Source organism: Eucyclogobius newberryi, unplaced genomic scaffold, assembly GCF_026437365.1.
Source record: "Eucyclogobius newberryi isolate DKJ021-1_F unplaced genomic scaffold, fEucNew1.0.hap1 SCAF_17, whole genome shotgun sequence".
NCBI classification, from domain to species: domain Eukaryota; kingdom Metazoa; phylum Chordata; class Actinopteri; order Gobiiformes; family Gobiidae; genus Eucyclogobius; species Eucyclogobius newberryi.
Window position 1 is genome coordinate 12,812,713 of NW_027315801.1, and position 62,797 is coordinate 12,875,509.

The 62,797-nt window shown below is 40.2% G+C and overlaps 6 protein-coding genes across 6 annotated transcripts in view; 4 read left to right on the forward strand and 2 right to left on the reverse strand.

Annotated features, from left to right (window-relative positions):
- Nucleotides 1–12,025, forward strand: part of slc13a3 (solute carrier family 13 member 3) — a 13,204-nt gene extending 1,179 nt beyond the window's left edge. Inside the window, exons 2-13 of the mRNA XM_072449201.1 lie at nt 1,874–2,139; nt 2,573–2,751; nt 4,556–4,625; nt 4,711–4,890; nt 5,672–5,797; nt 6,373–6,465; nt 6,554–6,658; nt 7,697–7,794; nt 8,869–8,981; nt 10,898–11,059; nt 11,287–11,424; nt 11,722–12,025. Coding sequence (XP_072305302.1) covers nt 1,874–2,139; nt 2,573–2,751; nt 4,556–4,625; nt 4,711–4,890; nt 5,672–5,797; nt 6,373–6,465; nt 6,554–6,658; nt 7,697–7,794; nt 8,869–8,981; nt 10,898–11,059; nt 11,287–11,424; nt 11,722–11,898 — 1,707 coding nt within the window. The 3' untranslated portion in view covers nt 11,899–12,025. The remainder of the gene's footprint in view (nt 1–1,873; nt 2,140–2,572; nt 2,752–4,555; nt 4,626–4,710; nt 4,891–5,671; nt 5,798–6,372; nt 6,466–6,553; nt 6,659–7,696; nt 7,795–8,868; nt 8,982–10,897; nt 11,060–11,286; nt 11,425–11,721) is intronic.
- Nucleotides 12,026–13,568: 1,543 nt separating this feature from the next.
- On the forward strand, nt 13,569–19,718 carry ocstamp (osteoclast stimulatory transmembrane protein). The gene is made up of 3 exons (XM_072448612.1): nt 13,569–13,696; nt 15,938–16,922; nt 19,381–19,718. Exons 1-3 carry the CDS (start codon nt 13,569–13,571, stop codon nt 19,714–19,716), a joined length of 1,449 nt encoding a protein of 482 aa, XP_072304713.1. The 3' UTR covers nt 19,717–19,718.
- Nucleotides 19,719–27,813: 8,095 nt separating this feature from the next.
- LOC140362907 (thyrotropin-releasing hormone receptor-like) lies at nt 27,814–35,093 on the forward strand. The gene is made up of 3 exons (XM_072449194.1): nt 27,814–27,898; nt 28,521–29,318; nt 34,524–35,093. The coding sequence occupies exons 2-3, from the start codon at nt 28,542–28,544 to the stop codon at nt 34,926–34,928; spliced, it is 1,182 nt and encodes a 393-aa protein (XP_072305295.1). The 5' UTR covers nt 27,814–27,898; nt 28,521–28,541; the 3' UTR covers nt 34,929–35,093.
- A 6,807-nt stretch (nt 35,094–41,900) lies between these two features.
- On the forward strand, nt 41,901–48,927 carry LOC140362906 (transmembrane protein 198-like). Its single transcript, XM_072449193.1, has 5 exons — nt 41,901–41,982; nt 43,378–43,645; nt 46,719–47,294; nt 48,079–48,203; nt 48,700–48,927. Exons 2-5 carry the CDS (start codon nt 43,489–43,491, stop codon nt 48,847–48,849), a joined length of 1,008 nt encoding a protein of 335 aa, XP_072305294.1. The 5' UTR covers nt 41,901–41,982; nt 43,378–43,488; the 3' UTR covers nt 48,850–48,927.
- A 1,713-nt stretch (nt 48,928–50,640) lies between these two features.
- Nucleotides 50,641–54,502, reverse strand: LOC140362407 (matrix metalloproteinase-19-like). Its single transcript, XM_072448513.1, has 9 exons — nt 54,313–54,502; nt 54,106–54,194; nt 53,900–54,030; nt 53,438–53,650; nt 52,773–53,018; nt 52,070–52,162; nt 51,846–52,007; nt 51,514–51,641; nt 50,641–50,892 (listed from the first exon to the last, which is right to left on the reverse strand). The coding sequence occupies exons 1-9, from the start codon at nt 54,403–54,405 to the stop codon at nt 50,656–50,658; spliced, it is 1,392 nt and encodes a 463-aa protein (XP_072304614.1). The 5' UTR covers nt 54,406–54,502; the 3' UTR covers nt 50,641–50,655.
- A 2,143-nt stretch (nt 54,503–56,645) lies between these two features.
- pym1 (PYM homolog 1, exon junction complex associated factor) lies at nt 56,646–60,576 on the reverse strand. Its single transcript, XM_072449190.1, has 3 exons — nt 60,338–60,576; nt 59,046–59,139; nt 56,646–58,161 (listed from the first exon to the last, which is right to left on the reverse strand). The coding sequence occupies exons 1-3, from the start codon at nt 60,411–60,413 to the stop codon at nt 57,684–57,686; spliced, it is 648 nt and encodes a 215-aa protein (XP_072305291.1). The 5' UTR covers nt 60,414–60,576; the 3' UTR covers nt 56,646–57,683.
- Between the last annotated feature and the right edge of the window lie 2,221 nt (nt 60,577–62,797).

Below are 62,797 nucleotides of genomic sequence, written 5' to 3' on the forward strand. Positions count from 1 at the left end.
AAGAGTTCATGTGGCGGTTGTGTAAGATGTGGAACACGGAGCTTGCATCATCAGAGAAACAAAGAGTTAAAATGTTCTAGTTAATGAGTAAGAAGCGCGTATAATCTTCTATGCAAACTGTCCATCTTGTGAGAGAAACATAAATGCTTGTGATCGTTGTATTTGTGAAGACGGTTCATAGTTCTATACAGAGGGTTTGTGGTTCCATCCTCGCTCTGTCAGTGCATTGCGTGTTGTTGTGTCCTTATGTAATTGAGGGAATTCACAGCTGTGGCAATATAAAGAAGTTCAAATACACAGCCAAGTCTGAGGAGCCAATGAAAATGTGAAAAAAAGTCATAAAGCGCTGCATAAAGTGAATGCGTTATTGTATTTGATTTGTCTGAGGAATGACAGGGGGACTTACACAGACACACTGGGCATCAACCTGTACGTCTCTGAGTCGTTTAAAGGCACCATACATTTTACAGCATAACTCTATCCTTACTTAAACGTTTTTGCAGTCTAAGTCTAAGTGATAAATGGGTCGACAAAACTGAATGTCTTGTTTTTGTGGTATCCCGATAATGGTAACGTCTTATTTATTCACAAAAGAGCTGAAATATCTCCAAACCACAGGCTGGTCCTGCAGTTGTTCAGAGGAGACACACAAATGATGGCACAGGTGCATTGTTTATGGAAATGATCAACTCTGAAAATGTTTCATGTTCTAATGCCAATGATTTTTTACTTGAATGTTCTGGACACCACTGCCCCTATGAAGGATAAAATTGTTAAAATAAGCAGAAGGCGCCATGAAGAAATGATTCGGTCAGGGCACAGAAAAGGGAGTGCCACCGGGCCGAACAGAAATGGTGCGAAGCTCCAAATTCAGAAATAGATTTACAGAGAGAAGTTGTACATGTACAACCTCATTTTATGTAGAACTGAATAGGGAAATATATTTTTCTGAAATTATTGGAAGCTGCAGTAACAACTCGCGTGTCCTGTTTGCCACAGTAAACAGATTAACAAACCCTCCAGCTCAGCTGCCGTTAGAACTCATTTCCACATCCAAGTGTAATGAGTTTGCATTATTCTTTAATGACAAATTAGAGGGCATTCAAATGCTATAAATTACACAATGCAAGTAAAAACCCTAAAACCACCAAGACACTTAGAGCTAACTCACTTTGCACCTGTAACTGACAAAACTGTCCAGGAGATCATCACCAACCTGAGTTCATCTACATGCTGCCTCGATGTGTTACCCACCAGATTTCTAAAGTCTGTGCTGACCAGAGTTAACATGTCGCTTCAATCTGGAACATTCCCAATCTCTTTGAAAACTACGGTCATAAAGCCTCTCCAAAAGAAGAGCAGTCTGATCCGCAGTACTGCGTTTCAGTTTTATGCAGCCAAAATCTGGAACAGTCTTTCTGAAGATGTGAGACAGGTTCTACTCTTGCAATGTTCATATCAGTTTTGTTTAGCTGTGCATATGACTGAAAGGATTTTATTTGCACTCTTTAGGTCTTAAACTGTTTTTTCCTGTTGTGTGGAGCACTTTGAATTGCCTTGTGTATGAATTGTGCTCTACAGATCAACTTGTCTGACTTGAAAGTTTACAACATAGCTTTGTTTCATAAACATTGTTATTAAGCTCCTTTTGTAGCATTATTTATTATAAATGATATACACAATATTAAAATGTTGCACATTTTCCAAACAACATTCATAATATGATCTAAATTACCCACTTCTGTTTCTTGTTCAGATATGATTTTGTTTTTAGTGTGTCTATCCTCTGGCAAAAAAATAAAAATAAATAACAGTAGTCTTACTTATACCCACCTCTATGTATTATTATTTCATTATTCTTTCTGCTTTTCAGGAGGGAAAATGCCTATATGTGGTGGTTCTGATGGCTACGTTCTGGTGCACGGAGGCCCTTCCTTTAGCGGTCACGGCGATGCTCCCTGTGTGTCTGTTTCCCACTCTGGGCATCCTTACGTCTAAAAAAGTGTGCCCTCAGTACTTCCTAGAGACTAACTTCCTGTTCTTGAGCGGCCTGGTGATGGCGTCGTCCATCGAGGAGTGGGGCCTGCACCGGAGAATTGCACTGAAAGTCCTGAGCATCGTCGGAGTTCAGCCCGCCTGGTGATTCTCTCCTAGTCAAACATTTAAGAAAAATAAATCTCCTAATGTAACAAACAGATAAAAACATACAGGAAATATGATTGGATTTTTTAAAAATATTTTTTTTGGTCTACTTTAAATTTAATTAAAATCCGCAATTACATTTGTGGGGGGAATTTATTAACTATTTATGATTTTTACTGTTAAGTTGGTGTAATTCCTCATTCGTCCAGTGGCCTCTTCACAGATTGAGCGCAACCATTGAAATTATGATTGCAATTAATCTTGCGACTGTAACTTGGAGTGAGCGATATTTAAGAAGTTCAGAGTAACTGTAAGCACTGTAAGTTTTCATTGTGGCACACATTGTCTTGTGTGCATGTTGGATTGTCTTTCATTCAACACTTTCTTCTGAATTGGTTTACACGTCTTACCCTGCCTTTCTTCTGCACAGGCTGATTCTGGGGATGATGATGACCTCCTCCTTCTTGTCCATGTGGCTCAGTAACACAGCCACAACAGCCATGATGCTGCCGATCGCCAACGCCATTCTGGAGAGTCTGTTTGGGGACATGGAGACGCTCAAACGCAAATGCAAAGGCAAAGAAGAGCCTGAGAACGACATCATTAATGGTATTCACTTACGCCTGACACTGTAATTGTTATATTGACTGATAGTTTACATTTTGGGCCCAAAATCCATCATATGTTCCTTTTTATTCACACAACTGTTTGTAGTCATTTCAGGCGCTATGAAAGTTGATTTTATGTGGATTTTGACTTGAATTTATTTTCCTTAACAAGCCAAAATATGCTCAAATCAATTTATTTTTTATTGACCTTTATTTAACCAGGAAGGTCCCTCTGAGATAATACTGTTTCTATTAAGATACATTATTATAGGGATTTTAAAGTGGCTGTACCATGTCCATGTAGTTATTTCCCAGAACAGATATATTGTAAACATAACAGACATTACACTTTCAAAATGTATAACGTTTGTCTTTTGCAAGAACAAGTTTGACTTCATGGCGCTTTTGTGTGTTGTTTGCATTAGTTGTACTTCCATTCATTCTCTCTTTTGTATCTGTCTCGTTGAATATGAGGCTGATTAACGTCAAATAAAATACATTTTGTAGCTTGACACCAGCAGAACTAGATGATGTGGCTGTTTTCCCAGTGGCCCTGATCCGCTCGCTCATCTGTTTGCCTGCTCCCCATAGTAAAGAGGGAAAGAGGAGTGTAAAGTCTGTGCAGGTCGTCACGGAGAGAAAGGACTGAAGTGTCGCGAGGGTAATAACAGTGAAGCATCAGTGATCAATACCAAAATCATAGACTACATCACTTCTATTACATGGCTGACCCACAGTTGAGAAATCAACAAAAACACCAGCACAGTCTTCATGATTGTCCAATGCAATAGCAATATCATTTATACCTTTGGGAGCAGCTGTGATAGTACTAGGCCCTGGTCTAAATCCAGACTGGTAACTATTTAAAATGAAATATTTGGTTAAGAATGAACGCCCCTGGTCACTTATTAGCTTTTCCAAGACTTTTGCTAGACAGGATAGTTTGGAGATTGGACAGAAATGATTAAATCATTTTTCTGGCCTCCTTTGTGCAAAGAGAGAACAATAGCAGTTTAGTAATGGGATACTTTCAGTTTGAATCTAAAAACATGAGTCGAACAATTCAAAATGAGTGAAGCTGATAACAATCGCAACCTAGGTTTGAAAGTTTGAGAGGGGACATTTTTGGATTTATAGAAAGCAACATATTTAATACTTCATACTGTGTAGAGGGCTTAAGCAATAGACAGCAAAGTGTTGATTAAACGCATCAAAAATATTTTTTGTTGTTGTCAGACTTATTGAATCTTTAATAATTTAATTTGGTAAAGAGAGAGCAGAATTTTGCAATAAGTTTTTAACAGTTTGCCAACATTTTGCAGATTTGCCCTGTGATTCAGTGAAAGTTTGGAGGTCGTAAGATGTTTTGGCTTTAGGAACAGTAGAGACATGTTTATTGCGCTTATGACAAAACTGCTGCCAATCGGCTGCTGATTTGGTTGCCGTGGCTTTTTCCCAGTTCATGTTGTGCTCTCGAGTTAATGCTGCGATGACTGGACAGAACCAGGGATTATTCTTATTTTTGACCCCTTATTTTAATAGGAGCATGTTTATTAGTAATAGCAGGTCCAGTGCTGTGTTGGGTTCTGGAATACTAGTGGTAAAACCAATGTCACTATGGTTCAGATCAGACAGAAACGCTTGTTCGTTCAAATGCTTTTAACATGTTCTTTCACTTGTGTCTTTAATATATAATCCGACAAAGTTAGACAATGTTCTTTTGCTTATTGATTATTGACACAGTAGTTGCTTAAGTCGAGCATTAAATGTACCAAAGGTCTTTAACCCTGTCATGGTTTTTTCAGGTCCTTCCACTGTCAAGCTGACTTCGCTTCCCTCCCTGCCGACGGAGAAACAAATACTGTCAATAGATATGTAAGGCAATCTTAAGGAACATTTTGGACATTTTTTATTTTATATTTATGTTTAGGACATTTGGAATGTATGTGCTTCTTTCCAGTGAGGATGCGTCGGAGCCCCCCGAAACACGGACCGCAGAAGAGATCCAGTCGGAGGCGCGGTACCAGCTGAAAGTGTGGAAAGGGTTCCTCATCTGTATCCCGTACGCGGCCAGCATCGGAGGAACGGCCACTCTGACCGGCACCGCCCCAAACCTCATCCTCATCGGACAACTCAAGAGGTGACAACCAGTTTTAGGTTTAAGTTACTGTTATGGTGAGAAGAAACCATGCAAAAGTGTCTCATTTTCATGCAGTAATAACCAGATGAATAGAATTATCAGATAATAATATAAATTGTTTGGTGTGTCAACAAATAGACAAATAGAAGTACAATGAACAACACTTTCTGTTGTCTTTGTCACATTAGTTAAATATAGTATAATTTTCCCCTTCACAACCTGAACATCTGACAACTTTAACTGTTGATGTGATATTTCCATAACCTGACAACTCCATAAATCAGATGATGATCAGATTTTGGTGTGTATGTAAATGTTTTTTTCTGATTTGAAAGATTTAAATCAGATATTGTTATATTATACACACTATATGTATATATATATATATATATATATATATATATATATATATATATATATATATACACCTATATATGTGTGTGTGTGTGTATAATTAATTCAATAATTAATTAATTATATAATGTAATGTAGTAGTAGTAGGTAAAGGTAAAGGTTTCCATTGTAAAAATAAAATAAATGTTTTTGTGAGACGTCCAAAGAAATAGATAATGTCCTTTTATTTACCAGACGTTCCACCTCTGATATTATGATCATTCCATTTATGCATTCTGAGTTATAGAAGTTTGTAAGTAATAGGAGTAGTTGTAGTAGGAGTTGTAGTAGAAGTAGTAGTTAGTTAGAAGTAGTAAGTAGTTGTAGTAATTGTAGTAGTAAAAGATGAAATAACAAAAGGATTTTTTTATATTTGCCTGTTTTGCAGTTATTTCCCCAATTGTGACCTCATAAACTTTGGTTCGTGGTTTGCCTTTGCCTTCCCGCTCATGCTGCTCTTCCTGATTGTGAGCTGGCTCTGGATTTCATTTCTCTACGGAGGATTGAACATGCGGTAAAGTTTAAAACTAATATGGAGCGCAGTTCTGAATGATGAATTTGTTTTAAATTTGTCAAAATAAAGTTCTTTTGCAATTTCTCTGTTTCCACAAAAAAGTGTGATCAAGTTTTGCATCTTCTCTGTGATAACAAGTAGTAATATTTCTGTATTTAATCAAAGTCTTTATTACACTTTAGTACAATAACTACACCTCAATTAGCCTTGATAAAGCATGAACTAAGATTTAATTCATGATTAATAAATAGTGAATTAAGAACGATTCAGGCTTAGTAACTTCTTAATAAGGAGTTAGGGTTGAGAGTTAAAGTTATTGTAGTAATAAAGTAGTTGCTAAACTGGAATCATTCAATTATCAATATTATTATAATTTAGTTTTTGTTCATGCTTTATTGATAAAAGTGTAGTTATTATACTTTTTTTTAGATGACTAAGTCTAAGGTGACTTTGTAAATTAGAAACATTTAGTTGCTTCCCCCATAGAAAAAAGCTGAATTTTTAAAGCTTTTTAAAATATTCAAAGAGCCCAGTATATTAAAACCTAATAAACATGTTTTGCTATTGTCCGTCAGGTTGTGTTTCAAAAGGGAGGACCACAGGGCCAAAGCGGAGGCCAGGGCCAAAGCCATGATCGTGGAAGATTACAAAAAGCTCGGGCCCATAAAGTGAGGACTCCTGTATGTCTTCAGATCTCGCTGTAGCCTCTGTGAATACTTCTCTTCATTTGCATTCACTTTTCCTTATCTTTTTCAGTTTTGCAGAAGCCGCAATCTCTTTCTTTTTTGTGCTTTTTGCGATTCTTCTGTTCACAAGAGATCCCAAGTTTGTCAGTGGCTGGTCAGTGTTTTTTAAAAATGGGTAAGTTTTCATTTGTGCTTGTTTTGTAACTTGAATAAAAAAAAGTAAAATAGTTCAAAATGATTCACCACCTGCTTGTCTCCGTGCGTAGACAGATGCATAGCTGTCAACTTATCACGGAGGCTGTGCGTAAGATTAAGACACGCCCCCCCTTACGCATTTTCAAACACTGTGTACATAATTAAGAATTGGACCATTTTTGACCCCCCGTCCTCCCCTAGATGGTACATACTAAATGGATGGCCCCGTAGGCTTCTTCTTTGAGTTTGAGTTTATAGATACGTTGGAAGAGATTTGTTTTTCAAAATCTGTCGATGCAACAGACGCTCCGATTGCAAACTGTGCATCGAAAACTATGTTTCTCTGCTTTCTCTGCGATGATACAAGGACTGTGTCCACTCTGTTTTAAATCATGACTTATACCTGGCCGCGCCACCTTTAATTTAAGTTGTATTTCCTGCAGGTAAACATATCAACGATGCAATAAAGGGACAGAAAATGTGAATGTGGTTGAGAAATACTTAGGTTAGGAATTAATCGGGTGACAATTAATTCAGTTTTGTCCTTTCTGTGTGGAGTTTGCATGTTTTCCCTGTGTCTGTGAAGGTTTCCTCTAAAAACATGTGGCCAGCACACCCCTTAATCTCAGGGGGACTTTTCTGGTTAAAAAAGGTCAATAAAATAAATTATGAATTGAGGGAAATTCATTCTCTCTTGACCCCTCCTTCTGTCGCCGGGGCGACCGGTCAGGGGCATCTGCCGCACTGCGCTCTGGGACACAGCTCCAGATCCTCAGCTCAGCTTGGTCAGTACTACAGCAGCTGGAGGTTTTTTTTTTTTAATCTGTTGTGCATTTTAATTCTGACACAATCATATAGAGTTGGAGTCTAATAAAGCTGAAATGGCAACAATACAGAGGGGAGAGAGAGTGTATTTATATGAACTTTGAAGCGTAATTTGTTGACTGCGTCGGATGACAGTTTAATCGTTAAGTTTATATTATTTATGTATTGACTGTGCCTTGGTGTGTTTTTGTAGCTATGTTTCAGATGCAGTCACTGGCGTCATCATCGTGTCCATCCTGTTCTTCTTCCCATCACAGAAACCCTCTCTGCGCTGGTGGATTGACCCTCATGGTAATATGCAATTATTTAATTCAACTTCATTCTGGACACTCTAATAAGACTACCAACCTATAGATCCATATAATGCTGGACAAGATCAAAGTCCTAGTTTTATACTCATTGTAGATTATTACTTTTATCCTATATATGGTACTTCTACTTTTCCCTATTGTCATTTTTACGAAACATGTATATATGTATAGACAAAATCAATTTAGTTATATAAGGTATTTTAGTTAATACACATTTAATAACCTTCGGGTCATATTACCTCAGCTAAATGCTAGAAATAATCCAGAGAATGTTAATGATGTAGATTAGACCACAGTACTGTGTTTGTGTGATGACTGTAATCTGGAGCTTTGCTGTGTGAGTGACTATGGAGATCAGGTCGTTAGGTTTTTCCAGGAACAAATTGACTTAAAGCGTTAGTTTGGTTGCTATTTGGTCCTAAATTGAACCCATTTTATTCCAGATGTGGACACGGTTTGGTCTTGTCCTAGTCCTGATGTAGTCTATGTTTAGTTTTGGTTTTAATCCTGGTTTAATTGTAATTTTGATGTATATTTTACATTATTTTTAAACGTGCAAGTGTGAAATCAAAACTAAACCAAGTCTGAACGCCGACCTGAACCAGGACTACAGCAGGTCTAAGTAACAGAAGACCAGATCCAAACCCAGATTAAACTCAGACTAAACCACAACTTTAACTTGAACTAATCTGTCAAGTATGAAGTGAACCAGAACTAAACAAGGTCTGATCTACCGGTACTTGAAACAAACCATGACTGGACCAGGACTAAAACAGTACTAGACCCAGGACTAAACCAGGTCTCACCAGGAATAACCTAAAACAAACCCAGGATAAATTCAGGAAGTAAATCAGGACTAAAATGGGTTCATGATATTTAAAAGCTTCAACTACAGCATCAGTGAGGAGTCTTGTTCTATGCCCCTCAGCAGCTGATCAAACAAACACTGGAGGACACAGAGTTCAGAGAGAGCGTTTTTTACAAACCGTGTCGGACACTTCACACGGTCTTTATCCAATGGAGTAAATCTTTGCTTTGTCTCATTTCTGTTCAGCCTCCAACACTCCGTACGTTCCTCTTTTGTCGTGGAAAAAGGCCCAGGACTCGGTTCCCTGGAACATTATTCTGCTGCTGGGAGGAGGCTTCGCTATGGCCAAAGCCTGCGAGGTAAACCACCAACGTGAAGACGCTTAAAAACATGAAACACAGTTCATTTGCAGCGGTCCAAACTTATTATTTACTTTACTAACGCATTTAAAACATCCTAAAAATACATACATTTAAGAACGCTTCCTGGGGTTTCAATCAGCTAAATTTACCTTATTACTGACTTTCTCTGGTAAACACACAGCTGGTTAGCCTTTATAAACTTGAAGGTTTAGTAGTTGAAGTCAGACTAAATTATGTTTGCCTCAGTATAGATTAAGTGCAACATCAATAATTGGAATCATAATTAAACTTCAATGTGCTGTTTGCATCTAATTATAAAGCACTTTATCATCTGAGAACCTCCACAAACACAACACGAGCCACAGCTCCAACTCTGTTTACATCACTTCCTTTCCATGTGCCTCTGTTAAAAACACGTGTGTGACATGTTTTTGGTGGCGTCCTTTACACGCCTTTAGTCTTGTTTTTAAAGAGCGGGGAGGGGGGCGGGGGTCGATTTTGAAAACGTTTTAGAACAACTGCTTCACACCAAGGAATCGTTCACTCATTCACACTCATATTGACACAAACATTCATTTACTTGCGTATGCAGACAGGAGAGTGTGTGAACTTGACCTGCCAAGACTGCACGCTGTTGCAAGAAACAGCACATATTCCTGCAGAATCAACAAGTGAAGAACTAAACTTTGCAAATCTGAGGTAAAATAAGTTATACGTTTAGTTCTGAAAGTAATGCGGATAGTCAAAAGGAAATGAAACTTGCATTTGAGAGACTGAATGAAACCTTTATTGCCCCGAGGTGAATTTGTCTTGCACACGAGAACACACCAACTCATTACACAAGGTAAGAAAGTCTTAGAGGCTGCAGCAGAATCAGGTAGAGCAGAGTACGACCTAAGATTCCAGTTTATTGAGCAGCTGTATGGAACTGAGGATGTAATGCCTCATCTTCATTCGAGGCATCGGGTACCTTCGTCCAGATGGCAGGAGACAGCAGAGGTTGGCAGTACTCAGATACTTGAGTCAGTAAAGTAAATCTACAAGTGGCTAAAGCTTTGATTAAATTATTTGAACATTTGTGTTTCTTGCTCTGCTCTTCATAAATAATTTAGTTTGTCTCATGTTTGTGGTCTATCCATTGAAAATACTAGATTTTGTGTCTTATAGGCCACAGTCAAAGAGCTGTATCTTTCAGTTCCGTTCCCACAATCTGGGCACTACTTTTTGAAACGTTTTTCTGGGGCCCAAATATATGAAGAATCTTCGTCAAAAAGTTCTCCATGAACAACCTTGCAGTATTTGAATCTAAATTTGGACATATTGAGGTGTATACCACTTTTTGGCAGCCCGTCATCTTGTAACCATTAGACATGCGACAATGATTTTTCCCCAAGTCATCTGCATTACTACTTTCTACACATTCCTGAAGTCCCAGTCGATTATCTTCATTGACTTAGAAATACAGACATAGTAAAAACACTCATAATTTTCGAAATTCACAACTTTTTAGAAACCCGTCATTCCATATTCATTGCCCAGATTGTGGGAACGAAATCCTAATTCTAGGGCTCCTTTTAGCTTCTGACTGTGGCCTATTAAAGTTACTCCAATTTCTGTGATATTCACTTTAGCCTTGTACTTAAGTAAGTAACTTTACTCTCACTTAAATACAATTGTACTACTCTACCACCTCTGGGAGACAGTATTTAGTCCAGAAGCGCTGGTGTGTGTCCGCCACAATCTTCTGAGTCAGATGCAAAGTTTATTTGTCCAAAAGGCAAATACATTTGTGCATTTCCACAGAAACTAGGAGTGACTGTCTCCATAACAATCCCTTAAACAGAGCTTCCTCGTCTGCAGGCGATCTCTTGAGCTTCTACTCTTTCTGACCCCTGTCTTGTGTTGTTTGGCAGGAGTCTGGTCTGGCCTCGTGGATCGGGGAACACCTGGAGCCTCTGGCGCAGGTCCCTCCGCCTGCAGCTGTCATGCTCATCACCGCCTTCCTCGCCTGCTTCACCGAGTTCGCCTCCAACACCGCCACCATCATCATATTCTTACCTGTCATCGCTGAACTGGTGAGATTCAGAACCCCCCCTCCTTAAGATGAAGATGATAGAGACGTGGGGTGGGAGGGTGGGGTCGAGAGAGCAGAGACAACCAGACATGCTGGGATAGGCCTGTATAAATAGGGCTTCTGGGTAATTAGAGGTGTGGTTAAAGAGTTGCTGGAGGAGTAGGAGGTTGAGGCATGGTCTAGCTCCCAAATCTCAGTCAATGATAAACATCTACTATATTTTTGCAGGCGATTCGGGTGTCGGTGAACCCGCTCTACTTCATGATACCTGCCACTGTGGGCTGCTCCTATGCCTTCATGCTGCCAGTGTCCACTCCTCCAAACTCCATCGCTTTTGCATCGGGACATCTCCGGATAAAAGATATGGTATGCTCAAAACCTGCTCTTACTTTCTCGAAACATCCCTGAGGCATCCCTGAGAGCGCCGACTGACCCAAAGCCGCCATGCTCCTTTTCACTCTGTAGTTCCTGTTTATTCCAGCTCTTGTTCGCACACCTTTGTTATTATATTGTTTATCAATTTACACATTCCACCAGGAGCATGGATTTTACAATGGAGAAATGTATGAAACAGTAAGAAGCTTGGGGTTAATCATCTTAATTTACTTCAGGACTGACCACCTTTGGTAAACACCACTATGTACCACTTCTGTGCTCCTCTAGGTGAAGACGGGCTTCGTCATGAACATCCTGGGCATCCTGTGTGTGTCTCTGGCCATGAACACGTGGGGCCTGGCCATGTTTGACCTCAGCTCGTATCCTGATTGGGCCCATCCCAGGAACACCACTGCAGCGAACACCAGCATCCAGCATTCACTCGCCGGAAACACGATGCTCTGAAGGACGAGCACGAGCGTCCATGAGAAGAAGGTCCAACACTAATGCACGTATGGACACACCGAAAGAGAAACAAGGACATTTTTGGATGAAAGAAGCCGCAGGAAAAGCAATGGTGTGAATGGACATCTGGAAAAGATTGCTGGGGCGCACTTCTGAAATACACGCACAAACTCCACATTTAAACTAGGAGAAAACCAGGAAATAAGCATGGACAGGGCCAGGGCTAAACAAGGACTAAAACAACAATTGAGTCTATGTCAGAATTAATCTGGGTTCAAATCGGGACCAAACAGGTACAAGTGTGACTGCTCTCTAAGATTCATTATGTTGATACTCACTACAGTCCTGGTTTAGAGCTGGTTTAGAGCTGGTTTAGAGCTGGTTTAGAGCTTGATTAGTCATGATTTATATTTGTTTTACACTTGATTTAGCCCTGTTAAGTCCTGAGTCATTCCGGTAAGTCTTAGTCCACCACACCAGTCCCTCCTTCTTTCTGTTAGAATGCAGAATGCAGAACTTGGACACAAATATTTTCACATAATTTCTTAGTTTTTTTGCAGATCCACTTACAGCCAGTTTTTTGTACACGTCTCTTAATTGTGTATTTCTTTCCAGTTTTAGTTTTTAATCAAGGTACACAATTTGTCCTTTGCATTTGACCCGTCCGTCAATGCCGCTGTGGAATATCATTAGTGTTTGCAGAGGACACATCTCCAGATCTTTGTGCAAGACTTGGTCAGGACTGTAGCTGGAGGATTTTACCTGTTGTGTGTGTGTTTTGGGTTGATGGGGGAAACAGGAGCACCCGGAGGAAACCCACCCAGACATGGGGTGAAACATGGAAATGCCACACAGAACGGCCCGGTCTGAACCAAGAGGCATAGCAACTCGGAGAGAAAAGTAAAATACTGCTTTGTTTAGCATAAGAAAAGCATACACAGTAGTCTTGACTGACCGGATTAAGCCCTGGTTTAGCCCTGGTTTATTTTACAGTTATTATTGTGTTTTATTGACAAAATACTGAGATCTGGACCACATAGTTTTTTTATTTTACTACAACATTTGTCAATTCAAATGAAATGAAACAGTACAATAACACTGTATAGTTAAAACACTTGAAGGCTAAGTAGGATTTTTACTTGATTTCTGTAGTTAAACTTATTATTATATCAGTCTGAAGTCTATATTTTGCAAGTGCCTTTAAAAAAGCTACAATGAATGTATTGAAAAAAATAATTTTCACTAACATATTTGTATATTTGTGAACTATAATGACATTACAACCTGATTACGCTGATATCTACTGCTCTTTGATGACACTTTAAATGCAGCTACGATTCAAACAGTGATTTTATTGTTGTGACTGAACACTGACCAATGAATGTGTATTTGACTGTGATTTTTAAACCTTGAAATAAATCTCTGCTTTGGTCATTATTGCGAGTGCTCACCTGCGTCGCAGTGTGAATGGCAACAGACTTGGGAACGGCTGGTTTCTCTTATTAAATTATTCAAAACCCTCAACTGCAGCTATTATTAGTCTGATTTAAAAATATCTTTGTGATTTCAAAACTCTAAAAGTAAAAATATTAGTCAGTATTGTGATTTTGCAACACTGAAGAAAAGACATTTTGGTCCCGTATATTTCAAACGTGCTATTCGTCATTCATATGACTCTGTGTCATGTTTATCACGAGAACGACACTGTGACTCTGAGTGACACTTCCTCTTTGGATCTGATCCTCAAAGTCAAAGAGAAGATGAAGCTTGTTCATCTCACGGCTCTCGCACCTTTCAGGTAAGAGTTTCATTTCATTTAGATTAGAATAATACTAAATTAAAATATTTAAAAAGGTATATATATATTTATATAAAATGTTTGCCAACATCAGATTTTTGCCATACAAATTGCTAGCTTTGTACATATGTGCAACAAATTGATCGGAGGAGAATTCCCATATATTTATCGCAGACTAATATAAACAAAGATAAATCAATGGATAAATAAATGAATGAAGAAAGAAAGAAAGAAAATGTAATAAATGTGTGTGGACAAACACATGCACTTGTTGGGGAAATATGTAAAAGTCTTGCATTTCTATTACTTGGTCAGGAAAACTTTTGACATTCACTGAGCAACTAATGTCAGTTGATTCATTTTTTATAATCAATATTAACCACAAAATTAATTAAACTTAAAGTTAGACGTAATGATGGCATCAGAATGAGAAAATATTTTTTGCCGTTGTGAGTGAACACAATTGACAAACTAGGAAGTTGCGTGGACGATGTGATGCAACGTGAAACAATGAATAATAATAGTATAATAATAAATAATGCATAAGGCATGCATACAAATTTAGTTTTCTATAATAAAATTGAAATAGGCTAAATACTTAGTGTGTAAGTATTTACACTAAATGTTCAGCATGATGACAGGAATAAAGTAAAACATCATATAGTTTATGTGTAATTCAACATACAGTATGTTTAATTCAAAAGGAAGTTGACACGTCTTTGTCAGGTGTGAAAACAACATCACGTGAATTCATTTAGATCTGTCACTGATCAGAATAGAGCATGATATAAGCTGTCTGAAGTGGATAATCATTAAAAAACATAGTGTTTCTTTTCCCTCTGAACCTAAAGAAAAAAGGTTATTATGATGTGTGATGTGGAATGTTCTGAACTTGAAAGAGAAACACCCCTTTTCTTCTTGTGTATACAGTTGAAGTAAAAACTGTCTTACAAAATACAAAGCTTCTTACAATTCTCAGGTCGTCTTTGTACATGAAAATTAGTTCTCAATCGACCTACTTGGATAAATAAATGTTAAATAAATAAAATAAATGAATAAAATGTTATGCATGGTGGAAAAGCCATTAGTTCAGTTTATTTACAAGCATTTTACCAGTGAATGAGTCCTGGTCATATTAAGAATAAAGGTGTAATATGTACCTTTCCTGGTGGTGGCTCACCATCTAACCTTTGCCTGAAAAGTCCAGAATGATATCTCTCAGATGGGCGTGATTGACAGGTCACATTTGTTAATCAATAGAGGAGGTGTATTCTTTCACCTCCTCTATCTCATGTTGAGAAATCTGGATTTTAAATTAATTAATGTCTTAATGTTTTTCTTTTCTTCAGAGAGAAACACATAGAAACGGTTTTAGTTTTAAAACAGTTTTCACGTTGATGTACCAACTAACTATCTGTTTAACAGTTCTGAGGCCTGAGTCTCTGCAACTACATACAGTAAATAATTGGCATACATTTGACAGCCCATATTGGGCCCACAATTGACCCTTGGGGAACATCCAGATTAAATTCTTCAAAACATTGTTGTCTCAATTCAAGATAGGATTTAAACCAGTTCAAGGCTTGTTAAACTGATTTCATTTTCTCATCAGAACCAGGTGGTTCACAGTTTGTTGTGCATGTACACTTTTTTAAGTGTTTATTCTGTTCATAAAATGTGCTACAAATACACTGACTAACACCCCCAAAAAGGTTGCTGAAAAAGAGCAGCTGAATGAAACCCAAATGATGCAGCAAGTGGCTTGTAATTTCTGAAACAACAATGTGGAAAGACAAATCCCATGGTCATGGAAAAGATGTCAGTGTGTTTATGAAGGGTTAAATCATTAGCATCGATCAGAGAAAACATCTGAGGAGAAGCTAATCTACTCCAGATCTGAACCCCAGTGAGAGTGTTTGAGCTGGAGAAGGCTTTGTGCAGTGGTCACTCTCTCCATCATCAACACAAGATCAAGTGGTTAGAAATAATGAAACACTGAATGGAAATACATCTTTTAAAATTGCAGAAGCTTATTGAAACAAAGCCATAGAGAATGTGTGCTGTAATCAAAGCTAAAGACGTTCCAACAAAATATTAGAGCGTGTGACACATTCTGGTTCAAATTACATATTATGTGTAGCAAAACAAAACAAAACAAAACAAAACAAAACTGTGTAATCCAAGTACTACAATTGTCATCTAGACATAATACTGTATCTGTGTATATGTTTTATGTTCCAGGGACATCCTTGATTCTTGCAGACGGACTTTGGGCAGTTTATTTTGTTACTTATGGACAATTTACTGCTCTCCTGCTCCATCCGGCCTGCACCTCCTCACTCTCCTCTCCCTCTGCTCAACTTTATCCATCACCACCGGATCCCTTCTTTACAACTGGCTCTGCAGCACCCTCAAATACTCCCACCATGCATCTGTCCTGACCTCATGCATCTACAGCGCCACCATGTTTGTAGTGTGCGTCCTCTGTCATCCTCTGCGCTGCGTCCTGACCATGATCCTACCCACTGTGTGCACCAAAGAAGGACGCAAACTCCTGATTTCTGCCTCTTTTCTCCTCCTAGTGGTCAACGTGGTGCCTAACATTAGCGCAAATATAGGAACGGTAGTTTTTATACTAAAATGCACAGCAGAAGGATTCACGCGCACTTTGCTCAACTCGTCTGAGCCGCTGAACAAAGCCAAGCACGATTTAGTGGAGGAAACCATCAAAGTTAAAAAAGAAGACTTGAATATTGTCACCAATTTAAGGAATTTCAATCATTACACTAACATCGATGTGTCTGAAGTTAGGAACAGGTTTGCAAGGATGATTGGGCAAATCCATGTAAACTTTTCTTACATCAGGGATACACTTAAAGACTGCAAACTGCTTTCGAATCGCATTCTTGCAGCCATTTTTGTAGCTTTACTCATTTATGAATCGGCACAATATCTGAAATTCTACCTAACATCGGTGCAATTTGACAATCCTTATCAGAAAACCAAAATATCAGACAATACAGCTCTAAGTACGTTGAAAAGGTGTAAACTCTCCGGTCGTGAATGCACCTCGTGTTTGATCACCCTAATCGTGGTGACATTATATTTTGCTGCCATTGCTTTAATAGTGGCTTTGGACTATGTTGTGTTTCACATTGTGGAGGTGATGGTGCCCTGGCTGCAGGACTTCCCAACAACATCTGCAAGCATCGGTGTGGACTTTAAGGTAATTCTTTGTTTAATAGTAGCATTAGTCTGACACACTTTTCTTGAGGAGGTTGCTATACAATTTTGTGCGTAATGGGCAATGGGAACGTGGTTGTGAACCTGCGCCATCGGCCCCTCTGACCACAACCAATTATTTGTGTTGTCTGCGAGTCAGTCCCTCCTTCAAATGCAAAATGCTCTGGAACCAGAAAAAGCACCTCAAACAACTGTCCGTTACAGTTGATCATGTGTGGCACGCGTCTCTCAAATATGTCACACAAATTGACCATGCATTTCTCTGATTGGGTAATTCAACTGTCAACCACGCCCATTGGAAATGATGGGGACCTAATACAGTTACAGACCATAACATTTTAGTAAAGTACTGTAAAAACATGTGGTGTTGACAGGCAAACATTCATGCACACACCACATTTATACTAGTCAAGGTAGGTGAAGTGTCTTGCCCAAGGAGACAATAGTAATTTGTACTATAGAACCTCTGCTGCCTCACTGTGGCCCCAAGGGTTCCCAGTACTCTCCTCTGCAAGTGGCCAAGCAAGTAAGTATGTAAAAACAATGAATAACAATTAGTTATAAAAAGAATAGGGCTGTCCGGTCCCTGTATGACCGGAGCAGGAGCTGTGTTCACATTTTATGGACAGAATTTCTAGGCGCAGTCAGGGGTCGGAGGGTGTCCAGTTTGGGGACCACAGGATTCCATCTCTGCTGTTTGCAGACGATTGCAGTCCTGATGGCTCCATCAAACCCGGTGCTGCAACATGCACTGGGACGGTTTGCGTGAAGCGGCTGGGATGAGAATCAGCACCTCCAAATCTGAGGCCATGGTTCTCGAGTGGAAAAAGGTGGCTTGCCCTCTCCAGGGGGGTGGGGAGTCCTTGCCTCAAGTGGAGGAGTTCAAGTATCTTGGGGTCTTGTTCACGAGTGAGGGAAGGATGGAGCGTGAGATCGACAGGCGGATCGATGCAGCGACTGCAGTGATGCAGTCGCTGCATCGGACCGTTGTGGTGAAGAGGGAGCTGAGCCGAAAGGCGAAGCTCTCTATTTACCGGTCGGTCTACGTTCCTACCCTCACCTATGGTCATGAGCTTTGGGTAGTGACCGAAAGAACAAGATCGCGGATACAAGCGGTCGAAATGAGTTTCCTCTGCCGTGTGGCTGGGCGCTCCCTTAGAGATAAGGTGAGGAGCTCGGAGTAGAGCCGCTGCTCCTCCACGTCGAGAGGAGCCAGCTGAGGTGGCTCGGGCATCTGTTCCGGATGCCTCCTGGGCGCCTCCCTTGGGAGGTGTTTCAGGCATGTCCCACCGGGAAGAGGCCCAGGGGAAGACCCAGGACACGCTGGAGAGACTATGTCTCTCGGCTGGCCTGGGAACGCCTCGGGATCCCCCGGAGGAGTTGGAGGAAGTGTCTGGGGAGGAGGAAGTCTGGAGGTCCCTGCTCAGACTGCTGCCCCCGCGACCCGGCCCCGGATAAAGCGGCAGAAAATGGATGGATGGATGGAAGAATAGGGTGGTGAGAAATAATAACAATAATAATATCAATAACTTCTTCTATGTAGGCTGAAAAAGGCTGCGAAGATGTTTGCCCTCTGACCTGAAGTTTGCCAGTTCGATCAGTATCTTGGCATCGCAAACTGTTGTTTTGTTCTTTGGGGAGACACAAATTGCCTTTCTGTGATTCTGTGATTGGTGTTGATCAGAGAGGCCTGTTGTTGTGTCCTTGGCAAAACACTACACTCACGTTGTCTCATATGAAAACAGTGAGTATTTGAGTGTTGGTGGTAGTCTGAGAGGCAGATGGCACAGATTAGCAGCCTCACTTCCATCAGTCTGCAGCTGTGGCTACAGAAGTAGCTCACCATCACCGGGTGTGGAGTGAGTGAATAATGAAAATAATGTAGTCCTTTGAGGGGCTTCGGCCTGTAAAGAACAGGCCAAGTGTAAGGTATAAGCCCTGGCCAGGTGCAAGTGTGACAGTGGTTAGCACTCCTGGTCCTCAGGTTTGACTCCCAGGGAACGGGGCCACTACCACTAAGAACATGTAAGAGTCCCCTGAAAAATACATTCTAAATCTCAAGTTATGTTTTGAAATAGATTGTACTTTTCAAATGAATTGCTCCAAATGAGTAATATTGTTAACAATTACTTAGTTACTCTTTCCACTGATTGTTCTTTCCACTAGCTGCTCCTTCAGATATGAGATATATGCCTTTCAGATATATCAGATGTTGGCCAATTTAATGTTTTGTTCTTAATTACAGCAACTTCAAATTATGCAGATTTAGGCTACTAGTTTCCCCAAGTTTCCACTTTTTGCCTGACTCATTTCTTGGAACACATTGTGCTCATCACCAACCTATATTATTTTGAAGTAACGGTACTCACCCACCTCTTAGTAGCTTATGCATAATGGACTACTCATTTGTGTGTGTGTGTGTGTGTGTGTGTGTGTTTTAGGTGAAGTGGTTCCCTCCAGCCTTCTGCATCATCCCCAGCTCGTGCGTCACTCACGAGCTCACCAGCTTTAAGCGCGATTACAGCTGGACCTTCACGCCCGAACCGTCCCTCTGTGACGTCACCACGTCCCGTCCCAGCGCAGGGGTCACCCTCATGCTAGGGGTGCTGTGGCTTGTCGCCTATTTTCTGGTCTTTGTGGAAGTTTACGCCGGACGCATGCGCCACCACATCTCTGCGTGTTTCTTCAGAGCGCACGAGGAGACACGAGCGGCTCCCGGGGCCCACGGGCCTCAAACGGCTGATGTGGGCGTGTGTCTACGTGTGGTGCAGGTGTGATGTTTCCATGCAGTCTGTTCTGCAACACCCTTTCAAACATCCTGTAAACACCTTCAAGTCAACGCTGTGGTTTTTAACACGAGCCTGATATTTTGTCTCTGTACTTTTTTTTTCCAGACTCGTCTTCTTATGCAAATGAGTTTCCTTTGGTTCTTCTGCTTTTCTCTTGTTATTTTTGTTTTCAGCTGAGCGCCACTAGATGTCACTGTAGAGCTTTGACAAACACAAGATATAGCCTATAATTTTAATGTTATTTATGTATTTACATCAGTAGTTTAAATAACACCAAGTTGTTTAAATTATTTAGTTCATTAAGTTTAGTTTATTTGCCATTTGCAGTTAAAAAACACATGGGCAAAAAAGTCCAAAGTACACAAAGGTACCACCTAAGCACATATTTAGCCCTCCCAGTACCACCAGATCTAATTCAGATGTACAACAGGACTATACACAGAGTAGTCACCGGTCTTTCTTGACATGCACCGTGGGTAAAACCCTCCAGGTCCTGACCAGCCCCTGAGCGACAGCAGCTGCTCACTGCTCCTGACAGGTTATTGCCCCTGTGGCACTAGTTGAAGGATGGGCCAAAGGCACAGTGTAACTGAATACATATACCAACAGTATATATTCAGACTAGGCATTTTAAGTAACTGTATTCTGGTACAGTTATTCTTTCATTTGGTGGTATTCAGAATACAGTTTCTTTTCTAAAATCAGAGGAATACACACTGGTATTTGATCATGAAATTTAAAGGGCTTTAAAAAATACAGGTAATTAGTTAGAAAATATAAACACAGTCCTTGTAGTGCATGGATCTACAATTTTCCTTCTCTATTTTCGATTAATTTTTTTAGCTCTTAGGCCTAAAAAAGGACTCAGGACAGCTGAGTGTGAAATGGAGATGAGAGAGAAGGGAGGACATGCAGCAAATTGACATAGTCAAGATTTGAGCTCACAACACTGTGACCGGCTGCATGTGGAGCGTGGCATGTGTGCTACCGTCTTACCCACTCTGCCACCGGGTAGTATGCAATTTTTCCTTCTCTAATTGTGGTAAAGGTTCTTTTATCTTATAAATGCATAACAAACTAAAAAACAAAACAAAAAGCTGTTTTAATCCTATGTCGTGTTTTCACACTGTAATATGATGCAACTAAATAAAGTATTCTACTGTAAGTATTTAGTATACAGACACTGAAAAGACAGAATACATTACAAAGTACATTTTAATGCAGGTATTCAGTATGTTGTAACTTTTTGCATTTTCAAAGTATTCTTCCCGACACTGCAAATGCAGAGAATACATTTCCCTCTCAAGGGATTAATAAAAGAATACCTCATCTTAACATTTTATACTCAGTTCCATCTTTCCTTTAAAGGTCTCATATTCCCCAACCGGATATTTGTAGAGTAGAATGGAACAAGCTCAAGATTTGTATGTCAAGGCAAAAAACCCATGCATCCGATTAATGAAGCTCAATGGAAAAATATTGAATGTAACGTGATGCCAGAAGTTCCTGTGTCCTTACTGGAAGATGGCAAACAGTTGAAGAATCCCTGGGTAAAACCTGTGCTCAGTATCTAGAAAGAGCTAATATATACAATATAATATACAAACTAAATAAATCTTAAACTGGTTGTTTTTTTGTACCAAGGTTTTGTACCAAACTGCAGAGATCTGAAAGTTAAAGTCTGGATAACAAAAGCTACAAATGTTTTTTTTTTTACCAGATTGTAAAAGAGAATCTAATGAAAAGCATTGATATGGTGAAGGAATCATTTGACTTGGACAAACAGGATTTGAATAGCTATTTACAAATAAGGAGTTATTACAACCAAGAAATGAAACATAGTAATAACCATTATAACCCTCTGACTGAAGGCAAATCAATCAGAACTTTCAAGGGCAATGTTAACTAAATCATATAAATGCATTAATAATCCGGTAACAATAACAATTCGACTACCGGTATATATATATTTTTTTTTTAAATGAGAAAGAGAAGGTAATTTTGTTTTGACAGATGAAGAATGGGGAAATGTATGTTCATCCCAGTGGAGGACCATGAAATCACATGTTCGGGTGGAATTCTGTTGAAAAATGTGCCATGTTTTTTCATAAGATAATGTCAAAGGGCCCATTACTCAAATGTATCATGTGTTCTGGGACTGTCCTGTTACTCAAAGATATTGGACTGAGATTAACAAAGTAATGCTTTAGAAGTATTTATCTGGGCCATGTACACAATAAACAATACCTTTGGAACATACCTGGGCAGCGGGAAAAAACTGGATGACACAAACCTCAACAATCAAAGATATTCAGCCTTAATTTTAAAATGGAGAGGGACTTATATGTTATGATCAATAATTAAAAATGACTCTCCTCTACTTATTTAAACCGTGTGACAGAGTATTTGTATTTCATTTAGAGAAAATGTTACTCATATCTTAAATGTGTAAATTTAATCTCACAATCTTCATTCCACGTTTCTATTTTTATCTTCTTTCTCTTTCTTTGGTCGACGTTTATATAATTCCCACACGGCTTTGGTTTATTTTAAGCTTGAATAATAATAGAATACCTGTCATCTATTTTTGATGCTTTTGCATTGTCCACCTCGTGATTGTCCTGAAGTCTGACAAGTCGCACAGAGACTGTCCTGTCACAGCCACATGTATTATTCATGTGTCTGTGATGTATCGCTTCAATTAGAGAGGATTTGTTTCAGGCAGAACAGAAGCTCATTAGTTTACAGTGTACTTCATAATATTATTTAACATAGAAAACTGTATCATTACTGAAAAATACATTTCAATTATTGCTGATTTTGCATTTATATTCAGTCAAAGTCACGCCTTTTGGCATCATTTAATTTCAATATTTGTCGTCATAGAAATGCTCAAATGAGGTATTACACTGACACGTTTTGATATTTTACTATTATTATTCATTGTTTTATGTTGCGTCACATCGCCAGAGCAAATTCTAGTTTGGGAATTCAGTTTGCAGTGACAATAAACCCTTTTCTGATTTAGATTCTTTATTTTGCTAAATGCTAGATATAGTTAAGCATGCAATCGCTGCAAAATAAACATTCTGTATTTTCTAAATTATGCAATGTGTGATTTTCTTTTTAAATTGTTATTCATATTATAGTAAAAAATAGTATTCAAACAAAAATTTGCTTCGTAAAGAAAAGCCTGGTAAAATAAGTAACATTGCTTGGACTTATTATTGAAAATATAACATTTTTCATCCATCCATCCATTTTCTGCCGCTTGTCCGGGGCCGGGTCGCGGGGGCAGCAGTCTGAGCAGGGACTCCCAGACTTCCTTCTCCCCAGACACTTCCTCTAACTCCTCCGGGGGGATCCCAAGGCGTTCCCAGGCCAGCCGAGAGAAATAGTCTCTCCAGCGTGTCCTGGGTCTTCCCCGGGGCCTCTTCCCGGTGGGACATGCCTGAAACACCTCCCGAGGGAGGCGCCCAGGAGGCATCCGGAACAGATGCCCGAGCCACCTCAACTGGCTCCTCTCGACGTGGAGGAGCAGCGGCTCTACTCCGAGCTCCCCCCGTGTGGCCGAGCTCCTCACCTTATCTCTAAGGGAGCGCCCAGCCACACGGCGGAGGAAACTCATTTCGACCGCTTGTATCCGCGATCTTGTTCTTTCGGTCACTACCCAAAGCTCATGACCATAGGTGAGGGTAGGAACGTAGACCGACCGGTAAATCGAGAGCTTTGCCTTTCGGCTCAGCTCCCTCTTCACCACAACGGTCCGATGCAGCGACTGCATCACTGCAGCCGCTGCACCGATCCGCCTGTCGATCTCACGCTCCATCCTTCCCTCACTCGTGAACAAGACCCCGAGATACTTGAACTCCTCCACTTGGGGCAAGGACTCCCCACCCACCTGAAGAGGGCAAGCCACCTTTTTCCGGTCGAGAACCATGGCCTCGGATTTGGAGGTGCTGATTCTCATCCCAGCCGCTTCACACTCGGCTGCAAACCGTCCCAGTGCATGTTGCAGGTCCGGGTTTGATGGAGCCATCAGGACAACATTGTCTGCAAACAGCAGAGATGGAATCCTGTGGTCCCCAAACCGGACACCCTCCGACCCCTGACTGCGCCTAGAAATTCTGAACAGAACTGGTGACAAAGAGCAGCTCTGGCGGAGTCCAACATGCACTGGGAACAGGTCTGACTTACTGCCGGCAATGCGAACACAGCTCCTGCTCCGGTCATACAGGGACCGGACCCCGTACTCCCGGAGCACCCCCCAAAGGACACCCCGAGGGACACGGTCGAAAGCCTTCTCCAGATCCACAAAGCACATGTGGACTGGTTGGGCAAACTCCCATGAACCCTCGCGCACCCGACGGAGGGTATAGAGCTGGTCCAGTGTTCCACGACCGGGACGAAAACCACTCTGCTCCTCCTGAATCCGAGGTTCGACTATCGGTCGGATTCTCCTCTCCAGTACCTTGGAATACACCTTACCCGGGAGGCTGAGGAGTGTGATCCCTCTGTAGTTGGAACACACCCTCCGGTCCCCCTTCTTGAACAGAGGGACCACCACCCCGGTCTGCCAGTCCCGAGGCACGGTCCCCGACCGCCACACGATGTTGCAGAGACGTGTCAACCAAGACAGTCCTACAACATCCAGATACTTTAGGTACTCAGGGCGGATCTCATCCACCCCCGGAGCCCTGCCACCGAGGAGTTTGCGAACAACCTCAGTGACTTCAGCTTGGGTGATGGATGAGCCAGCCTCCGAGTCCCCGGTCTCTACTTCCTCTTCGGAAGACGTGACTGAGGGATTAAGGAGATCCTCAAAGTATTCCTTCCACCGTCCGACGACATCCCCAGTCGAGGTCAGCAGGCCTCCACCCGCACCATAAACGGTGTTGGTGAGGCACTGCTTCCCCCTCCTGAGGCGCTGGACGGTTTACCAGAATTTCTTTGGTGACCGATAGTCCTCCTCCATGGCCTCCCCGAACTCCTCCCAGGCCTGGGTTTTTGCCTCTGCGACAGCACGAGCCGCGGCTCGCTTGGCCTGCCGATACCTGTCGATGACCTCCGGAGACCCACAAGCCAGAGTGGCCTGATAGGCCTCATTCTTCAGTCTGACGGCATCCCTTACTTCCGGTGTCCACCACCGGGTTCGGGGGTTGCCGCCACGACAGGCACCGGAGACCTAACATTTTTCACAATAAACAAAAAGAAGAAGAAACAAAATCTAGAAACAAAAAAACTAGAAACAAACAAAAACTGACACAAAGTTCAAAGTCTCTGTCAGCACAAATAAACATGAAAGCCTCAGAAAGTGGTGCCACTATTGAACTTTACTTTAAGACAGATTAATATGACAAGTTTGTGGAGTTAATCCCAGACAAATACGAGAATTCATAGTTGTGGATTTCTATTTTGGACATTTCTTTCAAATACAGTAAATCACCCATATACACAGCCCACAATCTGAAATTCTGACTATTCTAGAACGTGAACTATTAAACTTTTGAAGCTTTGGTGAGTCATGGAGATAGAAACGGCTCCACCAGATTTCTTCACTTTGCGGCCCTGAGGCTTTCAAATTAACTTGATCATAATTATATACTAAAAAGAATACAGTATAGCTAAAGCCTATATTACACAGAATTTAATTATGAGTATGAGCTTTCAGTGTTTGGAACTGAATATCATATTTTCCGGACTATAAGTTGCACCTTTTTTCATTGTTTTGGCCGGGGTACAACTTATACTTACATTTATACTTATAAACTTATACTTATATTCCGGAGCAACTTATATGTGATATTATTGGTTATTTTCACACTTGCAACTTTATTTAATACTCCAGTGCAACGTAAATATCTTTTTTTCTTCTCTATTATGCATTTTTTGGCTGGTGAAAATACAGTATATGTACTTTCTCTTGGTGGTGTTCAGAATAGTACGGTAGTAAAATCAGAGGAATAAATTGTGGTATTTGATCATTAAATGTAGGCTTAGACCTGCTGGATTAGTGAGAAAATCGAAATTGTAGCATGTGCCAATTTCCCTTCTCTAATTTGTCATAAAAGTTATCTCATATTATAAATAAATGCGTAACAACCAGTGAAACAAAACCAAAAAGCTGTTTTAATCCAATTCACTCTATATAATGCAACAGAATATGAAATACAGTACTCTGATTAAACCAAGTAACAGAATAACTTACAAAAACATTTTAATGTACTTAATTCTAAATGCATTTTGCTTGCGTTGGTCCGGACTTCTGCCCGAATTCCCTGGAGTAAAACAAACCCCATCTTTAAACAATCTCTAATTTGAAGACAAATTGATTTTCCCTTGATGGTAATAAAGGACATTAAGACGTCTCACCCATGTGTAAATCGCCTTCTCTAAGCCACAATATATTGACTGAGACTCTGGACGACCTGCATGAAATGTGTGTGGAACGGTTTGAGCAGAATCTGACTGAACGGAGAGTTACAGAGTCTCTGCAGCTCCGATAATCGCCAGGTTCACACTCCAGTCCAGCGCCGCAGATGCTGACGCAACTTGTGCTGAGCGCATTTGGAACAACTATTGATTTTTCTTTTTCAAGGTACTTTGGATGTGACAGAGTGCAATAAGGAGAAGTGAGGGAGAGAGAGAGAGAGAGAGACACACACACACACAGAGAGACAGAGAGAGAGACAGAGAGACAGACAGAGAGAGAAAGAGAGAGAGAGAGAGAGAGCTTTAAAAAAATAAAGAAGAGAGAAGTAGAGATTTGGAAAAAGCATTAGAGGGGAGAGAAGAACGCTGGATGGAGAGAAGGAGGGGGGTGGGGAAAGTAAATGAAAGAGAGAGAGAGAGAGAGATAAGGGGGTGAATGAGAGGAGAGACGAACGAGAGGAGAAGTTGGTTGGAGAGAGAAAAGTGAGAGTGAGAGAGAGACATCGGAAAGAAGAAAGAGAGAAAGAAGGAAATAGGGAAGTAGAGAATCAAAAGAAAAAGAAAGGGAGGAGGAGAGAGTAGATGGAAGATGGAGAGAGGGAGAGACAGGGAGGGTAAGAATGGAGTGAGAGCGAGAGAGAGGGAGAAATGAGGGGGGAGGAAAGAAGGAGGGAAAAGTAGTGGAGTGAAAAAAGGTAGGAGGACAGCAGAAGACTGGGGAAAGATAGAGAGAGGAGACTGAAGAGAGGTAGTGACAGGTAGTAGAAGAAGGGAAAAAGGGAAAGAGAGAGTGACAGAGGAAAGGAGAGAACAAAAGAGAGGATTGGAAGAGAGAGAGAAGAAATGTGAGGTGTGAGGAGAGAGAGAAGGGGCAATGAGAGAGGGAGAGAGAGAGATGGAAGCGAAAACAAGAGGAGAGAGAGAGAGGAACGAAGAGAGAGAGAGATGGAAGTGAAAGCAAGAGGAGAGAGAGAGAGAGAGAGAGAGAGAAGAACGAAGAGAGAGAGAGAAAGCAGCAAAGAGATGAGACTGAAAGAAAGAAAGAAAGAAAGAAAGAAAGGGAGGAAGAGAGAGAAGATAGAATAAGGAAGGGATGGGAGAAAAAGGGAAGGGAAGAATGGTGAGAGAGAAAGAGAGAGAAAATGAGAGAGCGAAAGAGAGCAGGGTGTGAGGGGAGAGAGAAGGAAGGAGAGAGAGAAAGGGAGAATAAAAAAAGAGAGGAGAGAGAAAAGGTAGGGGGAGAGAGGGGTGTGACAGGTAGGGAAAGAATGGAAAGAGAGTGAGAGAAGGGGAAGGTACCGTTGAAAGATAGAGAAAGGTGTAAAGAGAGAAGGACAAATGAGCGGAGCAAGATAGGTGGAGCAAGAGGAGAGAGAGGAAAGAAGGGAATAGAGGAGCGAGAGAAGTGGGAGAGAATGAAGCAGAGAGAGAAAAGGAGAATAAAGAAAGGGAGGAGAGAAAAGTAGTGTAGGGAAAAAATGTAGGAGGAGAGAGGGGAAAGAAGAGAGAGGGAGTGACAGGTAGGGAAATAATGGAAGTGAGAGGAAAGAGCGGAGAGAGAGAAACAAGAGAGAAGATAGAGGAAGGCAAGAGAGGCAGGGAGGAGGAGAATGGAGAGAGGGAGTGAGAAAGGAAAGCAAGAGCGAGGGAGAGGGGGAAATGCACTGGACACTGGAAGAGGAGCGTTTTCTCCTGTTTGATGGGAATGTTCAGCGAATGCGGCGTTCTGCCAGAGATGGTAAGTTATAGATACCTTTTACTATTTACACAATTTACTGCACAATTTGTGTTATTTCCATGTTATTTTTAGCAGTGGAGTCCAAAATCTTTAAATGTTTTAGTAAAACAAATATAGGCTCACATTTGCCATCTTTTTTTTCTTTTTTTTCTTTTTCAATTTTGTTGTTATGTAGCCATTTTTTGTACAAAAAAAATTACAAAATTAACAGTATGAAGTTGTATGACAAAATACCATCTAACAAATCACCTTTTTGTCACAAGCTAATCATGTTTTGGTCCTTTGGTGTGGTTCTATTGATTTAATTGAACAGTTTGAAAGGGTATAGTAAAATACCACAAAAAAGTCAAGTTTATGTCACAGACTTGTCAAATTTGTCGTAAACGTTGCTATTTTTTGTTTTTTGGAATAGTTGTGATTTGAATTAAAATTAATGGTTAATGGTTTATGACATTACAAAAACTTAAAATTAAATAGATGTATGTATGTATGTATAAATTAATGAAAATAAATTAAAATTAATTAATGAATGAATTAAATCAAATGTTATCAAATAATATGCACTTTTTGTGTGCAACTTTACTCAACGCTGTCATAAATTTGACTTTAATAACGTTTGTAGATTTTGAGCCCCTGAAGAACAATGGAGAACATCACAACCACCACCTTCAAGGACGTCCTTGGACTTGTGAACTTGACCGAAATCCCTCACAAACCTTTGGAGGAGCAGGTCGTCACCATCCTTTTGACGTTGCTGATTTGCGGAGTCGGTATCGCCGGCAACGTCATGGTCGTTTTGGTCGTCCTCCGTTCCAAACACATGGTCACGCCAACAAACTGCTACCTGGTCAGTCTGGCTTTGGCTGACCTGATTGTCCTTCTGGCTGCCGGTTTGCCAAACATCTCAGACGTAGTTGCTTTCTGGATTTACGGCTACACTGGCTGCTTGTGCATAACTTACCTTCAATACTTGGGCATCAACGTGTCGTCCTGCTCCATTTTGGCTTTCACGGTGGAGCGTTACATCGCCATTTGCCACTCGATTAAAGCTCAGTTTCTCTGCACGGTCTCCAGAGCTAAAAGAATCATCGCCGGAGTTTGGGTTTCCACCTCTCTCTACTGCATCATGTGGTTTTTCCTCGTGGATATAAACAAAACGGTCTACTCGAACGGCGTGGTGGTGACTTGTGGGTACAGAGTGTCTCGGAGTCTCTACATGCCGGTGTATTTCCTGGACTTTGCCTTGTTTTATGTCATCCCGCTGGTCGTGTCCATGGTGTTGTATGGACTCATAGCCAGGATCCTGTCCATGAGTCCAATGCCGCCGCACCTGAGCGACCAAGGCGGCTCGGTGCACCATGCCAATGGGACCTGCAAGAACAGCAGGAGCAGCAGGGGGGCGCTGAATCACAGGAAACAGGTGAGTCACAGTTGTAAACATGTGAAAAGCTTTTTTTTATTGATGAGATTTCCACAATAACAACACCATAATAATGCATGAACAATGACTTAAAGGTTGAATGGACGATTTTTTTGGCACAAATCTAAGTCTTATTTCCTCGTGGCGTGGACTGCAGATTAGTCTTGCCACGTATCGATCATAAAACGCACCTACCGCTCACCTGCAGCCGCGTGTGGCTCGCCCCCACGTTTCCGCGTGCCTAAGTGCATTGATCTATCATAATATAGTTCCCTCAGTGTACGGGGCAAAATGAAGACGGAGAAAGACAGTTCGAGCTGACGCAGAAGTGGACGAAAATCTACGGGAGACGAGAGATGCGATGCGATCCGTTGCGCTAATAAACAAACGCACGTGTGTGTTGTATCAGTCTGCATGGCGGAGTGTGCATGCGCACTTCCGCCTGCGTTCTCAAATCGCCGAAAAATCGTCCATTGCGCCTTTAATTCAAGCTTAATAACTGTACCTGAATTATTCTTAATTAACTAAAAAAATTGTCACATTTATATAGCGCTTTCTACCATCAAGGTACTCAAAGCGCTTTTACATCAAGCGCTGAACTATTTGTTCAGACACAGTTTTTTTGGTATGTTTTTATCTTTTTATTGCACAAATATTGCACACATTTTATGAGCCCAAAGTGACGTCACACACTCGTTACTAGTGTTATCTTGAGGACAAACGCCGCCTGCTCAGTGTGGGCCCTGCCAATGAAAAGTCTGTAACATCCGAAAAATCCTGTTTGTCCAGAAATGTGTTACTGTGGTCAGGAGGGACCAGTGGACTTACAGAAATCACTCCAGGCTAAGGATGAGCTGTTTTTTTTCAGGTCGTTAGCAGCTGGCTAATGCTAGTTTGTGTGGCTATGCTAATAAACGTTAGCCAACTGTCCGGGTGTTATATTTTAGATCAGACATAAAGTACATGCTCTTGAAAACTGTGAGGGTCATCTTTCCAGAGGAAGTGTATACATTTCAGAAAATGTTATTGTAATCAGCCTATATTTCCTATACTATTATGTTGTTTCTAAGACTCATTGTGTGAAGGAGTGGACTGAGTTCCCAAAATGTTTAAAAGCTCAAATTCCAAAAGATATAGAAAATGCTCTTTACCAGACAAAGGCATTACGAAAATGGACCAACATTTTCTGAATTATTAGCCAGAAAACTTAAAAAACAACAAGCGGAAAGAATCATGTTATTATTTTGTTTGTATGTGTGTGTGTGTGTATGTGTATGTGTATGTGTATATGTATATATATATGCAATGGTATTTATGTATTTATTTATTTGTCTATGGGAGTTTTTATTTATTTTTAGGAGATCTTCTACTGAAAGTGTTTTTCAGACTTCCTATAAGTGATCTGTTCTTCTGTATCTACCTCTGTATCTACCTGCGTTGCACCAATGAAATTTCCCCATGTGGGACAATAAAGGAATATCTTATCTTATCTTATATATATATATGTATATAGTAAGTAAGTAAGTAAATTGTATTTGTATAGCACCTTTCACAGACAGAAGTCACAAAGTGCTTGACAAAACACAGAATAAAACAATAAAAATACAAAAAACTTACAGTGAGCAATACATATACAACAATATACAGTCAAATCAGTCCATAAAACAAAAGCAATTAAAAGGCTTGATTAAATAAAAAGGTTTTAAGCTGACCCTTAAAAGCAGTAACTGAGTCCAGTGACCGAAGGGAGAGCAGAAGATTGTTCAAGAGTCTGGGGGCAACAGCCTGGAAGGATCTGTCTCCTCTGGTCCGAAAACGAGTGCGAGGAACCAACAGGAGTTTCTGATCCAAGGACCTTAGTGAGCGAGAGGGAGTGTACGGTTTAATCAGATCGCTGATGTACAGACCTGACCATTTAAAGCTCTAAAAGTCAGAACAAGAATTTTAAACTGTATCCGGTAGGAGACCGGCAGCCAGTGAAGGGCTTTTAGAATGGGTGAAATGTGGGACCTTCTATTTGTGCGGGTCAAGATCCTCGCGGCAGAGTTCTGGACCAGCTGCAGACGAGAGAGTTCCTTCTTGTTAAGACAGGAAAACAAGCTATTACAATAGTCTAAACGTGAAGACACAAAAGCATGAATTATAAGTTCCAGATCGTTTTGAGACACCATTTTCCTGAGCTTAGAGATTTTCCTCAATTGAAAGAAACAGTTCCTCGTCAACAGCTTGGAGTGGTGCTCTAAAGACATGTCTTTGTCAAAGACAACACCCAAGTTTCTAAGATTAGGTTTTGCAGTCTGGCCTAAAACACCCAAATACTGGTTTATCCCTGGAATGGCATCATCAGGGGAAAATAATCAATGTTTCTGTTTTGTCAGCATTTAGCTGCAAGGAGTTTTTACTCAGCCATTGTTTTATTTGCACTAAACAACTGACCTAGGAGTTCAGCTTCTGGATCTCAGAAGTTTTAAAAGAGCAATATAGCTGAATATTGTCAGCGAACAGGTGATAGGACACATCACTAAACTTTTTAATGATCATTCCCAGGGGGATTATACAAAGCAAAAATAGGACGGGACCCAAAACGGAGCCCTGAGGAACTCCACACAACAAATCAGCTGAGTCGGACATTATTTGGTTTGCTGCAACACTAAAGCTCCGACCGGATAAATATGAGGAAAACCAATGAAGAACTGACCCCGACAGTCCAATCAGGTCCCTCAATCTGTTTAACAGTAAATGATGGTCGACGGTGTCAAAGGCTGCAGACAGATCAAACAGAACTAGAACAGTGCATTTTCCAGAATCAGCACATCGTAATGTCACTGGACACTTTTAGCAATGTGGTTTCCATAGAATGATGTTTGCGGAAACCAGATTGAAAAGAGTTGTGAATGTTAGACTGTTCAAGGAAATCTGACAGTTGTTCAGAGACCACCTTCTCTAGGATCTTGGACATGAACGGGAGCTTTGAAATAGATCTGAAACTTTTTGGGTCTGCCGGGTCCAAGTTTGTCTTTTTCAGTAATGTCTCTACTATGGCATGTTTAAATGGACCAGGAAACACACTGGTAGAAAGAGAGAGATTTACCATTTTGGTAACCCAGGGGCCAATAACATCAAACACTTTGAGGAAGAGCCTGCAGGAAAGGGCATCTGATGTACAAGAGGAGGGTTTCATCTTGGTCACCGTATATATATATATATATATATATATATATATATATATGTATATATATACATACATACATACATACATACATCATACACACACAATAAAATAACACATACATAAAAACACATTTATTTATACAATGAGATAAAATTATATAAAATAAGCGCATCAGCACTGTGGGTAGTCCTTGACTAGTTTACGTGTTGTTTATGTACAAACATGAACAAACGTGGTGTTTATGTACTTAATGTACTTTTATGATTTTAACTAACTGACTGATATGATCTGTATATACATTTAAAATTTGCTTCTTTAATCTTAAGAAGCACATTTTAAATGTATATACAGATCATATCAGTCAGTTAGTTAGTTATCATTTATTTATTGCTGGTGAATAGAAAATATGTGTTTTCACATAATAATATTTTCTTCAAATGTGAGCCCCATGTCCATCATGTCAATCAACATCTGAAAAGATGCCCTTCCTTTGATATGATGATATAAAATTCACTCACACCTTTCCCTTGATTGTATCTGAAGTTAATAACAGATCTTCAGTTTCCGTTACATTTTTAGTGCAATATAATATTTAAACATGTTTTTGTTATTTTGTTGGCTAAAAGCGTTCCTACTGTGCCTTGAAGTCTTTGTTCATGCTTTATTAACGCTTATAAAAGTGTAGTTATTATAAAGTGTTACGTGTTAAGTGTATAGGTTTAAACTTGTATATTGTGTATTTCTTTGACTTCAGGCAGAACTTGTCTCCATGGAGATAGATAAGTTTAATGCCACACTGCAAAGCCTTCAGACAAAGCAATAACATAGGCTATTTTATAGATTAACTTTCTCATTAATTAATTAAGGATAAATTATTGTTCTTTGGGCTGTTGGAAAAAAGGCTTAAGAATATAAATATACCAGGTGATCGCCTCAATCATCTGCAAACAGCAATAACTAAACAACTGAACAAATACTTGGAAATTAAATCATTGATTTTCACTCTCCTAAAGGTCAATCTCAATCAATACCAACAGCACCTTTTATTCTGAGGTTGGCGGCTCAATTCTGGCTACAGACTTTGCTTACTGACAGTGTGTCTTTGGTATACGTCTGCCAGTTCATCCCAGGGCAACACACGGTCTACTGAAACATGGGATTATTTTAAAATACTTTAAAATATTTTCCGTTGTTGTGTCATTGAACTCTCTCAGCGCCAGAGCAGCAGCGGCACAAAAGTCAACTTTGGTACCAACATTTTCTTTTTTATTTGGAAAAAAAAGATGTTTCCATGTCTTACAAAAAAAAGGGTTGCTCACCTTGTCTCTATGAAAATGTCATTGTTTTGCCGGAATGTTCCAGAGTATGGCATTAAACTTATCTATCGTGCCTTTATTCAGTTACAATTTGTCACCTGCTTGTTTCCATGGAGACGCCTAGATATTCTGACATCAACCTGCCAAGGGACTGCAGATTAGCCATGTTAACAATAATCTTTACATACTTACATGCATAACATTCATTGTGTTGTCCCTTTACAATTGAATACATTGATTTAATGCCACACTGTAGAACGTTCCATGAAAAAGCATTTCCTAGGAGATAAAAACATTTCCCAGGAGATAAAAACATTTCCCAGGAGACAAGCTGGTGGCAGATGCTCCACCAGAAATGTTATAGACTGCCCCCCTAATATACCTTAATCACAGTTTGTGATTAGATTTAATTTAGTTTAATTATAACAGCTAAAAATGGCTCTAAATATTTACTTCCTTGAAGCCAAACCAGTGTCATTTAACTTAAAGGTTTGAACTCATCTCCAAACCACAAGCTTTTACTGACAGAGGATTGGCTGATGATCTCGATTAAAAAGACAAGAAGCTTATCAGTGTTGATTAGACTTGAACTCGATTAAAATGTGATTAATGGCACAGCCCTAATGCACCTTTAAAAATAGTGATATTGGGGGTTATCATGTGTAGTTACAGTAGCCACACACAGTATTATTATTGGTACTATCGTTTGTTTTCCAGATCACAAAGATGCTCGCTGTGGTGGTGATCCTCTTCGCCGTGCTCTGGATGCCCTACCGCACTCTGGTGGTGGTCAACTCCTTCATCGAGCCACCGTACCACAACTCGTGGTTCCTGCTCTTCTGCCGCATGTGCATGTACTCCAACAGCGCCATCAACCCCATCATCTACAACCTCATGTCGCACAAGTTCAGGGTGGCCTTCAAGAAGCTCTGTGCCTGCTCCAGAGAAGAGGACAGAGCCGCCGAGTGCCACACGCCCATGTATTTCACCGTTCAGAGGGATTCGTCCAATGAAAGCCACATGGCACTGACGGACCCAGAAGAGGAGGAGGAGAGGAGAAGTCAAAGTGTGAGGAGGGTGAAGATGCTCCGGCGCGATCAAAGCACAATGACAATGTTGTAGTTTTTTTGGTGCAGCTGATTGAAATGGTCTGAATGTGAATATGTAATGACTTCTGACAGGTGCAGCTTAAGTTTTGTGAGTGAGGCGGACGATGATGAAGATGTGGCCATTTTGTGCCACCACCAAAACCATAATCTCAAACGCACAATAAACTTTGTTGATAAGTGGTTCCCAAACTTTTTAAGGTGGTGCCCCCCCATGACACATTTGATCAGGTCAGGTACTTCCTACTTCTACGTGCTTAAAGATCTAGATAGATACTTTAATAATAATTTACAGGTTCTCCCTCATTTTCTAATTATGACTTAGTTTGGTGGTATCGAACTTGTGGGAAATATTTATAATAGTTTTACATTCGTGAAGTTGCAGTTTACAAAGAAAATTTGAAAAATAAATCTTTGTTACAGGAAGTTGTGCCGGGTTCTAAACAGAATCCCTCAGTGATGTCATCAATGTGCGACATGAGACAATTTAAACGTTCACTAAAGGTGTTATCGGGTAACGTTTATTGTCAAATCATACTTATTGGGTAATTTATATGGATTTTGGCCCTTGGTTACAGTGTGGTTGCTCGGACACAGTTGTGGAATCACCTCTACTTCTGTCACATCTGCTGCTCATGACCAGGAAGTAACATTATAAACTTCATCACAATTGTCAAACTGGCACAACTAGGCACAACTAGGCAAAATGTTTGGTAAATCATGTTCACTCCATTTTAGTGAAATTTGTCCAACCTGCACTTTAAATAAGATGATCCAAAACATGTAGCACCATGGGGAACAATTCTTGGTAGTCCTGACCAAGCCAAGCACAGTCTCTGCAGATGAGTCTCTGGGTGCTGCTCCTGACAGGAGCGAGGTAGAAGGATGAGTCAAATGCAGAGGTCAAATTTCCCTACAGGGACAGTAAAGTGTACCTTTAATGGAGACATTTGTCTTGGACATCAATGAAATGAAATGAAAATGAAAATAGACAAAATCGAAACAAAAATTCAGACATAACACAATGTGCGTCCACAGAAGAAAGGCGTGACCTTAAAGTACAGCACTCTCCCAAAAGGCCCCAAAGTGCTGCTAATATTGCACTTCTCATTTGTGACCATAAGGTTGCTACGTCCTTGAGTTTGTGTATAGCAGTTTGTTTGATTCATCATTGTAATGGATTGAGGAACACCGTAAGTGAGTATTATATTGATTACGCTTACGTCGGGGCATCCGGCCTTTTGCCAGAGGACAGTAGTTTATATCGGTCTGACAGGATGTGGATGGGATCATTTGCTATTCTTTGACCCGGTTTGATTGCAGCCTCTTCAAACATGTCTCGTAGAGAGAGTGGAGAGGGTTTATATTTATATTCACACCATGGATGGACTTACATGCAAAGGTAGTCCACGTGCATGTCCCACTGAAACTGGGGGTCAAGTATTTTGAGCAGGTCACGTCAATGACATTAAGCAGGTCATTGATGTGACCTGTTTTGGCCCTTCAATGTATCAGTGATCCCCTTTAGGGTCAAAAGCCATCTCCTTTCAACATTCAGTCCTAGATTGTGCTGCACACACCTGGACTACATGCGACCAAGAGGGGCCCCTGTTTTCATAACAACAATCTCAGAAAGAGTAGTTAATTCTTACTCGCTGTTGTCTTTCCGTTGAGAATGAGCCGTGTAATTTTATATGCACTGACTCATGTTCAACTGGATCCGTTTCTGAAGCAAAATGTTTAGCTTAATCACGTCAAAAGTAGAACAAAAGTCCATAAACTAAAGCCTTACGATGTTTTAAATGTTTTAAAGTCAAAGATGTTGTGATGAAAGCACGCTCAGTGTCCTTTTGGGTGCAAACTAACGTTATTCAAACTCGGTGAGTTTCCTCCTTTGGAAGCCCAACCTTTAAAGGAAATGTCAGTGAAAGACACATGTATAATATCTATTCAATCTAATGCCTGGTGTTTGAGTGGTCTAAGCTGCAGCACATATGCCGAGGCAAGATTGATTCAGACTTTTCTCCCCTATTTCACGCTATACTGTCCAATCCAATAAAGCCTACAGCACCAGAGTATAGACAAGATGGCCATTTGTATTTATTTTTTCCATAACGCTCCTCCCCCTCGGTCATTCTGCATGGTACCCGTGCCACAGTTTGGGAACCACTGCTGTAGATAAAAGACAAGCGTGGCTCATCGAGTGCAGCTAGACAATGTGGACTGTATCTGTGAATATTTGTGTTATAATGTCTGACCGTGTGATTGTTGTACTGACAATGGGTTTAGGTTGTAAAGTGTGTTTGTGGGAGTGAGACGTCGGCTCTGACTAAAACAGCATCAAACATGAGCAAGAGTGAGAACAGAGTGTTGCTTTGCCTGGAATGTTCCGCAGTATGACATTCAACCAGTGCTAAAGTAAAAGTACAGATACAGGAGCAAATATTTACTCAAGTAAAAGTATCAAATGAATACATTTACTTAAGAGAAAGTTTGTATGCACCAGTTTTAAAATGTACTGTAAGGTCAGTTTGCAAGTATTGCAAACTGATTTTGAGAACAGAAACGAATGAATAGATTTCCTAATATTTCTAGCTGTTTTTATTTGTATATTTCGGTTTTCTTAAAGTTGGGTCATAAACTCAAATTATGAGCATGCTAAAATAACCCCTCAGCCATTTCAGGTCTAAAATCGCCAGGAAAAGTACTACCTGTTGAAAAATGTAGTCTGTGAAAGTGACTTAAGAAAAGTACAGATACCTAATATTTTTACTTTGTTACTTTCCACCACTGCATTTAACTTAAAACAAATAACATCTCCATGGCAACAAGCATGCAGAGAATAGTTCATAGAGGACCTTCAAATAATGCTTGTATTGCACCTTTAACAGTTTTTTGTAATACACAACCAAGATGTAAATACTTTACACAATGTTTATTTAAATGTCTGCAAACTTTGAAATGTGAAACAATTCATTTGTAATAAAATAGAGGCTGAATGTAAAATGATATGTGTCATTTGTAATATTGTTCAGATATTGGGTATTCAATCGGACAAAAAACGAATAATAAAAAAATTAAAAGGTAATTTGAGTAAAACAGAGACTTTACCATGTTCAATTATTTGGTCAAACTTTTGACAGTCATAACATCATCGGGGCACATTAAGGCTTTTTGACTAAACTATTTTTGCCCTGCAGTTTTAAATTCAAGAGTTACTATATACTATATACTTATAACACTGCAACATTTTAACTTTTGTATCCGTCATAGGTTTTGGTATTTTGTGCGAGCGACCTGACAGCAGCGGCAGCCCAGAGCGGGAACAGTGCAGAGAAGCTAATTGGTGTCAACAAGTCACGAAACACCGGCTTCTACTCTCATAGACCTGTAGGAAGAGCTATATTTAACAGTAAATTATGCCCTGAATGTGTCAATAAACTGTAAAAGAAAAAGAAAGAGAAAAAAAAGTATATTGTCAGCTAAAAATGTATCCGTGCCAAACATATAGTTCTATAAAAGGCACTGGATTTGATGCTTGGACTGTGTGGGATTTGGATGTTCTTCCTGTGGGAAAGAAATAAAGACCTCTGCACTATAACATTGTCAGAGATTGGGTCAAATGGAATGTGTATGTCATTTTCCCTCTTGAATAAAACAGAGTTGTGTATTTTGCATGTTTAGATATCCATCTATTGTTGGCGCTGCCCTGACAGTCGCCCCAGCAGCTTTGAAGGATGAGTCGAAACAACTTTAACCTTATTATTAATCAACACAAACAATTCAATTAGCCAGATCATTTTGACATCATTTTGGAGCTTTTCAAGGTGATCCAAACTCAAGTTAACTGTAACACAACACAAATACAATCTTTTCTTCATTATTTTGAGTGCTTTACATTGCATTAGTAAAAGGAAAGGTTCTCAAGTGTCAGTGTAGAGTAGAGGTAGAAAAAGGGGCAGATAACGTAGGTAAGCTTGCTCTTCTTTTTGCTCCTTTTCATTCATTTTTGGTACGGTCACTGATCATGTCCACCGACCTTCAAAGTGAGATCAAAGTGAATACCACCACAAATTATTTTTACATTTGCTGGTCGTGCAACGTCAAAGCTGTGCAAGAGTTTTACAATGAAATGATGGGTTTTGTGAAAGTGACGCACAAACCGCACTGTAAGCATTTCATTTCAATTAAATCAGACGGTCTATACCTCTCTATAAAGGTGTATGAATAAACCATTGGACAGTAAAGCCTCCTACAAAGCCATTTTTAATAGAGAAACAAAAGGCCCTTCTTCTCGTGTGATGAATAATACATTTGCAAACTCTGACATTATGTGTGAAGAGCTCTCGTCTGGTCACAATCCGCAGAGAGAAACAAAGGAGGCCAGAGCTGGAAGGTGCAGAGGCTCATTTATGGCTCTCAATGAGGTTTGTATGTTCTCCATTTGTTCAGAACCATCATCAGTCTGTTGAGTTTATGTCAACTGAGGGAAATGCTAATGAGTCATTTACGCATATTTCGAAACATGGGTTGTTACTTCTTTTATTGTACAAAACTGACTTGACCATAGTTATAATGTTTGTTTCATAACCAAAAGCATACCTGACTGTGGAGCTCCAATAATGTCATCATTTTCCCCATAGTTTTTGAACAATTCCAATATTCAGACAAATATTATGAATTATTTGTATTATTATTGGCCTTTAAACATACTCTAGAGTGCCTTTAGTTTGACACAACAACAAGAACAAGAACAACAACAACTTCATGTCACTCTGGCTTTTCGCACAGCAGGAACTGACCTTTGGGCTCCATCTACTGGCTGACAACTGACCAAACAGTTAATAATAATAATGAGTAATAATCTCAGAACGACTTTAAAACAGCACAGAAGATCTCGGAGCCATGTCATATGACGTCACAGACTGTGATAAAACTCCAGCTATGTTTTTAATGAAGGAACAATGTTAAAAGCTCAGCATAATGTGTCCTAAGAGTTTAAAGGCCTGACAGGGACCAGTCTGTATATCAACTGTCAAACAATATTCTGTCCATGACACAATCATTTTTAGTCCATAATACATATTACAGCTAAATATCTTTCTAAAATGGTTCATAATATGGTAAGTCGACCCACAATGCACAGCTCAGTAGAACAGTCCAACATAATTTAGTGACAAATGTATATTTTTAATAAAACTAAAGCAATAACACAATTGCAGGTTTTATCTTTTAGGAACTTTCTCTTATCATATTCTGCCACTCATGAACTTTACTGAACAGCTCCGGAAAAAACTTATAATCTTTACGGACACGGCTGTAAATCAGTGGATTAAGCCACTGCACTATATATAAATCGCTTATGAAATCATTGCCCAAAAAGAGATGGAAAACGGCAAACAAATGATGAATTTGGCTTTAACCCAGAATCTCTTCCATAAATGCATTGAAAAGGATCAGAATATTGAACATAGCGGTCTAATAAAAGCCCTCACGCAACACTGGTAAAATGAGACCAGGGTTTTTGATCATGTCTTAAACCACTCAGATCTCCATTTGGTCCGAGAGCTCTTTTCTGGTCTAGTGAGGCAAAAAGGGAGGAATATGAATGATGAAAGCACTAGTTGCCTCTATCGCATCGAGAAAAACTTAATTTGACCACAGAGATCCATTATTCTTATCAGTCCAGTCAGTCCAGTGCCCCCAAGTTACATTAGACCAATCTACCACAGTTATTAATGCAGACCAGTGTCTACTTCTGTATCTGCAATTTTCTCTGTTCCTGCTCGCCACTCTTCACTGGACCAGGAGGTCAGGCTGAGAGGAGCTCAAGGCTTTGGTCATAAATACATTTTTTAGCCTTCTTTTTACCAGGTGATAAAAAAGATTGAGATGGAGACCTCTTTTTCAAGGGTGACCTGGTGCAAAGCGAAAAAGCCACTGCCAAATAAAGATAAAGAAATAAGCAACACACGCACATACAATATAATAATATATGTACGTTTTTAAAGATTTTTTTTTTTTGACATACAGATCACAGTAATGGGTGAGTGCCATAACCTGTTACAAATGTTAATGCACAATGACAGTATTTAGAGATTAAAGACATTCAGATGTTCACATAAAGGTAAAAAAACACATTTTAAAAAACCTGAATATTACACAATAGACATAGTTTTAATGGGAGAAACAACAGGAAACATTTATCAAGCTGCAGCTAAAGATGTTTTATTGTTTAAAGGCGGTATGGACGATTTTTCGGCGATTTGAGAACGCAGGCGGAAGTGCGCATGCGCACTCCCCCGTGCGGACTGATACAGCACACACGTGCGTTTGTTTATTAGCGCAACGGAGCGCATCGCATCTCTCGTCTCCCGTAGATTTCTGTCCACTTCTGTCCACTTCTGCGTTAGCTCGAACTGTCTTTCTCCGTCTTCATTTTGCCCCGTACACTGAGGGAACTATATTATGATAGATCAATGCGCTTGGACACGCTGAAATGTGGGACGATCCGCACGCGGCTGCAGGTGAGCGGTAGGTGCGTTTTATGATTGATACGTGGCAGGACAAATGATTTATCCACACCACGAGGAAATATGACAAAAAATTTGCTGAACAAAATCGTCCATTCCACCTTTAATTTTATCAATTGCATACATGAATTTCTCTGGGAAAGTCTGTTTTCTCCAAATGCATTTTCCTCCCACAGAAACATAAAGATAGTAACTCCTACACAGTTGGATCAAGTTTATTCAAATACTAGATGATCATAATCCCCTCAATGTAGTTTTATACTGTATTGTAAAAAAAAGCAAGTCCTTTAAATTTTTGTGAAGCTGAAAGTCTGTATCAAGTTGAGTGTCGCTCTGGTGTTTGGAGGTGGACTCTGGTTTGGTCCTGGACTTCAGCAGAGAGCAGTGCCTCTGGTGTCTGTTCAGGAGTGTACACACACACACACACACACACACACACACACAGAGAGAGAGAGAGATCAGGCTGAGCCACAGCTCTGAGGAAGCACTGCAGGACAAAATTTACATCAGCCACAGCTCCAGAAATGCCTCTCTCGGGTAAGGTTATTTATATATATATGTAAGGTTATTTATATATATGTAATGTCTATGATATTTATGACCAAGATAAGGCTGTTATTTAACACTCACTGGAGTCATTTGGTTGTGGCTGTTCATAATAAATATAGCAGCAGAAGAGGTAAAAGTAGAATATTGGTCATTGTAACAGTAAAATAAACATATGTCGGTGTGGATGGTTGAGGAGAGCGACAGAATAACTTCAATTTAGTCTTAAGAATATGTCTCTTTAAGAGAGGTAGCAAAACTATGTACTCAAGTAAGAATAAGGTCACTAATATTAAATGTAACCCAAGAAGTTACTGAAGTTAGAGGAAAAAAGCTTTTAAGAAAGCCATTACTCAAACAGAACTGGACATAACTTCTGATTTCCGAAGTGAATGGAATTGAAGGACAGAAATATTACGTTACACAAAAGTTGCTGAAGTAAATGTAACTGAGTACTTTTCCCACCTCTGCTTGTGCAATGGGCCTTCACATTTTTACACATGAGATGAGACAGAATTATTCATACTATAGATGTGTGAAGAAGGAGGACCTGTGGAATGTGTACGGGAACAACACGTGCGGGGACAGTGCTGTGTAGTCAAAGCGACGGGATCAACTTCTGCCAGAGCTAATCTCCTAAAACCACTTACGTTACCGATCTGTGTGAACGGCTTAAGCTCGTCACGTTAGCAGCTCTTGGACACGAGGCGATGGAAGAGAGGCACGTGAGCCTGAATTTTAATGGTTTGTATTGAAAAAACTAATATTTTGTTGATAATTGCGACTTTTTTATTTTTTCCCTCAATGTCACGGCTCATTGAGTGGAAACAGTGTGTCCAGATGTCCTTAAGGACAAGCACTCGAGCTGTAGGGTCACTTCCTCGTCTGTTTCCTGTTTGAACAAAAGAACTAGGAAAACAATGCAATAAAAAAGTGTAAAAAAACCCAAAACCATGACACTTTCATTTACTTTTTAAATACTTGAATTTGGGAAGTAACTAGTTTAGGTTGTTTTGCTTTGCAGAGCTTTTATTCCAAAAATAGAAATGTTGAGCTTATATTAATGTTTGATGTCACTGTTTCCATCCAAATATTGAATGTATATATTTTAAACAGACCAGCTTAAATCTAAATTGTTTGACATATTGTAATTATTTAGGGTCAATGTTTAATTTGAACAGTTTCAAGCTAGATTTTAGGGTAATATTTGTTTTTTCCTGATTTACGTGTCAAATCCATGTCAAAGCCTGTAGTGCTTAAAGTGTTTCAATGCTTAAGTGAGAATGTGCAAAAAGAACTGATCCACTATTATATTTGCTTTTGAGCCTTTGATAACAGAAGCAGAGATGAGCCTCGAGATAACTCCACTCTCCTTGTTTGGTGCAGGTGCAGAGGAAACACGCCGGCTTCCTCTCACACAGGAACTTCATACTGTGTGAATGAACAAAGGGGAAACACACAAATGCATGTTCAGTAAAGACTCATAAGCCTCCCAAAATGGCCGTGGTCACTCCTCAGTTTGTGACCGTGGAGCCTGCGCTGGGCCTGGCTGAGGAGGACTCGTGCACGCTGCAGATCAACATCATGTATGAAGTTGTTCCCTCCATCGTCTGCTCCGTGTGTCTCTCCTTTGGACTCATCTACTGCTTTTTTGGTACGTACACCTTAATAAATCTGTGTTATTTACCTCAGCAAGTTATGATTATGTTTGTTTCATTATAATGATGCACGAGTCTAAAGGTTTTGCCAAATGCTCAAACAACTCTTTACATTCTGTGCATTATTCATTTACTTCTCACACACTACTTCAAAGCCACGTCTGCTCTGGTCTAGATTGACAAAAACAAAGCTGTCCATCCGTGTCATTGGCTTCTCCAACCAGCCTCAGTAATTCTCACATGCCACATTTACAAACCGTATAGAGTTTGCGTCATTTGTTCAAATAATTACACTGAAAGAAGAAAAGGTTTGCTGCTACATTCATGTTGTCTAAAAACACTGCCAGACTTTTTTTTTTTATCAGGGATGTGCCTAAAAACCCATTATGATTAGTCCTCACTCCACCTGACGACCTCATTAGCTCATCTGGTGCTGACCCTGCAGGTGCCCAGAGGGTGCCAGGGTTTAGGCCAATAAGGCTTGAACTGGAGCAGCAGATGGAGCTGGAGCAGGAGCAGGAGCAGGAGATGGAGAAGGAGCTGGAGCAGGAGCTGGATAAGGAGCTAGAGAAGGAGCTAGAGAAGGAGCTAGAGCAGGCAGATGGAGCAGGAGCTAGAGTAGGAGCTGGAGCTGGAGCAGGAATTGGAGCTGGAGCTGGATCAGGAGCTAGATAAGGAGGTAGAGATGGAGCTAGAGAAGGAGCTAGAGAAGGAGCTGGAGCAGGAGCTAGAGAAGGAGCAGGAGCTGGAGTATAAGCTGGAGCTGGAACTGGAGCAGGAGCTGGAACTGGAGCAGGAGCTAGAGAAGGAGCAGGAGCTAGAGAAGGAGCAGGAGCTGGAGTAGAAGCTGGAGCTGGAGCAGGAGCTAGAGAAGGAGCTAGAGAAGGAGCTGGATCAGAAGCAGGATCTGGCAGGTGGAGCTGGCAGGTGGAGCTGGCAGGTGGAGCTGGCAGATGGCATAGAATCTGACATATGTGAATTGAAGGCAGCGTTTAGCACCACCTGTTACCGGTGACGTCTTTGAGAGATTGCATTACAAATGACTTAATGCTAAGGATTTACTACATTTAACAAAATCATGCGCTCTGAATCGCCCACTTTTATCATGAACATTCAATGAATCCGTGTCTAAAATGACCTGTATAGACCGCACGCCTTTTTAAAGAGTTTTTTTGTGACTTCAGGGTTGAAAATGGCAACACTGGTTTAAGAGTTTGACCCGTGCACAAGCAGAAAACATGTGACGACGAAGCAAACACATGTGCGCCGGTGTCAACGTCCAGAGACAACTTCAGCCCAAAGTTACTCATTTGTACTTTTAGGAAAAAACAACAAATGGACATGCACATGTTAATGAAAGAATATTAATGAGTAACAAGCTCCTAACACCATAATATACCACTATAATGTGTCATGTGGACTTGTCCCTGTGAAGTTTAAACCTTTGACAAATCTGAGCAAAGACTATAGATGAAATGTTCTAATTGTGTTTTATGTATCAATGGTGTTTTGTAAATAGACTTTGCAAATAAAATGATTCACCTGATCAATTTGAGCAGCAAGTTATTCCATGGTCTCCTTCTTACTACATAAAGGTCCATGGAAAATACTGAAATCCATTTAATTACCTGTTTTAATTTCATTACATTAGAGGCCCAAGTCCAGGTAAAGGTCCATTTAAAGTCAGGTTTATTTAGTCTTCTGTCTCACTGTATTTACACTGCTGCCCAAAGAGCTGAAGGCAAAACATACGACGTTTAATGAACAAAGAAAGGTCCAGTTCTAGTCCTGGTTTAGTCACAGTTTATGTGAACCTTAAGATACTTCACGGTGCAGTTCTTCTGGTGGAGGGTTCCGCTTCTTGTCATGTAGATGTCATTGTGTTGGAATTCCACAAACCCTTCATCACTAGCTTGAGCACATTCACTTTTAGGATCCAGCACTTTACTTGGTTTTATTATTATGACAGTAATTGATCCTTTTAGCCTGCTTACTTCCACTGTGTACATTTTTCATGGTACGTGTTTGTTTGTCTGGTTGTTTTTCATGTCTTGTTGTGCACATTGGGCTTGTTTGTAAATGTCTTTCCAATGTAGTTTTAACTGTAAATGGCAAATAAATTAACCCAAAAAAAAGCATTAAACATATTGAAAATTGTTCTAGGTTTTGTGCACAGTTTGCATGTTTCTCCCCGTGTTTCCTCCAGGCAGCGGTTACAGTCTACAGTCCTGACCAAGCTGAGCAGTAGATCTGGATCTAGTCCCCGGCGCTGCTCCTGACAGCTCGCTCCTGACAGCTCGCTCCAGCAGCGATGAAGGATGAATCAAATGCGGAGGACAAATTTCCCTACGGGGACGACAAAGGCTAATCTAATCTAAGATCAGTGGAGAGGCGACATCGCTCGACTAAAAATGCATGTTTTTATGGGTATTTTTCAACGCACGCCTGCAATTGAATGAGACAGAGAAGTGTAAAGCCAAACAATGGAACATTCCAAGCAAAGCAGCAACATCTCCATGGAGACAATCAGGTGGCCATTAGAAAGGTTACATACGGTAGAGCACCTTTAAGGCAAGACACTACAGGAGAAAAAAGACATCAATTTAAAAATGTTCCTGTAGTTTACGCACATAAATGTAAGAAGTCATGATTTCAAATACAAATAAGGCAAAACTGTACATATTTGGGACATACAAATGTGAAAAATGGACAGAGTCAGGTTTAAACACTCGCTTCATTTTGTACACATATTAGCAACTAAAAACTTACAGAGGGAATTTCTTATTTTGTTTTTGAGTAAACTAGATCTGCCAAAAGACTTGCTGAATCGAATGACAGTAGATTATTACGTTCCGAGCTACTTTACGGGCTGATCTTTATGTCTCTGTGGAAGACAACTGCACTTGGAGAAATCGGCCTTTGAAGTGACAATGTCCCAGAGAAATCCATAGATAAAGTGAACTCAGTGAAAGAAAATAACAAACGATGAGGAGCAGATTGGACACTTTTGTCGAGAGAGCAAAAAGTCTCGCCTTCAGATCTCGACCACTCCGTCCATTCTCTCTGCAGGATACCGCTGTCTGAAGGTGGTCCTGTTCTTCTCGGGCTTCCTGTTTGGCTCGGCCGCGGTGCTCCTTCTGTACCACAAAGAACCTGCTCTGGACTCCCACCTGAGCCTGGAGACGAGGGCGGGCATCGGCTTGGGCGTGGGCGTCCTCTGCGGCCTCGTCGCCATGCTCGTCTCTGCCGTCGGATACATACTGAGCGGGCTCCAGCTGGGCGCCCTGACCTGCCTCGCCCTTCTCGTTCCGGCGGGACAGTTTTGGGTGCTCTCTTCGGAATGGGTCCCTGTTGGGTCGATGTTGGCTTTGGGAATCATCACCGCGGTTTTCACGCTCCTGTGGCACAAACTGTTCATGGTCCTCTACACCTGTGTCTACGGGGCGGTGACTGTCATGCTCTGCTTGGATTATGTCATTGGAACGTTTGCGATGCCCGAGCAGGTGTACGGCCTCCTCCGTCATGGCGTGGGTCGACCTCTGTGCTGGTTTGACTGGGCTGTCGCTGGAATATGGCCTCTGCTCAGTCTGGTCGGGGGTCTGGTGCAGTGGAGGTGGACCGCGAGGGAGTTGTTACAAAAAGAGGGTGAGTCACAACAATAAAAAGAGAAATAATCAGCTCAATCAACCTTTTTGAATTTTTAATAATGCCAGTGATTGTACAAATGACCTGGTGTTGTTTTCTGTTGTTCATGCATCTTTAAAGTTGCACATTTTCTTTGTTTGCATTGAGGTGTTATTGCTTTAATAAGATAAGATAATAAGATAAGATAATCTTTTATTGTCCACACATGGGGAAATTCCATTGTTGCAACGCAGGTAGATACAGAGGAAAAGAACAGATCACTTATAGGAAGTTATAGGAAGGAAACAAAACTCTTATAAACAAAAACTCCTATAGACAAAACCTCTCATTTCCTAATAAGGAATGGAGGGGAAAAATAAATAAAGATAAAAATAAAAAACAGCTAGCATTAGACAAGATAATACTACTACTACTAATAATAATACAAGATAATACTAATAATAATGGTGAAATAAAATGTTCATGTGTGTGGCATTAAGAGTATTTTATCCCTCCCACTCATACATAAGGAAGAACAGCTACTTATTTGGATTCTCAGATTGTCACTCACTCAAAAAAGCAGATATTATTTTATTCTCAGTAAGTCCGTTGAGGCACGGACTGCACGTGTGCCGTTTGCTGACCGCAGTGGAGGTTTGAAGCTCAGAACATGGGGCTGGATTACTTTGACTTTTTCTATTTATATTTGCTGTACAATACAATACTGCCGTGGATGTAAAATGTGAAGTACTCTGGACATTGGAGTGTATTGTTTTGTTCTTGACAAAATGTATTGTGTGTCCAGCTCATCAAAAGAAAAAGAAGGAACACGTCCTGAAGCACAGACACTTTGTGCAGGGGGGAAGACGACCTCATCGCAAGAGACGACCGCTGCCGCTCAAACGCTACGCGAGCGACGTGCTGGCTCCGGTCAGTCACATTTATTCACACTCCTTTACAATCAAGACTGTAAACGTAAAAGGACATAAAGGACATAAAGGACATATGAGATATTTTTGAAAATGTTTACAATGTTTACGTTATGTGCACTCCTGTATCTGTGGGGTCGCCTCTCCACAGATCTGACATGTAACTTGACATCACTTGTTATATATTAGTTAAGTGCATGCTTTAATGCCTTTAAATTGCCTTCAGAGTGAAAAGCATTTTGTTGTGAACGTTCCACCGCAGCTGGGGCCTTTTCCTCCACTTCCCTTCTCACCCTCTGCAGGGGACTTTAGGCTTTTGTGCACTTTCTTTGCTGTTCCTATACATTTTCTGGACTGAGATTTGTGATGTTTTTCCTGCAATCCGCTGTAGCCACTCCTCCATCTGTATATATACATGCAAATACATATCCAAATCTCCAAGTCTAAATAGGCGTGTTAGATTTCCTCTCAGTCTCATTATTCTGATCTCTTCTCAGAGTTACATCCAGAGCCTTCAGGAGCGGCGCATGGGAACCAGCTCGTCCTGCAGCAGCGTCAGCACCATCACTCACACTCTCATCGACTTCGACTTCGAGACAGGCTCCATGGTTCCTCTGACCGCCTGCTCACCGGTGTTTGCTGTCTGAGTCCAATTACTGAACAGACTATAATATGGACGAATACGGCATCTACAGCAAAAGCTTTAATCAGTCAACAGGACAAAAAATCCTCCTTTACATAATCTATGTGGATTTTGGAAACTTTGTGCTGTAGGAGGAGACATTCTAACTTTTAGGAGATTTTTGGGCCAATGGAACCCCCCTGTATTGACACTCTTCCTTTTTGTGCCGAGTCAGGACAAACCATGTCCATTTTTCATTTCAATGTTCCTGTTTTAAAGTCATATCTGCTCCTTAGATAATTCAAATAATGAGATATCACAAGAATAAACTAAGTTACCTTTATTACTTCCTAATCAATTTATGGCTTTCTTGTATTGAATATCCAAATTGATGCTTTACATTTTGAGACTAAATGAAAATTAATACATTGAGATGTATTTATTATCTATTGAAATGGATTAAGAGACATTATTTACCAGGCCAATGACCAATAGTCACAAATCATCTCGGCACTTGAGCCTTTTCAGTGTTGGTATTTCTCCATTGGACAGTGTTTACTCAGGTATATTTGAAGTATCTCTGGGAGTTACTTCAAATCACCAGAGTGCTTGTGTCACTATGAATTTTTAATAAATGTAAAAGCAAAGGCAAGGGAGTGTCAGAGCAAACAGAGCAAAGGTCAGCCTCAAAACTTCAAACAATCATCTTCACCAGTCAAACATGGCAGACTCTATTCAGGATTTTTGTTTAATATTTTTGCACATTTGATGTTAACTTGTGCACCTTTGCCTGAGATGTGTCTGATTTAACAGAAGAAAATGCAGTGCAATCACATATTGCGTAATATATTTTATTACATATTATTGCTTAATTACTCAATTATCAATGATTACCATATTTTCTGATTGTATTGCCGGTCTTGGACATTCATTATCTGAGGGTTAAGTATCAAATGGGCAAAAGTTATATTATTTTTAGACACTTGAGTGCTGGGTTCAGGTCTAATAATCACCCTCAATTAGAGTGATCATGTTTTTGTTCTTTAAGCAAGGGCAACACTGTTTGAGGATTTAAAAATATAGCCATAAAGAAAAAGGAAAATAAATAATTATGGCTCCTGAATGAACCAAATTGAATTAAATGACTCCTCCCTTCCCTTCTGGCCCTCCACAACCTGTCAAATCCCTGTGGCCCTCCGAAGAAAAGGATTGCCCGCCCCTGGCTTAAAGGAACCGCATATATGAGATTTTGATGAAATTGATAATTTCATAAATTTGACCAAATTGTGACCCCAGATACTTACAATAACACTGGACATTGTTTATATTGTAATTTGGTGTTTTGGTTCCGAATCAGAGAGCAGAATGTGACTCACATGACTTTCTCAGTTGGGTTGCCAGATCCTACGACTAAATCAAGCAGCGAGTCATGAATCAGTGCTACGAGAGCAACCTGTGAAATCTATCTGCAGGTTAAAGCAGGTTCAGTTGGGATTGTAGATGCTTTTTCAAACCAGTAAAGGATTATGATTAATTTCTTAATCAATAATACAAAATAAAGGATCTGATTTGTAAATTATGGAATCAATCAATCAACGTTTATTTGTAGATCACAGTTCATACAAAAGTAACTCAAAGTGCTTCACAATAGTAAAAACAGAATAAAATCACACTGTAATAACAAGACAAAAAATAAAAGCATAAATAATGACATTAAAACGTATTTAAAATGAATGAGTTGTAATTAAAAAAGGCCTTGACTCAAAAACACAACTACACAAACCCTTTTTTGGCATGTGTGGAATAAGGCCTTTTGTTTCCCTCTGGTGGCTCAGTCGTCACATTGCAGCCAGCGTGAGGCAGTACTTGCAGGAGAGCTTTTGACCTTCTGCTTGTCAGGGTCACCTCTCCAAAACTGCGACCCTTTGAACAGGTAAACGTTGTCGTCGGTCCACGTCACTGCAGCGTCTGTGTCACTGGGCGCGCCCTTAAACAGCTGACTGATCGGCAGAGGGAAAGACTTGAAATGTCCTGGTTTAAACTCGTCCCATTGCCAATATCCAGACCGCTGTGACAAGCAGAGGGGGTTGAAATACTTGAGTAATGGACTTGAAGCAATTCCTGCTTTTATATTTCTGACAACATACATTAATAAATAGTTTCTTAGAGTTATAGTAAGAGTAGAGTAACTATACTATAATTGGCAAATCAGATGTTATGTCCAAATACATGGCAAGGAAAAGCAAGATAACTAGAATCTTTCAACCCTAAACATTTTCTCTTTCATTTTTGTCTATGTCACATTAATGTAACCTTTTTTCTCTTTTCTATGCACATGACTCAACAATCGTATAAATCAGATTATCTTTCTCTCTTTCATCATATGGCACTGTTTACGTGACATTTCAATCATCCGATGGATCACAGAAATAATAATCTGATTTTTAAAAATGCACTTATTAACTGACATGATTTCTCTTATGCATGTAAACACACATTAAAAATCAGATCTAATATTTTGGTTATCCAATTTTTTCCAGCCACCCACTGGGCAAACGCTCCGCCCACTAAGCAAATTTTAAAATGTAATATTTTGACACACATCAACGGAAAGTGAGCCACAAAATATCACATCACATTGTATATTATGCTGCCGAGAGAATAGCTTTTGTTATTGCTGCGTTATTACCTTTAAAAATACCAGCTTCTTGTTTTTATTTGAGTAAAAAGCAGAGTCGATGTCGGCCGGGATGTTGCTCAGGCGTCTGGGAAAACCGTGGTCGAGTTTGAAGCCAGAGTATCTCCACACCCTGTCTCCTGTGAGCGTGCATTAGAGTGATATTAACATGTTTCATCACAATTAACTATCAGACCTACAGTCACCAAAGTTTCATTTCAAACTAACTGCAGATGTGTGTGTTTAGATGATACAACAATATAATAACAACATAATGTGAATGTTTCTTGACACAATCACTACTTTACTCTAAATTGTAACTTTGGCGTATGAGCTGAACAGACCTTTGATGAAGTAGGACTTTCCGGTGCGTGGGGAGTGGACCGCTGCACTCAGGCTCCCGGGCAGCTCCTTCCACAGAGCAGAGACCGGGACCGGCCTGGAGACTGAATCAGTCCTGGTCCACACAAACGGACCACTGAAGAGATATGTCTGCTCCTTTGGACCTGTGACGGATATAAAAGTATGTAAATCATGTCTTTACTCTTCTAATTATTAACCCCGGTACCTAACATGACGGCATCCAGTTTGACTTTGCAGAGGTCAGAAGCTCTTCCTCCTGCAGGAGCGGCTTGGACGGGGTTTGAGGACCGAGGCTTCCCTGAAAACAACAGATAATACTTAGACATCTAGGCATTTGGTGATTTAAGGTGGACAGGGAAGAAACAGTGAGAAGTGGGCCATATATTTATCAGCATTTACATGTTTGTTTTAAAATGATTAATACTCATAAGTAAAGGGGGTTTAGTGGCTCTTCCATGAGAAAAGTTTAATAAACCCTGTATCATTTCAGATATTCTGGTGCATTTTACATGTCATATTTATCCACATTATTTGAATAAGCTACATAGATAGATCTTGACATCTGTTTTTCACTAATGAAAAAAGCCATCACTTTACTTTTCTGTTAACACGTTTGACTGATTGTGGTTTGTATCTATTCTCTTCTGGACACAGATCCTCAGTGTATGTGGCCCCATTAAGGCTGTGGCCCTAAGCAATGGTTCGTACGTACTGCGGGCCAGCCCTGACTCTGTAGGAGCTCGGAGTAGAGTCGCTGCTCCTATACATTGAGAGGAACAGGTGAGGGAAGAGCAAGGACACAACTATAATGTTTATGAGCTCAAACAGGATGTATCTGAGGTGATTCCACCACGATCTGGCCTGAAAGTTCTTTTACTTCAAACTAAAACACTGAAACATATTTGTACCATATAAATATTGTATTCCCTGGATGTCGTCTGGGTGGAGCTTAAAGTTGGAGCGGTAGCCGCTGTACACTGGCCCCATGATGGCGCTGTAGTACTGTGAGTGTCCCAGGCCAAGGGCGTGGCCGATCTCATGCGCCGCCACAATCCTCAGGTTTGAGCCGTAGCTCCGCCCCTCGGTCCACAGCTCGTCTGCATCAAAGTGAATGAGTCCAGACTCTGGGGCGTCAGCGTGGGCTAAAACATGGCCTGGAGACCAGAGACGTTCAGTCAGAGCTGCCAGAACTCTAAGTACAAAAGAGCCAAGTCAGCCAAACTCTCTGTTCCACCTTGTGACATCATTAGGTGGGAATCCAGAAAGAAGTCCTCTAATTTTTGCCACGCCTCCCATAACAGCACTCAAACTGCTCAGATGACCTTGAACATTGCAGCTAATGTCTTTAGCCTCATTTGAACTGCTTCCCTTCAGTATGACATTAGAAAGTAGAGAAGAGTCTACACATTACATACATGTGCAATATTTAGGTACTTTATTGTCCTGGTAAACACAAACATGTAACATGAGACAAACCAAAGTAAAGATGTCTAAGTAGTTTAAAAAGCCTAATCATTACACAACCTTTAACTGTTCACTCACACTCCAACTATCACCAGGACGTGTCTCTTACCTCTGCCATCGAAGGGAACCGGGCAGGACGTTTCCTTCTTGTGAAAAGAGATTTGGATGTCTGCTTTCCCTGAGTGGAGCTCTCTGAAGCCTAAAGGCGACACCTCACTCCAGTATCTGAAAGCACTTTGGATGGACGAGCGCGTCTGCTCCTGGCCCAGGTCAGAGGCGAAGTTATAGATGTGATAGGTCAACATCTTCTTCTTCCATTTACCTGTTTGTAGAGTAATATGTGCAGCTTATATACAGTACAATATATTAGTGCATTGAGGAAGGTAGAACAGCCCCAAAATATACACTGCTGTCATTACTTCCAAATAGTATGACTCAAATAGAAGAATGGTGACAATAACATTAGTACTGAGGAAAGGTTTGACTTTTACTCTAAGCATAATTGAATGTGTGTTGAAATATTGACCTTATTACTACAGTTTTTGGTGAGTTGAAAAGCAGCTCAACTCACCCAAGATGCGATAGTTGAGAACCCTGTCGTTAAAGGCGTCCTCCAAACCACAGCGAGGTTTGTCCATCATTCTCACTGTGGCTGCGTCAAACCTGCCTGTGACTGGGAGCTTTGTGACCTTCTGAAATGTCCTGAAAAACACTTGTCAACTCAGGTTATAAAGCTCAAAGCACCATACCACACAGACAATGACAATACCAGCTCACCTTATTGCATCTGCCAACTCCTCAGGTCTGTAGTTTGGACGTTTGGTGCTCAGTGGACTGTGGAGGTATCCATATCTATGCAAGTACGCCTGAAAGATAGAAGAAAACAGAGCAAAGACAGTTAACTTGAGAGGTAAAAATGTGAATAAATGTGTGCAAAGCAAAATGTAAAGCAAGCATGCACAAGTTTGACTTTTAATCTCTTACAATTGCTTCTTCTCTTCTCACGGCAAAGGTTAACACCGGTTGTAATAAAATGACAAGTCCCAGTAACTCCAATCGTGTGCGTCCCATATTCATGAACAGTGTCTAAATCCACAGACTCAGTTTCTGTTTCAAGAGCTGAACGTTATTTCATTTGTGGGAGAGAAGTGTCCTGTTTGTGGTCCGTTATTAGCTCTTCTCGTCTTGTTGTTACGCGTGTAGTTCACAGGAGGCAGGTTTTATACAGATGGGGCCAGACACTAAACCGCTGAACCCTTAAAAAGAATGCCAAGTGTCGTCTCTGACAAACCAAGTCGTAATTCATTCACTTACAACACAATAGTTCTCTTCACTCAAACAAAAATGCCCAAGAATAGTCACCGTGAAAAGTAATATATCATTCTATAAGTGAGAGTTTGTCTATGTAGTCTAAACCTACAGTCAGGAAGTATATATTCAGGTTTGTCGTGTTGTGTTAGTCCTGTTTTTAAAGGTGCACTATGTAACTTTTTCTGGTGGATGGTGTTTGCCTGGAATGTCTATCTCCATGGAGACCAGTGCCACCAGGCAAAGTTACAGGTCAGATTATTAACATCACGACCAAAATGACAATAAAATCCCACATTTTCTTTCCTTGATATTTTCTTAACACGTTACCGCTCCTCAATGCGTGGCCTGCTTCATGAAATATAACTTTCTGAATGATTCATTTGACATAAATACATTCAGGTTTACGTTTTTGTGTAAAGGTAGAGCAGAAAGGACTTAATTTTATTTATTTTAATTGAACCAAAAACAGAGATAAAATTTACTTTGAAGTTGAATAACAAAAATAATAAATTTTTCATCCAAAAATTTCAAGATTATTATATATTTTATCTTTATGATTATATTGTGCCCTAAATAATCAAGATTAGTCAAGATTATCATATTTTTTCCTTTCTTTCAAGCACCTGAAATTGAATAAAAGTAAAGTAGATGAGTTTAATTCCATTGAGGCAAAATGTTACATATTGTGCATCTGCTTTGTTCAGTTGGTTCAAACATTTAGACTCAACTAGAACTGATGATCAAAAAGTTTGCTCTTGATCCTGGTTATTTTTGGCCAAGTTTAGGCCTGGGTTTAGATTTGGATTTAGATCTGGATTTAGATCTGGGTTTAGATCTGGGATTAGATCTGGGATTAGATCTGGGTTTGGATTTTGGTTTGGATCTGGGTTTAGATCTGGGTTTAGATCTGGGTTTAGATCTTGGTTTGGATCTGGGTTTAGATCTGGGTTTGGATCTGGGTTTAGATCTGGGTTTGGATCTGGGTTTAGATCTGGGTTTAGATCTTGGTTTAGATCTGGGTTTAGATCTGGGTTTGGATCTGGGTTTAGATCTGGGTTTAGATCTGGGTTTGGATCTGGGTTTAGATCTGGGTTTAGATCTTGGTTTAGATCTGGGTTTAGATCTGGGTTTGGATCTGGGTTTAGATCTGGGTTTAGATCTTGGTTTAGATCTGGTTTATTCCTCACTCAGGTCTTGGTGCAGTCCTGCATCATGTGCGTTCACATCAAAATTGGGACTAAACTAGGACTAAGATCATTATATTGCATGCATTTAGAAAAAAAGAAAGTTATTGCAAGCAATCCATAAAAAGAACAAAACTATTTGAGTATTTAAGTGGCGTCGAGAGGTGTGTCTTTGAATATGTACAATAATAACACACTTCTTACTTAATGCTCACAGCTGTACAGACAAAACAACTAACCACACGCGTTCCCACAAACAGACAAAGGGTGTTAATTATACTGTGTATCCAAAACAAAGATATTTATAACACTATTGCGTACATTATCTTCTTAACGTCACTGCACAGTATTCATTGTAATATTTTGAGGGGGTTTGAGGCACTGTAAAAATGTTAAGTTTCTGCACGAGCCTTAGAGTCTTGTATGGTTCAAAAGATTATTATAAAGTGTCTAATTAAGTTGGATGCACGGCTCCAGCAATATGGACCAATCAGCTGTGAGCACAATGTCAATTTGATAAACGTTTTGATATTCACACAATGTAAATGCATTTCATATATTTGAAATTATGTATGCATTAATTCTATTGAAGTTATACTATCTTTGATATTGCAATATTGTTTCTGCTCTTCACCTGCAAACTGGGGCAGAACCACACATTCCAGTCACAGGAATGTTGTTATAAGTTAATTCACACATAATTGGTCTACAACATTTAGTAAAAGCTGCAGAAGAGTAAATCATCATTCAAGAGTATAAAATACAACAATGAAACACATTTAAAAAGATATTTTACTAGTGGGTTGGTTAATTGAAAGTACAAGATAAGAGAAAAAAACAAAAACTTATGACAATCTTTTAAAACTGTCCACAATTGTCGGTTGATCATAGAAAATGTGCTGCCCACGCTGTACAGATCCTCTGCTATAGGTGATTTTAAATGTCTCACAATAACTTTATCCAGATGTACACTGTGACTCATTTACAGAATGCTGGCAGCTTGTCACCCTCTAGTGGCTACAGTGGTGTTGAAATTATTAGCGTCACAATTGCAATCTGACACAAACAGATGCTTTAAAGACAATTTTAGAGCTGAAATGTATAAGCATGTCCAGGTGAATGAAACAAAAAGTTGAAGTTGCTTTATGCGAAACAAACAGGCTGGTAGAATGTACAGTAACAATTAGCAGCAAAGACGCCCAGTTGGCTGCGTCACATACTTGCCTCCACAACCCCTCAGTTCTTTAATTCCTAAGCAGTCGCTCATGCGCACGGATAAGTGAAAGTCAAATACAAACTCCTCTATCCTCTTCTGGAATCAAGTGCGGAGTATTTATTTGCCCTTCACAAATATTAATCTTGGCACAGTACACGGTCAAGCTGGATGAGTGACCTTTTGTTTCCTTACCAAAATTACGCACGACACTTAAGCACACAATTATACCTTTCGATATGGAACAGGATTGTCCCCCAAAGAAAATCATAAAAACAGTACCTACAATCAATAAAACTAATACTGAAAGTAGTTTCATTTGAGCAGGTATCAATACTGACAAAATCATCAACATTTCCTGAATACTTTTATAATGGTCTCCATTTTTTTGCAATGATACTATGAGAGAAACTACTAATATTTTGTGCTAGTACATTGTATAAAATTCTTTTTAATTATAATGATGCCATTGAAATCTGTATACAGTAGCGAATAGCGACCCAGTAGCGAAGTTTAAGATGGAACTGTCAATATAGCACAATGTGTTGAGTGTGTATGTTTCAGTGTCTCGAACTGATGTAAACTACATATTTACACAACAGGACTGGAGGAGGCAAGTTCACAGGAAATGGACGTCGCAAAATGCTTCACGATTCTTTCTCTAACTGCTCGATCTCTTCTCTCAAAGCCTGCGCCCGAGCCAGCTTGTCCAGTTGTTCTTTTGAGGGTTGTTTTATTTCACCCGAGTCCACTTTGAGCTGCAGATCGTCAATTTGACGCAATTTCTTTTTCAGGTTCTTTACTTTTTTGGCCTTTTCCGATGTGGCTGAAGACTCGTCAGGAGGAGAGACTGCGTTTTCAGTGAGCGTCATGTTGTCCACGGAGTGACTAACTGAATCCACCTGCTCCTCCTCCTCCTCCTCTTCTTCTTCTTCTCCTCCTGTCTGCTGCTGCTGCTGCTTCCGTTTCTCTTTGCGTTTCATGTTACGTTTGGCAGATTTGGAGAGACTGGACGCGTCACTGTCAGGTTTTTGCTGCGTTTTTGACTGAACGGCATCATTGGGGTTCATACCGGGAGGCAGGTCTGGTTTACCCTTGAAGAACTTCACATATTTGTTTTCATACCTTAAAAAGAAATTGTAGTTGTGTTTCAGATATTATGCATGGTATATTGCAATGGCAGAAGTAACATTCATACATTTTTAGAATTATCAGTAATTATAGATGTCAAAATAATAAGACAAATAAACAATATCTGATTGGCATCTAATCTAGACTATAGAAATAATCAAACAAAAACATACAATACCGTGTTTAGTCATACAGTAAAATAAATGTATTACTCAAGAACTAGGCATGCAAATTTGTTGGTTTTGAATCCTGTTAATTGACAATGGCAATCTGATTTAAAATAAGGCCGTGGCTGGAGAGCCGCGGCGCGGCCAAATGGGACCGCGGCATTTCCCTTATAGCCTGTTATAGCCTCATGGCTAACCCTAACCCTAACCTTAACCCGGCGCGGTCTAAAACGGCGCTAAAACGCGGTCAAATAGCGGCACAGTTTCAGGAGCCGCAGCGTGCGGCCGGCACAAACATAACATGGCTTTTTCGGCCGCGTGCCGCGGCTCTGCAGACACTCCCTTAAAATAAAGCTCATTACAGACAATTACAGACAATAATCTCGACAATGTACTGAATGTCACTCCCTGGTCTCATTCTCACGTCACACTACACTGTCCTGTCGAAATCAAGTCCATGGGCCAAAGAGATATTATATCCCAGGGAGTTGCTAGATTACAATATATATATTATTTGGAAATTCTGAATTATTTGCGTTTTACATAGTTATTTGGGACAACGTGGTCTGAAAAGTTTGCATGTGTAAAACAAAATTAATGAAGAATTTCAGTTTTTCAGAGGGCTTAAAAATTATGACTATTGACTCCAAATGACACTGTAAATGTTGGCATAGTGACCCGCTTCACAGTCAAACATAATTCAGCTCTTACACTGGGACTTCTTCCTGAGGAGTGTATCCATCCTTCACTCGCCGTGGCTTCCTCCAGCTCCCGTCAGGACGCTGAGTGGCAGCAATGTATTTGCCTGAAATACAGAAAATATATAATATTTGAATATCATGATCTTTCTGTATTAAAAGATCCCATATTATGCTATTTTTCCCGTTTCGTAGTCTTCCCTTAAGGGCATAGTTGATAAGTGTTGTGCAACACCCATAAAAAAATAGTTATAAAATATCACCCACATCTTGGACCCCACTCACAAACCTGGACGGCTTGGTTTGAGAATCACCCGCACCCTTGCGAGGAGCGATCTGCCTCCTTCGCTCAACCAGTGGCGTAGCCTATCGTGAAGCTGTGTCAGCAGCAGCTGCAGCGTTGGAACAAAAGAAGTAGTGTTTGAAGCTAACTGAGCCTAAATAGCCGCAGTTTCTCTGTGTTACAGGTACAGAGTGCTTCCTAGAGGATGGACTGAAAGAGGGAAGCGTGCCATGGAAAGGACGAACGGGGGCTCACCAGTATGAGTTATCCTGGTGAGCCCCTGTTCGTCAGCTCATCCGAGGGAAAGGATAGGAGACATACATGAGGTACCAATAGTACTGTAAGAAGGTTAAACGTCGATTTTGCATGATATAGGCTATTCAAAGCTCTAACAAGTAACTTTTGAGAAAAAAAAACTAAAACAAAAGCATGCCTCTTCCTTTACTGCTTTGAAAAACTCCTATTTCTTTGCTCGACCGGGAAAAGCTTCCTCCTGCTCGTCTCCATGGTAATGTTATTTTGGCTATAATAGTCCACAGTAGGTCATAAACCTGATCTCCATGGAGAATGTTTAGAAGTATGGTTTTAACTTTCCATTTCCATGGAATTAATCAGATTTCATGCCACCTCCACAAAGTTATGGGGTGTGGCTTTAATGTTATCTACATTATTAAATATTTTTGTAAACGTTCGAGACCATCAATGGTCATCGCTAGACAATTAGACATGTTGAAACAAGTAATTATTAATTGGACTTTGAATAAATACGTTGTATGCAGGATGTATAATAAATAAACTAAAAAGTGGAAGTAACAACTGTATTTTAGACAAGAAAGAGCACAAATCTATTGAGCTAGTTGGCTAACAGCTAGCACAACAAATCCAAGTTAGATCCGCTATTACTAAGAACACGTAATAGAATCAATTAGGTCAATTATTATAATTGCTACATTCGTGTGTTACATTAGCTATATCGCCTGAAGCTGCAGTTTGCACAAAGACTGCCACATGCTGAGATTTACCCGAATCATCCGTGACATAGGGGGTCGCCATTTTGGAGTCTCCCCGCTCTCCTGACGTCTTGCCGAAATCACTCATTTAACTACGTTACGTGTTTCAGCCTCGTGAAACTGCAGAAGTTGTCATGAGGGTCCCAGTCAAAACAGCCACACGTGTCTCTGTAAAATGGTGCACGTTTTTATTCAACGCTGGAGCGAAGAGAAACGCAAAGTGATGGCCGTATTGAACCAGGCGTTTTGGCCAAGCCCCCGGAAGCCAAGATGGCCGCCATTGAAGCCTATGGAGCTGCTCATTGGCGCATGGTTCCAAAAAAGTTTTTTAGTTCCGCATTACTTCCTGAATACCGTCTCATTTACGCCCACTTTTGTGACGTCATCGCCATAAGCCTTTGGCGTCGGAAGCGCGCACGTAACAGCAGCGTGAAAGACTGAGAAGAGTCAACACGGACTTTTGGAATAATTCGGCTTGAAATAGTCTGTTTACGTAACGTATAATGATGGATTGTTACATCCATCTATAAATATACATGTTTTATGTTGTAAAGCTCTGATATTTAAGAGAATTATAAAGAAGTGTTAAGATAAAAAGTCCGGTTTAATGACAATTTAGAGGTGTAATAACGTCCTCATCATTTTCTGTAGTTTTTGGTTTGGGTATTAATTTTGTTATTAACTTTTCAGTTATTAATTTACATAACATAATTTGGCCAATATGCATTTTTTTAATCAGATGAGAAGAAATATAAAATATAATCATCGATTCTGTTACATAATTGAGTTAAGCAGTATTTAATTATATTCAGTTTCCTTTTGTGTCATTTTTATGTCAAAAACACATTTGTTTATTAATGTATTTAATAAGAATAATGAACATGAATGAACTTGTTCAATAAATGCAAATCTGATTATAACTACAAATGATAAATTGATTTTAGCCAGTTTTAGTTGAGTTTTAAAGCTCCAATGAGTTTTAAAGCTACAATGTGGGAGTCCCTTATTAAGGAGTTTGAGTCTGTGTACTGTTCATTATTATCATCATCATTAATAGAATCAGAAAAGGTTTATTGCAATTGTCAAAGAACAGAATTTACAAACAGTGGAACTTGCTTTGGTGATTCAGTGCAACATAAAAATATTAACAATGATAAAACAACCTGTATAAGTCAAAAAGAACATACTGAATAAGATAAAATATTCCTTTATTGTCCACACATGAGGAAATTTTGTTGTTGCAACGCAGTAGATATATATATATATATATATATATATATATATATATATATATATATATATATATATATATATATATATATATATACTGACCTCTGCGTTGTGTTTGCCATTCAGGAGATATATAAAAATATCAGTGTACAGCCACTCCAGGTCTTGCATTGTCACACATGTCTCCCTCTGCTTTCTTCATAGCATTCATGTGTTATTACAATATAACTAATCACTATTATATTTATGTTTTTACAATGTGATCATATAGATCATCAGAAGTAGATCCATCTAATCATGGCAGTTAGAGAAGTTACAATAATAATAAAAAGTAAATTACATTGAATGGTGGTGTACAATATATTAACCACATACCTGTGTGAAACACACAAATATCAGTGTACAGCCACTCCAGCTCTTACATTCTCACACATGTCTGCAGAAAAATAAAGAATAAAGAAAGCACCCCAGCCCCATGATAAACCACACTTTCTAGCCAAAGCCCACTTGCTAATGTTGTCTTTTTCCCAAAGTGCTGTATTTACATATAAACGTACGTTTTAAACTGAAATCTTGCACCTTCTCCTCAGCTTTCTTCACACCTGAGAGGAACCGCGCGGATCCACAGGAAGTAGTGGCCAAAATAAAAACCTCTGATTTAAACTTTGGCAAGTGCGATGCCACCTCTGTGGCAGGTGCGATGCCACCCGGTGGCAGTCGCGATGCCACAGCGTCAGCTCCATGGCAACACTGGACGCGCTCTGCAAAGGAGGCTGGAGAGCATCAAGTGAAGCAGACAAGGACCGAGAGCCTCTGAAGAAGCCAAACACCCTCAAGGTCGCTTTGACCAATCCGAGAAGGTGGAAGACGTGGGACAGAAGTTTCCCAATGACTTAAACCCTGACACACAGGAGAATGAGGGCACCCGCGGCCCCGAGCCCACCCGCTATGGAGACTGGGAGCGGAAGGGCCGCTGTGTGGACTTTTAGGGTAAGAGTATGTATATAAATGTAAGAGCGCGTTCTCATGAATGTGTCATGTTTTCATGGCTTTGACAAAGTTCAAACAAACAAACAAATAATAAACTTGTGTACAATCTGATGCACAGAAAGAGGGATTTTGGTGAAATGAACAAACGGTGAGACCACACCGGCTTCAATACTGTGGATGTGGTAGTACTAAAACACACCACTAGATGTCACTCTGGAGAAGTGTCGAACTGTGAAGCCTCGAAGCTTTTGG

What these genes read in the sequence shown, in the direction of transcription:
- ocstamp (XM_072448612.1), top strand. Translation starts at nt 13,569, where the DNA reads ATGACTCTGTGTCATGTTTATCACGAGAACGACACTGTGACTCTGAGT. An exon ending in ACGGCTCTCGCACCTTTCAG is followed by an intron (nt 13,697 to 15,937) that starts GTAAGAGTTTCA and finishes TTTATGTTCCAG; the next exon opens with GGACATCCTTGATTCTTGCA. An exon ending in GCATCGGTGTGGACTTTAAG is followed by an intron (nt 16,923 to 19,380) that starts GTAATTCTTTGT and finishes TGTGTGTTTTAG; the next exon opens with GTGAAGTGGTTCCCTCCAGC.
- LOC140362907 (XM_072449194.1), top strand. Translation starts at nt 28,542, where the DNA reads ATGGAGAACATCACAACCACCACCTTCAAGGACGTCCTTGGACTTGTG. An exon ending in CGCTGAATCACAGGAAACAG is followed by an intron (nt 29,319 to 34,523) that starts GTGAGTCACAGT and finishes TTTGTTTTCCAG; the next exon opens with ATCACAAAGATGCTCGCTGT.
- LOC140362906 (XM_072449193.1), top strand. Translation starts at nt 43,489, where the DNA reads ATGGCCGTGGTCACTCCTCAGTTTGTGACCGTGGAGCCTGCGCTGGGC. An exon ending in GGAGTTGTTACAAAAAGAGG is followed by an intron (nt 47,295 to 48,078) that starts GTGAGTCACAAC and finishes TTGTGTGTCCAG; the next exon opens with CTCATCAAAAGAAAAAGAAG. An exon ending in CGAGCGACGTGCTGGCTCCG is followed by an intron (nt 48,204 to 48,699) that starts GTCAGTCACATT and finishes ATCTCTTCTCAG; the next exon opens with AGTTACATCCAGAGCCTTCA.
- LOC140362407 (XM_072448513.1), bottom strand. Translation starts at nt 54,405, where the DNA reads ATGAATATGGGACGCACACGATTGGAGTTACTGGGACTTGTCATTTTA. An exon ending in GAGTTGGCAGATGCAATAAG is followed by an intron (nt 54,031 to 54,105) that starts GTGAGCTGGTAT and finishes AGTGTTTTTCAG; the next exon opens with GACATTTCAGAAGGTCACAA. An exon ending in ACTGGATGCCGTCATGTTAG is followed by an intron (nt 52,008 to 52,069) that starts GTACCGGGGTTA and finishes TATCCGTCACAG; the next exon opens with GTCCAAAGGAGCAGACATAT.
- pym1 (XM_072449190.1), bottom strand. Translation starts at nt 60,413, where the DNA reads ATGAGTGATTTCGGCAAGACGTCAGGAGAGCGGGGAGACTCCAAAATG. An exon ending in CTATGTCACGGATGATTCGG is followed by an intron (nt 59,140 to 60,337) that starts GTAAATCTCAGC and finishes TCTGTATTTCAG; the next exon opens with GCAAATACATTGCTGCCACT. An exon ending in CCTCAGGAAGAAGTCCCAGT is followed by an intron (nt 58,162 to 59,045) that starts GTAAGAGCTGAA and finishes TTTCTTTTTAAG; the next exon opens with GTATGAAAACAAATATGTGA.